At 34.8% G+C, this 64313-nt stretch overlaps 7 protein-coding genes and 1 long non-coding RNA gene across 13 annotated transcripts in view; 5 read left to right on the top strand and 3 right to left on the bottom strand.

The window, feature by feature from the left end:
- The first annotated feature begins 4560 nt into the window (after window positions 1-4560).
- MKK3 (mitogen-activated protein kinase kinase 3) lies at window positions 4561-11199 on the top strand. Of its 3 annotated transcripts, none has more exons than XM_086448077.1 (11): window positions 4576-4717; window positions 6595-6635; window positions 7044-7190; window positions 7269-7523; window positions 8032-8250; window positions 8377-8514; window positions 8675-8842; window positions 9142-9363; window positions 9742-9833; window positions 10064-10465; window positions 10937-11199. In XM_086448077.1, exons 3-10 carry the CDS (start codon window positions 7089-7091, stop codon window positions 10422-10424), a joined length of 1557 nt encoding a protein of 518 aa, XP_086304203.1. In that variant the 5' UTR covers window positions 4576-4717; window positions 6595-6635; window positions 7044-7088; the 3' UTR covers window positions 10425-10465; window positions 10937-11199. The 3 variants fall into 3 exon arrangements, with proteins under 3 accessions (XP_086304201.1, XP_086304203.1, XP_086304204.1); XM_086448078.1 differs by having other exon boundaries at window positions 4579-4717; window positions 6590-6635; XM_086448075.1 differs by lacking the exon at window positions 6595-6635 and having other exon boundaries at window positions 4561-4717.
- A 3026-nt stretch (window positions 11200-14225) lies between these two features.
- LOC147398777 (peroxidase 5-like) lies at window positions 14226-15710 on the top strand. Its single transcript, XM_086448073.1, has 2 exons — window positions 14226-14684; window positions 14876-15710. Exons 1-2 carry the CDS (start codon window positions 14457-14459, stop codon window positions 15596-15598), a joined length of 951 nt encoding a protein of 316 aa, XP_086304199.1. The 5' UTR covers window positions 14226-14456; the 3' UTR covers window positions 15599-15710.
- Window positions 15711-15781: 71 nt separating this feature from the next.
- LOC147398776 (poor homologous synapsis 1) lies at window positions 15782-20041 on the bottom strand. The gene is made up of 8 exons (XM_086448074.1): window positions 19732-20041; window positions 18287-18403; window positions 17345-17410; window positions 17101-17207; window positions 16776-16969; window positions 16656-16705; window positions 16399-16426; window positions 15782-16107 (listed from the first exon to the last, which is right to left on the bottom strand). Exons 1-8 carry the CDS (start codon window positions 19999-20001, stop codon window positions 16049-16051), a joined length of 891 nt encoding a protein of 296 aa, XP_086304200.1. The 5' UTR covers window positions 20002-20041; the 3' UTR covers window positions 15782-16048.
- Window positions 20042-25983: 5942 nt separating this feature from the next.
- Window positions 25984-33561, top strand: LOC147398775 (uncharacterized). The gene is made up of 10 exons (XM_086448071.1): window positions 25984-26534; window positions 27197-27673; window positions 28347-28504; window positions 28643-28726; window positions 28853-28905; window positions 30416-30497; window positions 31214-31321; window positions 31552-31675; window positions 31901-31986; window positions 33214-33561. Exons 1-10 carry the CDS (start codon window positions 26159-26161, stop codon window positions 33433-33435), a joined length of 1770 nt encoding a protein of 589 aa, XP_086304197.1. The 5' UTR covers window positions 25984-26158; the 3' UTR covers window positions 33436-33561.
- A 1136-nt stretch (window positions 33562-34697) lies between these two features.
- On the bottom strand, window positions 34698-37514 carry LOC147398774 (Tetratricopeptide repeat (TPR)-like superfamily protein). Its single transcript, XM_086448072.1, has one exon. The coding sequence runs from the start codon at window positions 37148-37150 to the stop codon at window positions 35486-35488; it is 1665 nt and encodes a 554-aa protein (XP_086304198.1). The 5' UTR covers window positions 37151-37514; the 3' UTR covers window positions 34698-35485.
- Window positions 37515-40698: 3184 nt separating this feature from the next.
- On the top strand, window positions 40699-42879 carry LOC147398773 (disease resistance protein RPP8-like). The gene is made up of 2 exons (XM_086448070.1): window positions 40699-41280; window positions 42120-42879. The coding sequence occupies exons 1-2, from the start codon at window positions 40830-40832 to the stop codon at window positions 42791-42793; spliced, it is 1125 nt and encodes a 374-aa protein (XP_086304196.1). The 5' UTR covers window positions 40699-40829; the 3' UTR covers window positions 42794-42879.
- An 11276-nt stretch (window positions 42880-54155) lies between these two features.
- Window positions 54156-56147, top strand: LOC147398772 (disease resistance protein RPM1-like). Its single transcript, XM_086446763.1, has one exon. The coding sequence runs from the start codon at window positions 54156-54158 to the stop codon at window positions 56145-56147; it is 1992 nt and encodes a 663-aa protein (XP_086302889.1).
- A 6083-nt stretch (window positions 56148-62230) lies between these two features.
- Window positions 62231-64313, bottom strand: part of LOC147398771 (uncharacterized) — a 7781-nt gene continuing 5698 nt past the window's right edge. For 2 of the 4 annotated variants that reach the window (XR_015180189.1, XR_015180186.1), the window contains exons 2-4: window positions 62679-62791; window positions 62492-62594; window positions 62231-62281 (exon numbers count right to left, since the gene is read on the bottom strand). This is a non-coding gene — a long non-coding RNA (uncharacterized LOC147398771). The remainder of the gene's footprint in view (window positions 62282-62491; window positions 62595-62678; window positions 62792-64313) is intronic. The other 2 variants (XR_015180187.1, XR_015180188.1) reach the window with 1 other exon arrangement.

Raw genomic sequence — 64313 nt, 5'->3', positions numbered from 1 at the left:
ATCTCAAATCTAATAAATAAAAATCTAAAAGAAAGAGAGAGAGAGTCTATTGGCACCCCAACTTTTACTTATTCTTAATCATTGACTTATTTTTTTAATTAAAGCGTAATAAGTAAAAATAAGGGTGCTAATAACAGCTCTCATTGTAAATCTTTTTCATATGAATTATTAGTAGATTCGTGATAATTTGACTATCCCACGTGGCACACTCAATCAACTCTCCTAACATGACAAGTTCAGAAATCGTAGATCTGTACGTCTTGAGATACAAGTTTCTCTTGGGATACACATTTTTATAGGGACGTACAATTTTGTATCCCGAGGAGTACAAATCTACGGTTCCCAAACTTGTCACATCAGGAGAGTCGATTGAGTATGCCACGTGGGATAGTCAGATTACAACGATTCTTATTTTATTTATTTATTTTTGGCTATTTAGACCCTTTACAGTCTACTCTCTCTCTCTCTCTCTCTCTCAAAACGAAAAAAAAATTTGATGTTGGATTAGCCCAACTTATGGACCATAACTCATGCCCAACCCAACAATGTATGTCCTATTTTTCAAGGCCAATGGACTAGCCAGCCAACTCGTCGAATTCTAGTGTTGGGGTTGTCTTCATGCCCATAGTTCGCTTGGACCTTTTAACTATACATAGAAAATATTGGAGCTATGGCACGGACACTAATAGAAAACGTATCTTAATCTGTTATTGTGAGAAAACTAGTTGTGTGTAGGAGTAAAAAAGTAGTATTACGTATCACTTGAGGTATCACAACTTAGAACTAACTCAAACTGTATGAGTATCTTTCAAAGTATACAGCTTTCTGGATGTATATGACGATTTCTGTCAAATCACTCATGTTATGATCTTCTACATCCTAGACAATGGTCACATATCACTTGAGGTAGGAGTTGAGACTTGTCCCAAAGAAAGTATTAATTGTCGGAGTCAAACCAAAGAAGAGAGGAGACTTCTCACTAGATGTGAGGCATGGTAGTAGGAGATGGCATTCAACTGTTCTTTTCTCTATCAAATTATAAAAAGGAAAATCATTGAAGGTCAAGTTACACAACTTTTTCTTGAACCTACATGGAAGTACAGTGTACTTCTGCTGGAAATTTCAGAATAGATTGAATTTTTTGAGAAATTTTCATTTGAATTTTATTGGAGAGAAACAAATCGGACAACGGATTACTTAACAAAATTGGGGTGCTATTCGGATAATTATTTTGTTATGGAAGAGATGAGTAATGTTCCTCAAGATCTAGTGATCATCATAGAGGAAGATTTAATTTGTATGTACACTCGTTAGCAATGTTTTGCAAGGTGGGATCCCTTTAACCCTAGTTTATCAATAATAATAAAAAACTTGATCATTCTAATGGAATCATAGCCCACAGGTACATCAAAAGAGTTAAAGCTCAATATCACATATCTTAAGGAAAACTACCCCTCATAGGTAATAAGGTTATGTTTGGCCAGCAATTGTTTGCTCTCGAGTAATTCCACGTTAACAGCTCACGCCATGACCAATAAATCAAGACATGGGCCTATGACCAGCTAAAACTTGGCTGATCGGGTTAAAGTTCTTAAGCCTAGGCAAAACTAAGCAAGAGTTTGAGACCATGCCATTCGTTGTTGAATTGGATTTGGGCCCTATCTTTTATCTGCCCAAAGCAAGAAGTTCCTACCTGATATGCTAATAATGTGCGAGTTGGCCTAGAAGGCTCAGGTCACACATGAGTGAAAATCTTGGTTTGTAGAAACTGAGTTTTCAAATCCAAATCCTGTTTATTTTGTGCAAAAACACAATAAACAGATCCCATGATCATAAGAAAATTGGTCCTCCTCATTTTTGTTCTTTTAATTATTAGAGAATCATTTTTATAAGGGAAAATTACTTATAAATGAACCTGGCAGAGGGGTTCTTTTCTAAATAGTCCTTAAGTTTTGAGCAGTATCTTAATAGTCCATTTAGTAAACATTTCTTTTCTTAATAGTCCCTGAACCTCAACTCTTGTCATAATATTTTTAAAATACCCAAATTACCCTTCATCTTCTTCACATAATTAGGTTTTCCAATGACGATTGCGATTATTTTTTGAATTTTTTTTTTTATCATGAATGATGAATGAAGAATAATATACTCTCAATATTGAGCATTTAGATGTTGTAAACAATAAATTTCACAAATTTACCTCGAGATTTGTGAAATAAGATGAGATTTGTGAAATAAGATCGTAAATAATTTTATTGATTTTGATGAAAATGGAAACGGAGATCTCAGCATTTTCCTATAATTAATAGTCAAGTACAAAAATAGTGGTGACATGTGTGTAGCTTTATTCTCTTCAGGCTTCACGTGTGATCGGCTGAGAAGGTTGTTTTGATGGTAACTTTGTTTATGCTTGATGTTCTATAGAGGTTTCTGTAAATTTTCTTTTCTCTAGACTTTTCACTTTATCGACTGAGAATGATTTATTGACTTCTGAAAAATGATTTTTAAATTTGATTTTCTGTAGAGGTTTATGTAGATTTTTTTTTCTATTCGGACTTTGTGTTTTATTCGTTGAGAATGATTTCTTGACTTTTGAAAAAGGAATTTTAAACTTGATCTTCTATAGAGGTTTATGTAGATTTTCTTATCTCCAGACTTCATGTTTTATCGGTTGAGAAGAATTTATTGGCTTCTAAAGAAAGCTTTTGGGTTTGATCTTCTCTTGAATCAAAATTCCAATCTCTCTTAAAGAGCTTTGTTTCATCTATGGAGGAAGGCTTGAGAGCTTTCTTCTTTTGAAATAAAGTGGTTCAGATCCCCAAAATGAGAAAAGCTTTGATATTTATAGACTTAAGAATAATTTAGCTTCACAATTATGTCCTGACTAAAGAGTTTTGATTGATTTATCTAAAAGGCTAAATTCATCCAAATTCAATTTTAAAGATTTTATGAACTATTGATGGGTCAAACTCATTTATTTTGGTGTGAGACCCAACACTTAATATATGGATCACTTAATTTTGTTTTATATCATGGACTTTATTTGCAATAACTCAAATCATATGAGGTCCGTCTCAATCATTGGGTCCTAATTAAAATGTATATGCTCAAATTTGATTTTAAGGACTTTTCGATAATTTAGAGAGCTGCAATGTCTCTTTAAATTTTTTTGCCTACAGATGTATTTTTTTTTATTCTAATGATTTACAAAAAAAAAAAAAAAAAAAAAAGATGAAGAACGAAGTCAAGATTCTAAATTTTTTTTTATGATAACGTCATATTTTTTTAATTCAAATGTCTGTTTCGCTTTCGCATAATATATATACATTTTGACTATTTCAAGAAGATTTACTCAATATCAAATTTGAAAAAAAAAAAAATCTAGATCACATTTACAATATCGAGTTCACCACTTTTTATTGTCAAGTTCAACATTTTTATTGTTGAGCTCATCACTTTTTCTTGTCGAGTACAACAATTTTTTTTATGAAAATATTGTCAAACAATAATTACATATGACTTTAAAGAGTGGAGTTTATCAAATTTAGGGACTATAACCTATATCATTGAGTTCGATAATATTAATATTTTAAGTTCAATGATAATCATTGATTAACTTGACACTTTTAAGTCATACTTAATTATCGTCAAACTCAACAATAAAAAGTGGTGGGTTTAAAATAAAAATGTTGAACTCGACAATAAAAAAGGGTGAACTCGACACTAAGTGGTGAGCTCGATAATAAAAATGTTGAACTCAACAATAAAAAATGGTGAACTCAAGACTTTAAATGTTTTAATTTTTTTTCTGACTTTGATACTGGAAAAATCTTATCGAAATATCCAAAATGCAGATATCATAGTTGTGAAAATGGATACCCGAATCAAAAGTTACGATGTAATCATATAAAAATTTAGAATCTCAACTTCATTCTTCATTTTTTTAAATAAATTGTCTTAAAAAAAATACCTCTAAATGTTTAAAATTAAGAATATATCATTCTCCAATTATCATTCACGATAAAAAAAAAATTGTTAGAAATGATTGTAATTATCGTTGAAAAACATAACTATGTGAAGAAGACAATAAAAAGAATAGTTTGGGTATTTTGAAATTTGTATAACTAAAAATGAGATCCTAGGGCTATTAAGAAAAGAAAATTTAACTAAATGGACTATTATGATACTGTCAACAACTTAAGAGACTCTTTAGAAAGGAATACCTCTATCAGGGTCTTTTAAGTAATTTTATTTTTTTTATAATCGAAATCAAATGTTACATTTATTTGTAGATTCCGGTTGTGAGGTAGAATCGAATTCTAGTTATTAATCATTTTAGTCGATATATCGATAATGCTGAGGTAACATTAAAATATACATTATAGAGAACATTTCTGACGTGGATGTGTGTTAGAACCATAGATGTTTTTCATCAAGATCTCACTCGTATCTCAATGAAAGCATCTATGGTTCTGACACACATCCACATCAAAAATGTCTCCACCTTACTACATTTCAATGTTACTCCAGCACGATTATGTATATACATACATAGATTGTGTGTATATTTGAGACACCCTCTAGAGGTTGAGTTACAAAATCAGCTCTCTCTCTCTCTCAGGTTGAGTTAATAAACATCAGTAAAACGGAATCCAATCGACATTCAACACTCGAAAACAGGTTTTCTAGGGTTTTTGTTTTCTCTCCCATCACACTTGTAAGTGATTCTCAGGAACGTCAACTTCTATTAGTTTCTGTTAATTTATTCGTGAATTCTGCGATTTTTTTTTTTAAATTTATTTCAGAGGTATTCTTCATATTTATTTTTTACGGTATTTTTAGGATTATTCGATCCAACATTTCGGATTTTTTGGTGGTTTGGATCTTGAGTTTTCAATATTCGAAATTAGGGTTTCTATTGGTTGATAAAGTTTGAATCTTCACCTTCTAAAACATAAAAGGCTTGAATCTTTAATATTCTAGTTCTTAGAATTTTGATATTTGGAGAAATATTGACTTCGATTTATTGGGCCCCTTTTTTTAATTATTAAAAAAAAAAAAAAAAAAACTAGACTCATTTGGTTATGGATGATTCTTAAAAGTAAGTTAATTTATATGTTTGTCTTGAAGGGTGAGCGATCTTCCATTTGAATCAGTAGAATTGAGTGTCTGAATTTGGTCTCTGTGGAGATTTGGAACAATTAAGGTCCCTTTGGTTAGGATCTGTAGTCATTTTTCATTTAGATTTTGGTCTGTTGATCTTGTATTCAAACTAGTTATTAGATTGTTTAGGAGTTATGGAATTAAGAGTTTCCTTTTTGAGCTTTGATCCAACAAATGCTAAATAGATTTTTTTGTTTTTTTGAATGATTGTGGGAGTTAAGGCAGACCCAAACTAGCTATACCTTAGATACAAGTTAAGCTTACCAATCTGCAGCGCTATACAACTTTCATTCTTTACTAGAGAACCCAACCAAATCCGCAGCTCTATCTGTCTCTCTGAAAATATGACAAAAAGATATCTCCTCAAATATATGTATAAGATTCCTAATCGTAAGAACCAAGTGTAGAACATTGAGTACGCCATTCTTCATTCAAAATTTGTATGGCTAATCTTGAGTCAGCCTGAACAAGGATCCTGTCACACCTACATTTCTTTTGCATGATATTGATTTGTCTGGATTGGAATCATGAATTAGAAAATTTTGTCAATTTAGATGGATTGTTAAGATAATTGTACCTATAGGTTAATTCATAAATACCTTTTCTATTGATTTCTATGAGTTCGTAGAAGATTGAGTATGATATTGTATATTGTGGTTAAATTTTGCAGAGTGTTGAGTAGGGGCCGAGTTTCTTGTTAATTGTTTGAGATGATTTTGTAGATAATTGCCTGTGCACTTGAGAACATAAATGAATTCTCCATCAATCTGTGAATTGCTTCAAGCAAACTGGAACAACTAAAATTGGTTCAGATATAATCTTTTAATTAACACACTTTCAATAACAGAAGACATACGCACTTTCAATAATGTTAGATGTAGATCAGGAAAATTGAATGGAGGAACAAGATTCATTTCGGCCAACCCCAAATATTTGGGATAAGGCTTTGATAATGAAATAGAGGATGAACAACAAGGAACATGTTTGGTTGGAATAAGAAGTTCCGCTGAAGGATGGAATGGCACAGCTTTTCCATGATCATATTAAGGGCTTGTTTCAATACAAGATGAAAACCACAATTTTTCTTGTTTAAAACATGGTTTGAGATTGAATGCCTATGCTCAATGAAATATTTTGGCTGTAATATGTGGGATAGTTTATAATATAACTTTTTGTTGGTGGGTGGATGGTTTATTTTTGGTCGCGGGGGCGGGGGGTTAAAGAAAACAAGGCACCTCTTGTTCAGAAAAAAATATTTTTTTCAAATTTAATCTGTTAACATCAAAATGGAAATTCTGGCAAGACTCCAAGAATTTTTTTGGGGGGAATGTGAATTGTTAGTAGTTTTGTCTGTTCTTTGCCTTTCATAGAATTTCATTCTTGCTGGTTAGATTTGAAAACTCTAATCCTTCACCTTTTTTGTTAGTATAGGAGAGAGGGAATGAGAGATTATGGAAGAGCTCCTTATATAGGTGAGTCAGCAGCCCCATTACTTGATTTACTTCAAGGAATATGGTTGAGCAAAAGGGTCCAACCATGTTAATGTCCTTCAAAATGCTTGAGGATGTTTTCAATCTTAAAGGCCCTTCCAAGATATTGGAAGCTTACTATTCCAAATCAGTCTTCATGATCAAATGATACAAACTATTCCTCATTTTCATAGTTTTACCTTAAACATTGCAATCATAATCAAAGTGGGCTTGAATCTCGTGGACCTGAAAATGTCTTCATTACTGTTGCCATTATCAACTACTTCTGAATTAGCAATGTGATTCTTGTTCTGATATTTAGTTTTTCCGATATTCTGTTATACCTAGAGCAAGATCTATTGTTTCAGAGAGAAACCATGAGCTTTTTTTTTTTGGCACATGGATCCACAGGAAAGTTATTTTTTATGCATTGAGAAGTAGCATCCATAAGTCATAATGGCTGGGTTGGAGGAGCTGAAGAAGAAGCTTGCACCCTTATTTGATGCTGAAAAAGGTTTCTCGGATGGAATATCTTTGGACCCTTGTGCATCATATGTGGTAGGTTTTTCAGTGATTTTATTATTATTATTTTTATATGAAGATGGCTATTTCTAACAAATAATGCTTTTCCTGAAGGTATCGGATGGTGGGACCGTAAATTTATTAAGTAGATCTTGTGGGGTATATAATTTCAACGAGCTTGGGTTGCAAAAGCGCTCTTCTTGGCTTGTTGATGAAATAGATGGCAGTGAAAAGACCTATCGGTGTGCATCACGTGAGATGCGCATTTTTGGAGCTATAGGTAGTGGGGCTAGTAGTGTCGTTCAGAGAGCTATTCATATCCCTACTCATAGAATTTTGGCCTTGAAAAAGATCAACATCTTTGAGAAGGTATTATGTTTCTATGTTTGATCTTGCTTTTGTTGTCTATTGATGTGAGCAATATAAATTCCAAATTCATCTTCAACCTTTGGTAGTGTGGGTTCCTGTAGCAACAATTTCATGCAATCAAAGTTTCTTTTGACATTATTATATTGACACAGAATCCTTTGAATCCATATTAAGGCATTTATTTGAGCTCAACATGACACATTTATGGGATCTGTTTCATGCATGGATGACTTTTATTGAGAATTATTTAAAATGAGATTTGGATAATAATAATAATATTATTATTATTATTTATTATTAAAAATTATTATTAGGATAGTATAATACACTACTGAAACTTTGCAATGAGATTTAGGGTCTAGCATGTGTGACACCTAGACCATAATCATACTGTAGACCTGTACCTGCACTCCTGGTTGGAATATCAAATAATAATCACAAAATTACCATCTTGTATTTTTGGTTCATTGTGATTTCTTCTTACACGCATATCCTTTGTGTTTACAAGGAAAAAAGGCAACAGCTTCTTAATGAGATACGGACATTGTGTGAAGCACCTTGTTACGAGGGTCTCGTGGAATTCCATGGAGCATTCTATACTCCAGACTCGGGGCAAATAAGCATTGCTTTGGAGTACATGGATGGAGGATCCCTTGCAGATGTTTTACGAGTGCGGAAATGTATACCAGAGCCAGTTCTTTCATGTATGGTTAAAAAACTCTTGCATGTAAGTATCTTCATTCTTTTGATTTCGTGTATGCTTTCCTTTATCAGTGCAGCTTGACATAAATTCAGAAAACACCATATTTTTATGTTGAATTTACATTTTTTTTTTCCCTTCTCATTCTACAAGGGTCTGAGCTACTTGCATGGAGTAAGACATTTAGTTCACCGAGACATAAAGCCTGCAAATTTGCTTATAAATCTAAAGGGAGAGCCAAAGATCACCGATTTTGGTATAAGTGCTGGTTTAGAAAATTCAATGGCAATGGTGAGCAACTTGTGTCGCTATATATTAATGGATGCTTGGATTTACCTTTTTATTTTTATTTTTTCTGTCCATTGCTTTGAGAGAGCTTGTTTTCCAGTTTACTTTTATCTCCTATCGAGAAGTGTGTCTTACATGCATATCTGTGATTATGCTTTACCAGTGTGCTACCTTCGTTGGAACTGTTACGTACATGTCACCTGAGAGAATCCGGAATGAGAATTATTCATACCCAGCTGATATTTGGAGCCTTGGATTAGCTCTATTTGAGTGTGCCACAGGAGAATTCCCATACACAGCTAATAGCGGACCTGTTAATCTTATGTTACAGGTGAGTTTGTTCAATCTTGGTCTGTAATTTCAAATTGTTTCTTTACTTGCATTTATGTTTTTCTGCTTAAATTTTCTGTATAAATTGAAAATAATTAAAACTGTATGCCATCTTTCTGAATCTATATGGCATTGAATGGTTCTTATATTTTGTTGATAGTGTTGTCATGAACCTACAACCTAAGCTATGAGGCATAACAATCATGATTTTGTTTTATGATATAGCCCTGAAAGTACTGATCTTTGTTCTTTTGCCCCATCGTTGTTTTCTATTTATAACAATTTTATGGTTTATGGCAGATTTTGTATGATCCATCGCCCTCACCGCCAAAAAGTTCATTTTCCCCAGAGCTGTGCTCCTTCATTGATGCTTGCCTACTCAAGGATGCAGATGCAAGGCCAACGGCTGAGAAGCTTCTTTCACACCCATTTATCCGAAAGTACGAGGATGCGAGAGTAGACCTAGCGGCATTTGTCCAAAATGTTTTTGATCCAACACAAAGGATGAAGGATTTAGCAGATGTGAGTCCCTGGTTCTTTTTTATTGTCCATTTGCCATCAATATATGATGGTGCGGCCACATCATGTCGTTGGACATGTTTATGAAGTGAGGCTTCAATACGCTCAATTGGCAGATATATCCAATTAAAAAATAACATCAATAGCCATAATTAGAAAAAAAAAAAAAAGTACTAATGGAAGATCATCGACGATAAATGATAAAGATTTTTAAAAGCTGGAGCTGTTCAAGTTGTTTAATTTGCAGCACTATACTTCTTTTAAAAAAAGGTTGTTTAGTTTGCACCATCATGGCTAAAACTAAAGTTATTTTATATTGTTTATGGGGATTTGTTAAAATGAATATTGAATTAATAACTTAACTTTTTTTTTCCTGGCCAGATGCTTACTATACACTACTACCTACTTTTTGATGGACCTGATGAGCTCTGGCGTCATGCAAAGAACTTATATAATGAGGATTCAACTTTCAGGTATTGAATGTTTTAGTTTTGATGCAACATATTTTTCACTTTCTTAGGATATTTTGGAAAAATGAAATTAATCATTGAAAAAATGGCATGGGTCCACGTAAATTTGAACGTGAAGGAGCAGAATTCTTGGTCTTGAAAATATTTAGGAATTTTTGTGTTCTAGAGAAAGGGGAGGACTCGGGTGGCTGGTCTTTTCTCAATTGCTAATCGACACTTTACTTTCTTGCTAGTTTTTCAGAGAAACTCCTTGTGGGCCCGAATGAAATCTTTGCATCTTTAACAAACATCCGGAGGACATTAGCAGGTGATTGGCCCCCCGAAAGACTTGTGCATATTGTTGAGAAACTTCAGTGCCGGGCACATGGCCAAGATGGAGTTGCCATTCGTGTATCCGGGTCATTTATAATAGGAAACCAATTCCTTATATGTGGAGATGGATTGCAAGCGGAGGGTATGCCCCATTTTCAAGACATTTCAATTGATATTGCAAGAAAGCGGATGGGAACCTTTCAAGAGCAGTTCATTATGAAGCAAGGGAGTGTCATCGGACGCTATTTTATTTCTAAGCAAGAGCTATATGTCACCCAGTAGAAAATTATTGTTGGATCTCTCTCGCTCTTCTCCTGTCCAAGGTTAGTAGATTTGACACATGTTTACAAGCTTGGTTTTACTCTAAAGTTGAGCATGTTTATTGTCTGATGATGGAGTTAATTAGCTTTAGATCTGGAAATCTGTATCTATTTTGATTTTTGAATGTGTTTGCTTCCAATCCTTGCTTAAATAGTTTCTGAAGTTTAATTTCGTTGTGCTTGATTTCTTTAAATAGATATGACTTTGGTTAAGGCCTACAATGATCCCCATGGAGGCCAAAGTTTTAGAGCCAAGTCTTCTGTTATTGATCAAGTACTAAACAAAAGTCTTGAAACACTTAAATTCGAATCGCTGAATAAGCTTTAAACTTGAACTATCTAATAAAACTATATTTAAGTTGACTTGGCTTTGCAATTCATGAGTTGTATTGAAGTTCTTCACTTTGCATGAGCTATCTGCAGTAAGTATTTCAGAACGCTTCCCCACATGACAGGAACATCTTTTGTGAACAGGTCAGCACATTCACCTCCAAGATCTTCGAATTAACTGCGAGCTGCTGCTGTTGCTCCAAAGACTGGAGATTCTCTTTCCTGAACTTGTCATCGTATTTATCGAGATGAATGGTAGATAATCATCTAAATTGTAAATTATAAATCTGCTAAATATTTAAGGAAAAAAAAATGTATTGGTGCTGAGAGTAATGTCAGTGTAATATTGTCATTTTCACGGAGATTAATGAGATTACCTAGGGCCTGTTTGGATACCAGGAGCAGAACTACTCTTCCAAAGAACAGGAGCTGAAGTACTCTATGGAGGAGCTAGAAAAGTAATTCTGTGCAGAAATGACGTTTGGCAATTAACTTTGTGAAGTACTGGTAGAAGTACTTTTGTGCTGGAAGTCCGTTTGGGAACCATACTGACTTCTCATGACTTTTAGAAAAAAGATCAGAATACCCTTATATTATATCAATTACTATTTTTTATCTTTTAGTGTCATAATATGCCTTCAAACTATACTGTTTTTGACATTTTAACTATAAATATTAATAAAATATAATATTTTAAATATTAAATATTAATATAATAGGTTTAAATCCATTACACTCAAAATTAAGAAAAGAAAATTGACAGATTATTTTTGACATAATATGACATAATATTAAAAAAAAAAAAATTGACAGACTGTCTTTTAGTGTCATAATATGCCTTCAAATTATACTGTTTTTTACATTTTAACTATAAATATTAATATAATATAATATAATATTTTAAATATTAAATATTAATATAATGTGTTTAAATCTATTATACTCAAAATTTAAAAACAAAACTGACAGACTGTCTTTTAGTGTCATAATATGCCTTCAAACTATATTGTTTTTGACATTTTAACTATAAATATTAATATAATATAATATAATATTTTAAATATTAAATATTAATATAATGTGTTTAAATCCATTATACTCAAAATTTAAAAAAAATTTAAATATTAATAAATGTTTCTTTTGTTTGATTTAAGGGCAAATGAATTAGAAATATTTTCATAGAAAATTAATAAAGTTAAGGGTATTTTGGTAAAACGAATCGTTAGATTTTGACTCCCCGCAAGAAGAGTTTTGAGAAATAGGTTTTCTCGACTTCTTCATAAAGAGTAATTTCTTGCTCTTGCGTGGAGTAACTCTTCGAAGGAGTTGTTCATACAAACGCATCCAAACGACTTCTAACTCCCCGCAAGAGTCAGAAGTAGCCAAGGAGTCCTATCCAAACGCCTACCTAGTTTCCAGAGTTAGAGCCTTGTTTTGTTCTACAGCCCTGATCAGGCTAAATTTTTATTTTTATTTTGGGAAAATTGCTAAAATAGGTTTAAATATTTTAATATTTACAACAACAAAAAAATCCATTTTTTCAAAAATTACCAAAAAGGAATTAAGTCACTGGACAGTCGAGCGTTTTTATGTGTTAAATTACATTCTTTTTTTACCAAAAATGCCCTCCGAACGCTTAAAATGGGACTGTCTTTAATAGTATGTTACAAATCATTTTTCAAGAGCAAACATACAATGTGAACTTTTTATTAATTATAGAAACAGCAAATTCTTGCTTCAAGGGTAACCACTTTCGATTAGTCTGGTTTAAGATAAAAAAGTTCCCCTAGACTATGATTTTAAATCTTAGTTTGATGTCTCATATCGTTAATGGACAAGACCAAGTTATCTTGGACGAGATAGTCAAATTGTCTCAGATGAGATCTTCATTTGCAATTATATATATGAAAATAATTATAGGTTTTTTTGTTTTTTATGAAATAAATTAGGTTAAAAGATATCTATATGATAAAACACAACGGTCCTCTTACCAATATTTGTCCCCTCATTTGTAAGGGTTAGGATTTAATTTCTTCACGAATCTCAAGGACATTCTCTTCTACCCATTCCATAAACAACGGGGCAAACTCTAGTTTAATCATGATATCATACTTTATTTAGATAATAAATATTTAAGTTAAAAATAAAAACTTAGTTAAAATATACAAAATTTCGATTGACTCAAGTAAGTTTTTTGAATTCCTCGAGATGTACAAAATATCATCCAAGTCATCTCGTTTATCATGTGAGATGGTGTGAAGTCTCAAATACCTCAGGCTCGATGGTGAACGATGTCCAAATGACTCAGGTAATCCCATTCTTGGACGAGATCATGCCCGAGACACTTCATCAAACTCATTATCTCTATTTGATGTTAAAGATTGTCAATTACTAAGTTCATATTGACATGCTCCTCTGGTCCTTACTCTTCTATTGTAGACTAAAAACCTTTGATTTTTCATCCAAAGTTTATAAGCTTCAAACTCTATAACCTCTAGGGGGAATTTTTTTTAATCTAATCCAAAACTTATCTTTAATTCTTCGTTTTAAAATCCTTTGGAGAAAACGCTATATTTTCTCCATCTAAAATTTTCATTATGTTTTACTTCCCTAAAAAGGCTATCATACCTTGGGCTGAAGGTTGAAATATATAGAATCATAAGGTCAAAGATGGCTGGTTTCAAGAAAGATAAATAAATAAAGGGTATTTCACTACTGATTAAAGAGGAGGGCATTAAGGTCATTTTTATTAATCTTTCAACCGAAGACTGAGATCAGGGGAGTATATCATCTGTTTGAAAACATAGGAGCATTTTAAACATTCTAAAAAACATGGAGGGCATCCAAAACATCCAAACAACATCTATGGGTGATTTAGATCAAAAAAATGTCACAGATGACAAAAGAGAGAAAATTTCTCTTTCCATCTCACAATGAAAAAAATGAAATTTCTTAATTATATCATCTTTTGACATTCAGAAACATAACCTACTGCCAGTGTTGTGGAGGAAATTCCATGAATTGTAAATAAACAAATTAAAAAAAATAGTTATTGTTTACAGTTGACTTTTAATTAGCTGTCAATTTTCAACACTTTGGATTGGATTAAGTTCAAAATATATATATATTTTTTTAATATTCCTGATCATGAGTTTTTAATGAAATCTAGACGGCTGTGATGTTCGATTTCCAATATGATAATCCATATGGCCCCACAACGCTTTTCAAAATTTGAAATCTTAAAAATAAAAATCATCGGCAGAAGATGTGCGGGCAGGAGAGAAATTTTCTTTATATTGCATACGTCATCTGTGCCATATGTCAATCAGTTGTTGGGCTGTGAGCAAAAAACTCTCTAAAACCTGACCCTCAAATCGTTTGACAGGAAATCAAGCGGGGGCTCCACCTGTATTAATTTCTGGTGGGACTTTATAATAGCTCAGTCTTAAGTAAAATGTTCTGTCAAACATAACGGAGTTGCCTCTAAAATCCTACTTTCGGTTTTCTTAACGAACATAACAATTTCCAAGACTCTTTCAACGCGGAGCCAGTTTTGCCACCTCATCCATTTCCCTTGCTTATAAGGAGAACACCTTCAGCCCAAGAAAATTGCCCGCTAAGCTAAGTTAAGCTAAGTGTGTCACCACTCACCACCACCACTACAATGAAAGGAGGTCTGTTGATTGTCGCGACACTTCTCATCTTGTGTGTATTGGAAACAAGGGTGACTTCTAAAGGGGATGGTGGTTACCATCTAAATCTAAGCTTCTACAGTAAGACATGCCCACAAGCAGAGAATATTGTGAGTCAAGTTGTCCTAGAGGCTATTTGGCAGGATAGGGGCATTGCTGCTGGACTCATTCGGCTCCATTTCCATGACTGTTTCGTAAAAGCAAGTCTACTCTCTCTCTCTCTCTCTCTCTCTCTCTCTCTCTCTCTCTCTCTCTCCCTCCCTCTCTTAAATTTACTATTCAGGCAATCCAAAAGATCCACAAAGCGTTCCTTCACAGTGGAAGTTAGTTTCTAAAATAGCATTATGTGAACCCTTCAAAGTTAACGGTTGCTGCATTTTAAATATCACAGGGTTGTGACGCTTCCATCCTGCTGGACGCCACACCACTCGGAGATGTTGTAGAGAAGCAAGCCCCAGCCAATGGCAAGTCTCTTCGGGGCTTGGAGGTCATCGACGAAGCAAAGGATCGCATTGAGGAAGAGTGCCCTGGCATTGTTTCATGTGCTGACATCCTTGCCTTTGCTGCCCGTGATTCTGCCGTCAACTCCGGGCTTGACTTCTACCAAGTCCCTTCAGGTCGCCGTGATGGACGGACATCACGTGCTAATGACACACTTGAGCTCCCATCACCCTCCTTGTCCGTCGATGCTATTACTCGAGCCTTCGCCAAGAAGGGGTTGAACCAGGAAGAGATGGTCACACTCTCAGGCGCACACTCTATAGGTGTTGCGCATTGCTCATCTTTCACGCCGAGGCTTCAAAATTTTAACATTAACCAGCCTCAAGACTGGACCCCGGACGAATCATACACTTTTAGGCTGAACCTCATGTGCCCAGTGTTTCCAACACAAGTTGTGGCAAACAGTGGGCCTGAAGTTGTGCTTGACGAGATCTCCCCATGGACACTTGATAATGCATATTATGTGGGACTTACAAGAGGGAAAGGGTTGCTTCCATCAGATCTGGCCTTGATGAATGACTCAAATACAAGGAAGAAGGTGGAGTGGATGGCATCACATCCATCAAGCTGGTCTAAGAAGTTGGAAAGGCAATGGTTAAGGTGGGGAAGATAGAAGTGCTTACTGGAAAACAGGGGGAAATTAGACATCAGTGTCACTCGGTTAACTAATAAGAACCTTCCATAAATTATATCTGTTAACTTCTGGTCTCTGCCGAATACACACAAACACATACAAAAAAAAAAAAGGGCCTTCATTATATAACAAACTTAATATGTAGCAGAAGACATCATATAATAAATTTAACATAAAACCTTTTTCTATTGATAGGTAAATTTGAGGGAAAACAACGACTTGTATTTCTTTTCCTTTTTTGTATCACTGATCACTGGCAGTGTCATATGTGCATTTGAGTACTACTCAAAGTACATTCAAATATATCTTGAAAACAGAAAATGAGGATACGGCTATACATCAAAATCTGGAGAGAGGGAATATACTAGGCCATCTACTCATGGCCAGAGAAAGAGAACTGCTTTAGCCGTGAATGGAAAACCAGGTAAATTATAGCGCCAAATCACCCCCCATTTCATGGATAACTTCCTCTACTTTAATCAACATATCTGGTAAGAAAAAAGGAGGGGGGTGGGGGGGGGGAGAGAGAGAGAAAAACCAGTCAGAATACTGAATAACAGGAAATAAATAGAGAAATGTAAAGTTAACCTCAAAACTTGTTGATCAGTGGTGTCAAGTAGAGTGTACGAACAAAAGTTTTCAAGAGAGTATCGACTCATTGATAAATACGATAGGTATATCATTTCGTCAATACTGGCTCACTTAACTTAAAAGAGGATAATAAAACCTGGAATCATGCTATTAGAAATACAATACTATGCACCAGAAATTCCACATACCATGGAAGGTAGAATCCGACATGTATCTCTGCAACAAAATTAAAGAAACAAATAAATGGAATCAAGCACAGTTTGTTGAAAAATATAGAATTCCGAACTAGGAGATGTTATTGGCACTGTAAAGCAATGAGTTGAAAATAAAAAGGTAAATCGGTATTTGCAACCAATTCCCGGTTTAAAAAATAAATAAATAAATACAACAGTGGTGCAGTGCCAACAAGTATAATTATCATAGCAAACTAAGTTTGGAAGGATACCATGATTTGGGACTTAAGATCAACTTCCTTGGCAGGTAACATAGCTTGTTCTGCAGCAAAGACGTTTCAATTACAATAAAATGGAATAAGAATGGCTTGTAACTTGTGCAATTAATCTACCTTGTTCAACCCCCGCAGAACAGTTGGTTAGCAGTGCAGTGAAGCTGGGGGGCAAGGCCCCACCAATTCCTTCAAGGTTCTCACCAAGTCTGGATTCCTCAGAATGTGTTGTTTGTTCACATCTGTAGCCCAAAATTGGTACCATCTCAGGAGTATATGTGGCAACAGGATCCACAAAGACAAACTCCTCAGCCCTGCAGACATATCCCAAGCATTAGTCGAACTTGTCATATTACTCTTCTATTTTTGAGATATTTTCGATTGGAATCTGCCTTGTAAAGGAAAAGAAATGTTTTTGTTTAGGCAATCTTGAGCTCTTTTTCACCTGTACTGGAGTCCATTTGAAGAGACAAATTCCGATTGAGATGACACAACTTCGGATCCAAAACCGTTTCTTGGAAGCCCAGTCTCCATTACATTCTTCAGGCTCTCCTGTTGGAAATAAAAGAGCATTAGACTACAAGGAATTAAAGTTGCAGAAATACAAGTGAGGCCCCCCAAGTGCGTGAATTTGAACCAATATTAAAAAGCACACCCACTTGTATGGTTACAAGTGGTGAAATTTGCACCTTCATGGCGTCCATAAATGTTTGTGTATCACTTGATGTAGCAAACCGCAAGGCAAACTTCTGTATCTGCAAATACACCACAAGCATTTTAACTAGGTTACAAATAACAAGTATAGCATTCTAATTAAAAAATGGCCATGATCTGAAATTTAAACCTTGAATCTGCATCCCAACAACGTTCTCAAATGAAGTAGTAGAATCAATAAAGAATATAAACAAAATAGATCAACAGACCAGCTCATAGAACTCTTAAACATCACAATTCATCTATATCTGATAAGCATTGAGTGTGAGATAAAACAAACATCATTGTCTCAATTATACACACATAACTACTATTGCACAGCCCACCAATTAGAAACAACGGAAGACCACCAACCATTACTCAGCATGTCCTCAAAAACCATCTACGACACGAATGAAGATGATTTTTTGCTTTTTATGAGTATACTGGACACCAAGCGGTATCACAAGTAATGTGTACGGCATACTTAAAGTATAACAGGCCAATGGCCAAGCTTTTCTAATAAGTTACATATGCCAAAAAAACTGAATGGTCTCTTTTATTTTTATTTTTTTTACTGATACATTTTAGCCAATTTATTGGAGTTATCACAGAAAACAGACCAAAATGGAGTAAAATCAGGGTGGGGGAAATATTATAATACATGACAAAATCATTAAAGCAAACTAGTGTTATTTTCCGTTCTCCACAATTACTTCATAAAAGGCTATAGTTACCAACTTAACACTATACAGCCAGCCAAGAGTTACAATGGAACACAGGTATTGTGAACATGCATTAGTGATAGGGTTTCAAAAACGTATCCAAATTTCAAGGACTAAAGGTGATTTTACCATTTTATAGTATGAGTGGTAGCCTATGCCCATTATATATCCAGCTTATGTTAGTAAGGATCCTAAGTAAGTTTAGGAGCTTGCCTGGCCAGCACAATCTCTGTAACTTGCAAACACAACTCTGCTCCCTCTAGTAGGGCAATCAGTGACACATGAAACCTGAGGCCATGAGAAATGCAGATTGCAGGTGAAGTGCTCTTCCTGCATCAGATTAATATAAATTTTCCAAGATTAGTTAGTCCCTGATCTATAAAGAAGTTCCCAACCAAACTACGACAAAGACGATAAAAGTGGAAAATATCCTTAAGAAGTAAACAATGCATGGTTCAAACTTATCTCAAAGTAACACAGTATTTCAACAATCTAATGAACAACTGTCAGAGTCATGGAAGGCAAAAAAATATCTAAAATTTACAAGGTAGAGAAAAGTATAATTAAGGATATCTCCAATATTGTTGCAAGTAGATCTATCAAGGATCCTAAAATACCAAAATATTAATTTGTCGGAGATTCATTTTAGACATTAACACTAGCATGAAATTTTCAAGAATTATTCTCATCTGCAATATTAATGAATATAGGAAATAAATGTCCAGATTTATCAAGAATGAGTAGAAAAATGCAGTTTCCAACAAATCCAGGGAAATTCCCAAGAATTTCACAAAAACACACCTCTAAAGAGTAACAGATTTTTAACACAGAAAAACAAGGAGAATCACACAAGAACCCTAGCAATTGAGCGAAATCAACCAACTTAATGTAATTTTCTTTCAAATAAAAATGAGAGATGTCAATCAAGAAATAAAAGCAACTAAAAAGAGATTCAAGGGAAAGTCACAAGTCCCTTGGGTCTTCAATACCAAACGAGTAGGCATTAAAGGCATAATTAAATCCACAAACTCCAAATGAACTAAAATGTATACAACTTCTGAAAAAATGACCTTAAAGATAGCAAAATACCAATAACCAAATCATAAAACATAACTTACAGAGACTTATGAACTGAGGTAAAGAAAAATCTCCCTTAAACAATATAAAACTCCACAAATCACAAGAAATGGCATGAAATTCATGGAATAAATACAAATCTAGAGCAATCAACCTAGAACAATGCAAAAATTCCAAGAACTACAAAACCTAACCATAGAAGCTCATTTACACAAATCAAATCCATAAAATCATCTAAACGAATCTTTATATCAGATATATACAAAAAAAAAACACATCGAATCTTTAGATTAAACGAGTAACATTTTATGTAATCCCTCCCATATCAATCACATTTCAATAGATTCAAACTACGAGGATCAGTCACATTAGTTCCGAATGAAATTACATGAATCCAAACTAAAATCCCTAAAATGCAAACAAATCCTGAACTAAATTTTAAAAATAATAGAAAAAAATACATCACGAAGCATTCGAAACTTAAAAATCCAAGAAACTACAGAAGAGCCAAAAAACTTCAATAAGTTCGAAAGAATAGAAAAATGGAAAAGATATCAAGCATCGATAATCTTCATACTTACAACGATCTTTCCACAAAGAGAGACAGTGAGGGTCGTTTCGGGATTCGAAATATCGGTGATGAGACGCAGAGAAGCTGTTGAAGAAGCAGAAATCCAAGTACCTCCGCAACGAATTTTTCCTTTCGAGAGTGGTCTAAGGTTGGAAGAAGTAAAGGAGAGAGAACGAGGGAAGTTAAAGAAGCGAGCGAACTCGACCTCCCACTCTGATTTAATGGCTGTGAGTGAAGTCTCGAGGTTTTCGGTTGCTGTAACTGAGAGGTTTCCCGCCATTTTTCTCTTTCGCACGATTGTCTATTTCTTGCTTTCGAAGTTGGAAATGATAATGAAATGTAGTCATGATGGGACGATGGGAATTTATAGAGAAATAGGAGGATGATATAGGTAAGAATTTCTTAATTTGGGTTATTTCGTCATTTCCATGTTGGGAACCCGGGTTGTTTGGTAACATGTTTCCAGTTGTACGGCACTAGACCAAGTATAGAAAAACATTTAAATTTTAAACAAAACCAAACCAGTTGAAGTTTAATAGCTCCCAAAGAAGGCAACGGTTGGGAAAATTACTTAAAGAACCCTCGAGGAGGGACTTCTTTCAAAGTAGCCCCTAAATGTTCCATGGTAACTTGGCGAGACATTTAGTAAATTTTTCTTTTCTAAATGGTCTCTCATTATTGGCGAACTCACTGCTTTTTTATTTACTATCGAGTTCACCACTTTCATTTACTGTTGAACTCAACATTTTTTATTTGAATAATGTTGAAGTGACCTCGAAATTGGATCTCACAATGCATAGCCTAATGTGAAAGTGTATAGAAATTTCATATATATTTTTCTCGAGATACAAGTGAAAATCAATGAGGGACAGTCTTATACCATGAGCTTCAAGCAATCCTCAAAGGAATGACAATGGCGAAAGAGGAAAACATCCAAGTGTTAAAGGTTAGAACTGACTCTAAAGTGGCTATCGAATGCATTAAGGGGGAGGAAACAATCCTATGGAGAAAAGAAAGGCTTGTTAAAGCCATTAAGACGAAAGGAAGCCACTTCCAAAGAATCGATTTCACCTTTCTGCTATAGAGAATGCAACAAAGCTGTCGACTTTCTTGCTTCACTCCTTCTTACTTTAGGCAGAGTTATTCTTGAGTATAGGGACCTCCCTCAACGATTAGTAAACATTATATGTAAGAATGCTTCTGGGCACACCTATGATATGTTGTAATCTTATTCTTTCTGGTTGGGGGTCTGCCTAACCCCCCATTAATTGACAAAAAAAAAAAAAAGCATTTATAGCTCCTATACACTTTCACGTGAAGATGTGTAATATGAGGTCCAATCTTGAGGTCACTCTAGCACGATACTTTTTATTTACTATTGTGTTCACATTGTTTATTGTCAAACTCACCACTATTTACTGTCAAGTTCGCCAATTTTTTATTAACTGTCAAATTTAACGCTTTTTATTTAAAAGTGGTGAACTCGACACTGGTAAAACCCACCTATTTTCAATTTTCGAGTTTTTTTATATTAAAATATATGGAAAGAGTGACTAAATACTTGAGGTAATGACTCATTTAGATGATTTCAACCTACAAGAACCATTCTTGATCGATTTTCCTCCAAAAACTAAGAAAACAAAAATGAAGTTTTTAACATACATCTTCAAAATATTTGGAAAAACCCTTGAAAATGATAACTTCCTTCTTAAATCCTTTCCGACAGAATGGAATCTTGGGAACTCGATTGAGATGTCAAAAAATCCAAATTTTTGGATGAAAATGAGAATTTTGAATGATTAAGGCATTCAATACGTGAGAAATGTGAGTAATGAGGTCCAGGGATAATTAAGAAAAATTTACTAAATGGACTATTAAAAGACCATCCAAAACTTAGGGACTATTTAGAAAGAAGTCCCTTCACGAAGGTCCTTTAAATAATTTTCCCTTATTTGCTTCATAACAAACTGCTCATGTTACTTTTATTATTATTATGGTGGTGTGAAATAATGTTTCATTTTTTGGTTTATATCAAATTCTACGTGTTAATTTTAGAATCCATGTTATGACATCCAATTTCTTTATGATACCTCCTAAGGAAAAATCTCAAATTGGATCCCAAATTAATGGGAGTTAGTGTGTTGAAAGATTTTGATTTTCATGTAGAATTATTTGAGATATTTTCAATGACTTATGTTGTATTGAAGGGATATTTATACGATCCAATCGATCAAAAGCACCTCACTTACATGCACGCCAAATAAGGCCTGTAGTACCAACAAAATCAAGGTACAAAGTTAAAGAGAGTTTTGGATTGTTGCAAAGATCTAGTCGTTTGAGCTTAATTGAAGGAATAATTCATCATCAAGGAGAGTTGAAAGTAAGCTTTCATGTTTTTTTCTTTAATATTTTTGTTTTTTTGGACTTAAGGTATTTGGGCCTCTTAAAACACCTAACTAGTCATCGGAGGCACGTGCAATCCCCTCCCACCACGATACGCTAGGCAATTTTTTGGGATAAATCCTTTAGGGTGACACCTAAGGAGGGATTCAGACTTAAGACCTCTGTTCCTAACGTGTGATCTTGGCCATCTCGTCAATGTGAAGCTTGTCAGTTTGAATTATTTTATAATACATTGTGTTAATGACCCAACAATTAATGTTCAGGGGCTCGTGTTAATGATCCCAAGTCTGGATCATGAGTTTATCTTGAGGAAGATTATCTTATTATTTAATTAACCTCATTGTATTTTCCTTTTATCTTTTTACAGGAAAATTAATTTGCTTTGCTTTTTTACATTTTTCAATTAAAATTGACTTTGGTCAGGTATGTCTCCAAGTATATATTGCCACACCAACTTTTATTTGTACTTAAATTAATTTAATTTATGGCGAGAAGGGATAACCACATCTATAAATAAGGGAGCATTTCACCCACCATTTAGACTTTTTACATCCACTTACTCTTTGCACCTCTCTAAAATCCCTCCAATCTCAACACAACCATTGCCCCAATTGAATTTCATTCATTCTTGTTCTTCTTCTCTTTCTCCCCCTTCTCTGTCTCTGTCTCATTCTTTTTCATTATTCTTCTTCTTATTTGCATTTACAAAAGTTTTGACGAGGATTCCATAATACAAGAAGCGACACGCTTAAATTTACGAAGTAGAATATAAATCATGATCTAGGGATTATTAGGAAATCTCGACAATCAAAAAAAAAAAAAATCAAACAAAACTTTCTTTGGTAGGTCAATGTCAAATGTTGTAACAAAGATTCAATAGGGACATACTAGTGTCAAATTCAATAAGATCCTACCAAATCACAATGAAATTTTTTGATATTTTCTTGTTGAGCAAAAAGTTAGTCTTTTTTAAAGTGGGCGTGGAGAGTTTTTTGTTAGGGACAATTTGGTCATGTCATCATTTTTTTAATTGTCTCTTTTCGGTGGGTGCATCGAGTCTAAATGATGGGTGAAAGTAGAACTCCTCACAAATAAGCTTCGAGAGGCATGAGAGTAAATATATGTCGTGCCGAGCGAATCAAATCAAAGAACTTTGAAGAAGAATAGATGAAAATATTTGCAATTATTGTAAATGGAAAAAAATCTTTATGACTCACATGCTAATATCGAGATTGATCAGTTCACAATGGATTTTGTATAGGCTAAAAGATGAATTGGATCAAAATCTGAAAATGGAACGGTGGCTGAGTAACAATGCTCAAATGTGTTACCTTAGAAGTTCATTGGTTCCATTCAACATGGTGTAGTTGAGCTGAGTGTTTGCCCATCCCTAGGCAAGAGGGGAAAATTAGAGCAAAGTAATAGAACAAGCTATTTTGTTATCTTTGAGTTCGAATGGGAAGGGTATCAAGAGAATCTTGGAGTGATGGACTGTGTCAATCACGTTTTTCTTAAATGAATGACTTCCTATTATATAAGAGCTTTCTACCAACAAGCCCAAGGATTTATAAAGTTGTTAAGTCCATGGTAAATACGAATGCCCTTAATTAAGGAAAGGGGGTGACGTGGTAAACTGAATAATTAAGAAAGGAGTTAACCTATAAATTGGAAACAAGACTTTGGAAGAAAGGACTTTTGAAAGGTGATTGAAGCTCTTAGTTATTATTTTCTGTAACTTCAATGCTAACATGAGCCGTCAAAGGATTTTGATAGTTACTGCTAGGGGTGCACATGGTTCAGATTTTGATAAATTGTAACCGAATGCAATATGATCAGTTTTACAAATTTGGAACTGAACCAATCCAATTACCCTATAGAACTGAACCAATCCAAACCAATTTTGAATCGGATCAGATCTCGATTCTCATACTTATTATTTTCAATAGTAAAATTAAAATAGTTAAAACTTAAAATTAAGCAAAATAAATATTAAACAAAACATCAACATACTTATTATTTCAACATAAACAAAGCATCACACATAATATAAAAATAACAAACTCTTAGTCCAATCTTATATCGGTCTATCTATACACCAAAAATTACTAGAATTTATTTAAAAAAATGAAAATTTCATGGAGATTTCAAGTGGGAGAGTGATCGATAGAGAAATTTTTATAATTCAAAGATCCATAATGAATGAAAAGGGAAAGAAGATAAATATTAGAATCATACTCAAATATGAGTATGACACAAAACACTCATAAAATGAAATAAAAAGGAAATTAAAATTCATTTGGAGAAAATCATTCTTTTTTGAAATTTATTGTTAAAGCATATAAAATTTAATACAGAAAAATATATATTATAATAGATACTTTGGATTAGTTCGGTTCTATTATACCCCTAATTCAGGATTGAACTAAATCAATCGGAAATTTTTTTTTACAATTTGCACCCGAACTAAGCCATGCTCAATCTGAATCAATCCAATCCAAAAAACTTCGGATTGATTCGGTTCTCGGATTTACCCAATCCAGTGTGCACCCCTAGTTACTACACCGATGACCCTACGTGTTTGTGGAGAAAGAGAACCTTACATCAAAGAGAATTGAGTTATTTGATGTAAGTCAAGAAAAAACACCTCAATAGATTTGCACAACCTCGTTAATGCTTTAAATATCCAAAATTCAATGGAGGCAATGTAGAACGTGAAACAATCAAGTATTTTAAATTATTTTAGCTTTCATGCAACTCGCAAGATTTGCATGGTTGTTAATTCGAAGCTGATATTGAAATGGAATAATGTGCCATTTGTTACTGTTTAATTTTTTTAGAGGCTGAACCTGTATGGGTGTGTTTAGGGGTGTAAGTTAATTCGGTTCAAACCGAGAATCGAATCAAACTGTGTGTTTTGGATTGGTTTGGTTTGATTTTTATTAAGTACGGTTCGGTTTCGAGTTTTAAAATGTAAAACCGATAGGTTCGGTTCAATTCTCGATTCAGACTTAATAAAAAACTGAACCAAACCGAAAACTGAACCAATAGTTTTTTTAAATATAATTTTTTTTTTTTCATTTTAAAAACCCTAACTACCATCTCTTTCTCTCTCTCTCTTTGTCGTTTCTCAATTGTCTCTTATAGCTGCGGGTTGGCGCTGTTGGCTGTTGGTTGTTCTTAACTCCGATGGCTGGTCGGTCTCTCTCTCTCTCTCGCGACTGCGGGCATGCGGCTAGGGTTAGTGGCTTTCGGGCTCTCTCAACTCCGACGAGCGACAGGTCGCCTCTTCGACTCTCTCTCTCTCTCTCTCTCACTCACATTAGTCATCTCTTACGGGTGAGGGTTGCGGGCTGCAATTGGTCTCTTCTTTTCTCCTTCCTCTAATCTTCTCCATTAGTAATGACAAAGGCGACGATTAGCTATCTCCAACTATTATGACTAACGAAGGTATTTTCCATTATTTTATTAATTAATTTGTATATTTTTTTTTAAATCATGGAACCAAACTGAATTAAGGTCGGTTTGGATTGGTTTGATTCTAGATCAAATGGTTTAATTCTGATTTGACGATCAATTTGATTCCGATTTTGCTCTGAACCAACCAAGTTGCACCCCTCGCTGTGTCTATATCGTTATTAGATTATCATATATTGAATTGATACTGAGAAAAAAATAATAATATTGAATGACAGTTAGATTATTATATATTGAATTAGTGCGGCAATATAATTTTTTAATTTATGAAAAGAGTCGAAGCGATGATGACATATTAGCGGTAATGCTTTACTGCCTACGTTCGACACTGAGTCCAACACTGAATTGACTGGAAGGGCATAGACAACCGTTGAATTTATAATTTGTATTTCGAGGAAATAAATCTATGGTTATATGTGCATTGTAAGATCAACTCAGCGTTAGGCCCAGCGTCCAATGCATGCAGTGTAGCACGACTCCAAAGCAATTAAACAGACAGTCTGCGCTCTTCGCTCCCTCCAAGCCTCTGACGTAGAAGAAGAACAATAAACAAGACCGCCATGAAAGCTCTACTGAATCCAAACCCTAAGTCCCCATCCTTCCTTTCAATCCAAAGCACCAATGACCGATGTTTGACGAACTATCAGAACCAACCATTTCTTAAATTCTATTTAAACAAAAAGCTCTGTTCGATTGGGCGAAAGAGGGGCTCGATTGCAAGAGTTGCTTTGGATTCGACAACAATTGATCAATTAGGGCTTCTGGAATCTGAACTTCGAAATCCCTCGATTTCAACTTCTTATCGAAGTTCGAAGATCCCGAAACCAAATCAGACTGTGTTGGAAGCTCAAGCTAGGGTTTGTACAGGGCCGACGCAGACGAAGCCTCTTGAAGAAAAGCAGGCGTTCGAGGTCTTGGATACAATTCTCAGATCAGGTAATTTCTTTTCTTTTTTTCCTCTTTATTTTATCAACTTTTTCTTTTAGAAGATAACAGATTAATTTTAAAGGTCTGTTTGCATCGCTACTATTATGCCTAATGTGTGTTTAAGAGGTTATTCAAACGAAAAGAAGAAAAAAAAAAAAAAAACATCTTTTGGGGCGAAAAACGCAAACATTTCAAATTGGATTTACTTGGGAAAAAAGCGTTAATCAAAACATATAAGAATCTTGTTTCCTTGATTTAAAAGATAATAAATTAATTTTATAGGTCGGTTTGGATCGCTATTATTATGCCAAATGTGTTTTTAAGAGATTATTCGAATGAGAAAAAAGAGAGTATCTTTTGGGGCAAAAAAAGAAAACATGAACATTTCAAATTGGATTTTTGGGGAAATCGTTAATCAAAACCTATAAAGATGTTGTTTCTTTGATTTAGAAGATAACAGATTAATTTTAAATGCCTGTTTGGATTGCTACTATTATGCCAAAGGTGCATTTAAGAGTTCCTTCGAGCAAAAAAGCATCATTTGCGGGAAAAAGACATAAATTTCAAATTGGAGTTATTTGGGAACATGTTAATCAAAAGCTGTAGGAGTGTTATTTCTTTGAATTTTCTTTTCTCGTTTTTGATATTTTGATTTATTTGTGTACTCTCAGCCAATGGGGAGCTCAAAGATGAGGAAGAAGTTTCTAAAGCGCAGCTCGGGGCATTTTTTGCCGCCATGACAATTCGGGCAAATGCATTTCCTGAAGCAACACAATGGAGTGAAGGGGAAAAGCGAGCGATGGACACTTATTGGCCACTTCTGGTCCGGGCTCTTCCGCCAGATGTAGTTTTCATAGCAGATCCTGAAGATTCAATAATGGGGATAGGTAGTTCAATTGGCCCCCAATATGTTGGAAATGACATTGCTGAGATGAGACTTGTGGGTGACCTGAGAGAAGTTTTGGCCGGTGGTCATCTTGGCTTCGATGAGGTCCAAGGTGTTTTAAGAGATGTTCTTCCGGTAGAAGATAGTATGTCAGGAAGAGTGAGAGAGTCATTGCTTTCGGCTTTCCTAATTGGTCAACGCATGAATATAGAAACGGATCGCGAGCTTAAAGCCTATTGCCTTGCTTTTGACAATGAACTTGGTAATAATGTCTCCAATTCTTCTCTTGATTTTCTGTTCTTTGGTCTAATGTCTATAAAGTAAATATGCTTCTCCCGAGAGTGAAAATTTGATGGTTTTTTTAATTTGAATTATTTTAGGTCTCCTTAAACACCACTATACCTGTTCTCTTTAATGCATGTTAATCAGGATCTAAATACTTAACTATGCTGTTATATGTTATCAGCAACATACGTGCCGTGCATCTTGATGCAACCTTTGGTGCACCATTTTTATCATGTAACCATAAACATTATCTTTTTTTGGTTGAATGTCTATATGAATCATTGTTTCACGTGTGTATGTATAATGCAACATGACGGTGTTACACAATTACTTTAAGATGGAGTCTTGCAGTCCCATTTTTTGTGTGTAAATGCCATATACGGTCTTGTGCTTGGTTTATATTGTTAACATGGTACCGATCAAAAGATAAAAATATTGTTAACATGGTGACTAAAAGAACTTTTTGAAATCATTCAGAAGCAATGGGTCTGTGAAATGTTTTTGTTACTCTGTTTCTTGTAGCCAGTATTTAATATCAATTACGTGGGATGATTTAGTTCTTGTACCCCATAGAAAGTACCAATATTATTCATCTCACAAGTCATGTCTCAAAATTTACCTGTACTTTTTTCATCTTGTTTTTTTATCAGGTCCTCCTCCAGTTGCTGATGTTCGATCTTTGACTCATTACGGTGAATCTTATGATGGAAATACACGTTTCTTCAGGAGTACATTGTTTGTTTCTGCGGTGAGAGCCTGTTATGGGGAATCTTGCCTGCTTCATGGTGTGGAATGGATGCCACCTAAGGTAAGCAAAAAATGATTTAAAGTAATTTTGCAGTTAATCACAAAATTTTCATAATCTGTATAATGAAAGCAGTTGCTGCTTGCTTTGTTGTATCTGGTACGAATTTCCTTTGAAATGTGGGATTGTTAAGGTATTCAGGGAGGTGTAACTGAAGAGCAAATGTTGAAGTTCATGGGCGCAAATACTCACTTATCCCTACTGCAAGCAAAAGAACTTCTTGAGGTGAACTTGTGATCCCTACATGCATCTTTACTGGTTCCATCACTAAGCTTGTTTCTCAAATCTACTTTTGTAGTTTTTTACTTTTATTTTATATTTTATATATAAGTAAATCCACGCTTTCTTCAGGATGAGGATGTTGGTTTTGCATATGTTAGTCAACGTGAAGCTCACCCATCTTTGTACGTTCATTTATCCATTTTCATCTCCATCAACCTTTTTTTTGTTATTTATATGTAAAGGTGTAAATTTGTTATGATATTTTTTGTGGGATTTAGGAAAAGTTCTTGGGGGTAGTAGCCCTTTGTTTTTCAACAATAAAGACATTGGGATAGAATAGGGTTCCCCTATGTGCAAGATAACTTTGGGAGACCCACCTTAGCTCATGAGTTTGGAATACTTTCTTCTTAATTGGTTTCTCCTGGCACATATAAATGTGCTATTTTTTATAGGAGCAGTAGTGGACTTGTTAGCTTTTCTGCTGTCACTAATGATGGCAAATAATTGCCTCTTTCCGTTGGAGGCAGTGGAAGCGGTGTCGGCCCTTGGAGACCGCTCCTTGATTTGTGGTAAACTATTTAAGAAATTGTGAAATTTAACAATTTTGACATTTGTGATCTGGCATGCTCCATGGATTTCATACTAGTCCCCTCACTCAAGTAATTTGGGTTTTTTATGTTTGATATTTATTTATTGATGCCCTCATTCATCTTAAGATGAGATAAAAAAGATTCAAGACTACATAATTTCTTTTATGGAGAAAAACAAAGTTAGATGATATTTTAATGAGACTGGTGTGGTGGTTATTTGCCTTTCTTTGATGGCTTGAGAACCTTTCCCTATCTCAATAGTACTTGTCGAGAAGCATGAATCTTTAGAGGGGCGACCTCAAACTTTCTATGAAGACTTTGTCTTTAGATGGGAAGCTTTGATAGATTGTTAGGAGCGTTTTGGGTTGGTCACCTTGACTGCCTTGTAGGTCTCTATTGTATTCTTTCCTCTCGTTAATGAATTTATACTTATCAAAAAAAAAAAAAATAGTACCTTCTCTTCTCACCATTTCCACATGTCTTATTATATTGGAGATAAGATACATTCTTATCATCTTATCAAGATTGATCATGCTTTTCTATATTTGAATTTTCTTGATTCTCTGCTATACTTTTGTTTTTTTGTTTTTTTTTTATAGTGTTAGCCCTGGCCTTAAATATGATAAAGTCATCCTATGCAATCTTTATGTTATGTTTATTTGTTTACTTTTTCTAAATATACTTTTTCACTTTTGAAGTGGATTGATATAACATACGAAAAAAGACTTACTAGTTTCTGAATTCATCATCTCTTTTTAAAAGATTAAATCATATCTGTTTTCCTGTGTTATCGTGTGCATAGTTTTTCACTGTAATTTCAATATCATCTACTGGGGTGTGACCTAGCATATCATATTTTTAGGAGTGAATTACTGATAACATACTAACAAGCTCATCTGGCACGGCCTCAGTATTCATACTCATCTACTTTTTCATTTTTTGATTAACTACCTGGGACCACATATTGGTACCAGTAATGGATGTTATGTCTAAGTGCTTTCCATAACCTAATGCATCTGATGATCTGTAAGATACAATTGCAACTCACAGCTTTATTTTATTCTAATAGATAAGCTGTGCAACACTCCTGTTTCTTTTGCAGTTTTTCATTAATAGCATTGAGGGAGCATATTAAAAAACGCCCACCACTTGCAACAGCTGAAAAAGTGCAGCAGTTTGTTAGAGTGAGTCATTTTACCTTTCAATAAAAAAGTTCAAAAAAATAAAAAGTTATAATAATGCACTACATAACGCATGAGGTCATTCTTGGCCCTTCACATTCAAAATCAATTATGCCATTTGATACCTTGAAGAACTTCAGCATCAAATAACATTTAGTTTTCTGCAGAGCTTATGCACACAATGGAGGTTTAAGTTTGTATTGTAAGTTCAAAACAGCTATTTTGATGACGATCACCCCCCCTCCCCCCCGCCCCACTTTTTTTTTTTTTTTTTTCTTCCAGTTTTTTGAACTTTTTATAACCAGGGAAATATTATAAATAAATAAAGTCTGCATATCACATGCGTGCATATATTGTGAATACCGCAATGCTATCTTGGTATTCTTTTGCCTCCTATTTGTATCTAAATTTTTTTATTTTCTTATATTTGACTTTTGTTAAAGTTTTTGATAAAGTTGAATGGGGAAGTAGTTTTCATTGCACTGACCCCAAAAACTTGGGATAGAACACAGCTGATGATGATTTTTGTTTGACTTATCTTGTGGGCATGACACTTCTTTTTCATATTGTCATATAAAGAAATAAATAGTATGTTCTGTGAATTGTGTTCCATGTACATGCCAGGATGCTATATTCAATAAATTGATGTAGTTTTGCCTCTATTATTGTTTTTTTTTTTGAGACAATTTTATTAAAAAAAAGAGGTTGTTTCCTGACAGGCTAGTGGAAAGGAAGCTATTGTTTCTGGATTTTATCATGAGGGTTATGAGGATCCTTTGTTAATGCTTATGAGAAGAAGAGGCATCCATTCTGGTTTGGTGGTTAAGGTTGGCACTTCACATTTATATCAGAAAGTCTTTGCACTTACAGATATCTATATATTTCCAATTTTGAGAGCCTCTAATTTAAATAAAATCCTGGAATTTGAAGTTGCCTTTGAAGTGGTTCTGGCAACATTAATATATCTGAAGAAGCCATCTCTAGATTTGTCCGGTTTCTATTCACAAAAGTCTTGGAGGGTAACCAAGTTTTTCTTTCAATCTTGCCGTTGGTGTAGGGTGAAGAAGGTGCACTCTCAATGACAACTAGACTGCGATCAAGAAATGCATCAAAAGGCCTTCCAGTGAACTATTGCTCAGGTTTCCGTTCATTGAGTTATCCATCTGCTTCTGAAGTCGATGGTATTGAGACTTCCTCTGCCTTTGCTTCTTCATTTTTCCCCCTTCTGTGTTTTTTTTTTTTTCTTCGCTTTTTAATTCTTTTTAATTCTCTTTGATTAGTTTAGAAACTTAGGTCCAAGCAGCTATAAGTGCTTCTGTCATTTAGAACATATTTCTTGAACATAGTTAATGGTCTTAGGCTCTTTGCACTGCACCATAAAATTCAATGCAAGTTCTTGATTGCAGGAGTTTCACGTGAGACTTTCAATCTTGAGGTCAATGCTAAAGATTATGGATTTGAGCCCACTGATACTCCAAGAACTGATAGATCGGTAAGGTGGTTTGACTATTCTTCTGTCTTCTTCTCCTAGCAAATGTTTCAAAATTGCTTGCTGTTGATAGACAATAATAAAAATGCTGGATACCCTATTAGCAATTTTGTATAATAATTCTTCCTTGGAAAATAATGGAATACCGTGTGATGTTTCTTAAATTCATCACCTGATTGGTAGGGAAGGGAAAGGTGTAGTTGTAAAAACAGGGCGTGAGCACTCGAGATTCCTACTTGCGCTTTGGATGGCCTCCATGTCTACTCAGAGCATGGATTTATTGAGCAATGTTGTGAAAATCAGATAGGATCGTATGATCATAAAGAGTTCCTCCGTGCCTAACTGGATTGTCTGCATGCTTTCCTTGTGAGGCTTGCTATATGATCTAAAATTTGGATCTTGTTATAAGATGATCTCAATAAATCTGGGCAACCCTCTTAACTCACCATGAATCTTTATCAAGTTGAGTTTCTCTGGAAATTCTTTAGTACTAAGTCTGGTTATAAGCATAGTTACAAAAAGCGTTGATTTGTTTTTGTAAGGGGTGACTCTTTAGTGATAATCCTAACTGAGCTGCGGAGTTTTGAAAAATAAATGCTTTATATTATGTTTAAAATATGAATTTTGTTTAATATTATGTTTAAAATACGGTTTGAACTAACGTTCGGAGCATAATACAATTCTCGTTTGTGGGAACTAATGTTTGGAGCATAACGTAACTCATTTGTGCGAACTAATGTTCGGAGTGAAACACAACGCTCGTTTGTGTGAAGTAACGTTTAGAGCAAAACGCCACTAGAGTGAAATAATGTTCGGAGCTAAATGCAACTATTGTTTGTGCTAATTGAGTTTGGAGCGTAATGCAACTCTAGTTTGTACGAACTAATGTTTGGAGCGTAGCACAACTCTCATTTGTGAGAACTAACGTTTGGAGCATTCATAAGTCAACAATATATGTTTTTATTTTTCCAAATTTTACTGACTTTGCTAACTGTTTCCCGTTTTTTCCAAAATTTTCCCCAGCTGAATTATTCCAGAACCCCGATTTTGTCACTATGCTTAAAAGAAAACCATGGATAGTTCAAGTAGAATTCATAATACTTCTGCATGTTTCTCTTATTGGGTGACATTACATTTATCTGTTTTACTCTGTATATTTTCTTTTTTTCCTTTTTGGCTATGAGTTTTCTGACAATGAATTTGTCTCTTTTTTTAATATATATATAATAGGTTTTGAGAAATATAGAATTGGGTTTAGCAGCACTTCGTGGTGAAAAAGGACCAGCTTATGACCGGATAGTCTTGAACGCTGGAATGGTGGACCATTTGCTGGGATGTGATGGTGCAGAAGACGTGTCCTCGGCATTGAATAGAGCCAGAGAAGCCATTGATAGTGGTAAAGCTCTTAACAGGATTTTGAATTACATAAAGATCTCTCACAAAGTGAAGTAAAACAGCCCCTTGTGCTTTCCTCTACATCTCTCTGTGCTTATTCGAGGTTGAATTTGTGTTATAATCAGTGTTACTTATCAATAAAGGAGGAAAGAAAAAGAAAACTTACTTAACCAATTTTCCTTATTTTCCTAGCTCATTTTCATTCTAGCTTTTTGTTAACTTTTGGATACTTTTCTTTCTCAGTTCCTAGGAAATGAAAAATCACCAACTGAAAATTTACTTGATTGTGGAGCAAAAGAGCTTCATAGCTTGGAATCCCTCATAATGTTTTTAAGCACACCATTATCATTCAGTATTAGGGGGGATGTCATTCATCCAACATAAGAGCTTCTTTGCTTGGAATTCCTTATAATGTTTTTTAGCACACCATTGTCATTCAGTGTGTTGCCCAAATAAGCATTCAACATATCCCACCCATTTTTGCCATTACGTTCTATTTAGAGTTATATCCTGTGTACCAAGGCATTTTATGAATCTTTTCTATATCAATCTACATCATTTTTTGCCTTCCCCTAGCTGAAGTTTTACTTATGCGTATGACATGGTAACTGGCATATTCAAGTTACCTGCTAATTTTCATCATGGCCATTTTCAAAACAGTAGAAATTTCTTTTGTAAGGAACATTTTCTAAGCTGAAATTCTATTGGATGATTAGGGGAAAGTTTTACTCAAGATTTAGAAAAAAGTCTTAACATCACTGCATTGCCCTAGATCCGCTTTTTTTAGGCAAAACAGAAAGATGGTTGTCTAGGGAGCATATATAATACACCTTGGGATGGTTTGGACTTGTGTCTCTCTTACACACAAGCACAAGTGTAAGCGTGTGTGCACGTGCACTTAGGCACTTCATTCTCTATTAAGATTGGAATGCCAATCATACATATATACACGTTTGGAGGCCCTAAAGAGAGCCAAACATTGTGCCGAACATTTTTCAAAATAGGGGTTAGAAGTTTTGGATTGAACTGATTTTTTGTGAGGATGATCTCTATGATGAAGAGATCATCCTCACCAAAAATCAGTTCGTTCCGAAACTTCTTACCCTAGTTTACAAGTTGAAGAATCGTGGACTGTCCAATTTTTGTAAACCGCTTTTGATGGGGTTAGAAGTTCAGAATGGGTAATTGCGATGCCATTTTGAAGAACATTTTTTTTTACAGAAATCAACTACTTCACAAAGTTATTCAATCAATATACCTATTACATTTGAAGTGGGCTAATACCCATTGCTCTGTTGGTTGACATATAGCAATGCAACTTTGATGTAAATAGAACTATAATGCCAAAACTACAAATAATTTAAGTATAATGCCAGATGAAGATAGATATCAGTTGCTGCATGAGTCGTGATGAATGTATGTGGTTGGCGTGGCAAGGGCACAGAACCATAGATATTTTTTCTTTGGGATACACAACTAAAAGGATCTGCAGTTCTGTGCCCTTGCCACATCAGCCGCACACAGACCGCGTATGATTTACCGCGTGCATGCATCATTAGTCTTACTGCATATACAAGTTTGGAAAATCTTATTTCCCTCCTACTGCCTGCCATGTTGCAATCCATTCCAACAGTCAGAACACTTTGATATTCATATTTGGGATTGACCTCCTTTCTGAAGCTGAATGGGATTGTTGAAGACTTGTGTTATGGGAGGTTATGTTTTTGTAGTTGGGACTAGAGGATGTAACGATCGAGAGCTTGCCCAAGAAAGTGCATTTAGGCCTGATGAGATAATAGTTAAATCAGCTTCTAGAGAGTCTTCTGGAACTTACAAATCAGTGTGTCAGATGGAATGGAAGTTGACAGCAATGTTCAGCGGGGGTGTGAAGGCTTGACCCAACTTAGAAGCCTGGGAGTGACGAAGAACAAAAGGGTGAGTTTCCCAAGCTTGAAGAGGGAGCCCAGTCAAACTTGAGTTACTCCACGGTCCACACGCACAAGCGTTTGAAATGGACAATGCTCCAGGTTGGGTTGAGGTCCCAAATCAATTCAGTTGTCCGTCCCATATAGTTGGGATATAATGTAGGAGATGATAAAGACATTAATTAGATATTACCATCTCCAATCCAACTAATACCAGGCGTTTTCCGCAATCCTGCTCCCATCATATCATCTCTCAACTTCTGCACATCATCCCATTTCCCATCCAAGGCATATATGTTTGAAAGCATGACTCTATAAGCAGTTTTCTTGGGCACAAACGCAGAGAGCTGACGGGCCACAATCTCACCCAACTTGGAATTTCCATGAATGACACAACCCGACAATAGTGCACCCAAAACACCAGAATCTGGAGGCATTGCCATGGTCTGGATAAGATCATAAGCTGCTTCTAATTCTCCAGCATTCCCAAGAAGCTTCACCATGTATATGTAATGCTCCTGCCTTGCTGGGATACCATATTCGTCTACCATTCTTTTAAACAAACTACAACCTTCTTTGACAAATCCAGCATTACTACAAGCACAGAGGAGAGCAGAGAACGTTGATTGATCAGGTTTAAATCCCTTATTCAACATCTGCTCAAACATTCTGAAGGCCTGGGAGAAGAATCCATGTAAACCGAGCCCCAAAATTACAGAATTATAGGCGACAATGTTTTTTTCTGGCATAATTTCAAAAATCCGAACTCCAAAACTAGCGAAACCACACTTAGAGTACATAACTATGAGAGCAGAAGCAACCATAGACTGTGACTCAAATCCATGCCGAAGAACAAAACCATGGATCTCCCTACCAAGCACAACCATCGCCAACCGAGCACAATCTGCCAATACACAAGCAATTAAGACATGATCTGCTGTTTGACCTTTGTTAGTCATTTCTTTGAATAAGAGAAGGGCCTCTTCACTGTCTCCATACTGTGAAAATCCAGTTATCAAAGAAGACCAAAGAACTAAATCAGGCTGAGATAAACTTCGAAAAACTCTACAAGCTGAATGCAAGCAATTACACCTCGAGTACATAGTCACGAGCGAACTTTCTACATGGGCATTGGAATCAAACCCAAATTTCAAACAGAAACCATGAATTCCTTGGCCGATTTTTAACAAGCAAGGATCACCGAAACCCGATATCAATCCAACAAGAGTGTACCCATCTGGGTTTCTCCCCATGTTCCTCATGCTACTAAACAGTTCTAAACCTTTATCGGAACATCCAACGTGCCCATAACCCGTGACCATTGAATTCCACAGAATCAAATCTGGTTCCTTTATCCCATTGAACACCCCACAAGCTTCATCAACTAAGCCTAGTTTTGAGTAAGCATTCACAAGTGCACTACTAGAAACCGAATCAGATCCTAAACCCGATACGATGACTACTCCATGAACAATTCTCAGTCCAACCTGATCCGAATTTTCCATACATGCACGTAAGATGCACGCGAAGGAGTAATTATCGGGTTTGGTTTCTGAATTACGCATCTGTTTGAATAGAGAGAATGCATGGTGGAATTTGAGGGCTTGGGCGTAAGCTCTGATAATGGAATTCCAGAGATAGACACTTCTGTTGGGAGTTTTATCAAATAGAATGCGAGCTGAATGAAGGTCATCATTGATGGCATAGAATCGGATGATTCTGGTGGCGTAAAATGGGTCGCATGAGAGGTGGGCCCTGATGATCAAGCCATGTACTTGCTTGGTTATTGATAGGGTCTGATGAGATTGTGAAAGTTGGAAAAGAAGGGAAGACAACCAAAAGCACATTTAAATGAGGCTAGTTTTGTAAATTGGGATGCCTTGGTACACGTACTGGGGATTGCCTTACCTCATTGTCTTTCAAACAACTCTCTCTTTTATCTCTTTCTCTTTCAAAAGTGCATTTTAACAATTGAAGTGTAGATTCATCAACAGATGCGATTTGGTATCATTTTTGTTTACAAATACAAAAACGCCACTACGATAATGCAACTCCTGGAACACCCATGTGTCGAACAACTCTCTTTGTATGTGTTATGTACGAAGTATAGTGCTTATTACAGGGAACATGGAAGCCATATGAATAAGTTTTTTCTCTTCTATAGATCATCCAACACACATAATCAATAAGGTATCCAAAAGATTTTATGACTTGTTCACTCTTTTTTATTTAATTAATTTATTTTATTTTTATCTCCATAACGTAGGACACACACAATTAATATCAGAAAATTTTCTTATATGAGTATCAATATGATACATTAATTCTAAAAGATTTTACAACTTGTCAAATCTCCTTTCAACAATAATTTCTTTTTTTGTTTGTATCATTCGTTAATCTAAACATGTTACATTCAATAAATTAATTTCTTTTCTGTCTACTGCATATTTTGCAACACACATAATCAATTATAATAGATCTTAAGAAAATCTGTCCAAGGAGATTGAGTGAAGAATTGCAAACATGGTTAATGACGGGAATTGATCTTTACGAACATCGTGAATCATAAACCATTTTGGAAAATGAAGAAAAAAATCAATCAGAATTTAAAATAATTATTTAATTAATTAATTATATAAAAAACCAAGACTCAAATCCACCAAGAACAAAACCATGGATCTCCCTTCCTTCGTTATTTGGAAAATGAAGAAAAAAATCAATCAGAATTTAAAATAATTATTTAATTAATTAATTACATAAAAAAAATTAATCTTACATAAATCCTAATTGTTTACAACATTTGAGCGGATCCTCTGTAGTACTTTTTCCCTGAAGTTCTTATAGTGATTTTCAACTGTTGAGGCAGTTCGTTCACTTTGAACTAGTACTTTACAAAGAATGGTCGGCTTTTCAAAACTGATGGGTTCAACTGATTGAACCGTCGATTCTCATGAACCGGATTCTTGAAAACTAGAAAATTGTGATAACTAAAAATTATTATTATTATTATTATTATTTTTAAAGAAAGGAAGTTGAAAAGCTTTGTAGATTTGAAGAAAATACCAATGATTCGCGAAAGAGTCCATGAATTCCTTTCTTTTTTTTTCCTCTTACTTGATTTCTAATTTTTATATATTTAAAAATTATTTAATGAATACAAATCGGTGTGATCAAATTGAGCCACAATTGAATGCTCATTCAACCATTTGAGAAAATTTTCAGTTCGATCATGGGTCCAGTTTTGAAAACTTTGGTCATGAATGTGGGCCTTTGATTTGTTTTAAGTAAAGGAAGGCATCTAACATTAAACTACACAAAACTTTGCTTTCTCTACCTATTTCATGGAAATAGAGGTTAGCTTGGTTTTAAAACTTTGGTCATGAGTAGGAGAGGCAATCTGAACATGATCCTTGCACACAACTTGAAAACGACACGGAATTAGTGAGTTTGGATCATAATAGAACCAACCTTGTCTAACACAATTATTAAATGGGTTGGATTTGGGTTTTAGGTGTTAACCTGCCCAACCTATTTACACATTTAGTTATTCTGTCATTAACATGTAATTTTAAATATATTAATAATTATTTAAGATTTTTTTTTTTAATTACTCATTTTTTCTAGAATTTCCTAGAATTTTTTCATAGCAATTTTTTTAATTTATCAAATTCTATAAAATATAAATAGTGTTTTAAGATATTTTTAAATTAATAAACAGTTAAATTTTAATTTGGAAAAGAAAAAACACTTTTCTTAATAAGTTATTTATTTATATTTATATTTTTTTCATTAAAATGTAGAGGTATGTGTTTGTTTGATTCCTAATATATATTGGCAAAGTGACTCTCAGTAAGATTTAAGATCTTACAAAGTAAGGTTATTATGTCTCATGTGATAATGAAATACACTTAGCTAATAATAATAATAATATTGAGAAACACTTTCCTTACTAAGTTAGTAAGGAAAATTTTCTGACTACATCACCTTATGGCATTCAAAAACATGATCTGATGCTATATAACTGTAAAGGAAAAAATTCTATGAACTTTGAAAGAAAAAATCAAAGAAAGTTATTTTTCACCATTGAACTTATTTTACGGTTGTGTGACTTTATTTTTACTAATGATATTTTATTTTTGGTGGTGGAAATGAAACTTATTTTTTTTAATAAAGATTAGAATTTTATTAAATAGGTTATCAGGTATACCTATTTATAAATGGATTGGGTTTGGGTTTGGTAGATTTTCATAATACTTTACCTCAACATGACATGAACCTAACCCGACCCATTGCTACCGCTAATCATATGATTGTGTGGAACTTTGAATTGTTCAAAGTCAAGAAAGGCAACTAACATTGATTGGTCATGAGTAGGAGAGGCAATCTGAACATGATCCTTGAATACGACTTGGAAACAACATGAAATTAGTGGGTTTGAGTCATAATAATGCCAATCCGCTAACACGATTATTAAATGGGTTGGATTTGGGTTCTAGGTGTTAATCCGCCCAACTTGTTTAAGCAAGTTTAGTTATTTTATCATTAACGTGTAATTTTAAATATATTAACAATTATTTAAGATTTTTTTAAATTACTCATTTTTTTATAGAATTTCCTAGAATTTTTTCATAATATATTTTTTTATTTATCAAATTCTATAAAATATAAAGGGTGTTTTAAAATATTTTTAAATTAATATTTATTTATACTTATATTTTTTTCATTAAAATGTAGAGGTATGTAATGTTTGATCCTAATATATATTAGCAAAATGACTTTCAGTAAGATTTAAGATCTTACAAAGTAAGGTTATCATGTCTCATGTGATAATGAAATACACCTTGCTTAATTAATAATAATAATAATATTGAAAAATACTTTTTTTTACGTAGTTAGTAAGGAAAGTTTTCTGACCACATCACTTTATGGCATCCAAAAACACGATCTGATACTACATGATTGCAAAGAAATTTTTTTTTACAAACTTTAAAAGAAGAAATTAAAAGAAAATTATTTTTCACCATTGAACTTATTTTACAGTTGTGTGACTTTATTTTTCGTAAAGATATTTTATTTTTGATGGTGAAAATAAAATTTATTTTTTTAAAACAAGAATTAAAATTTTATTAAATAGATTATCAGGTATACTTATTTATAAATGGGTTGGGTTCGGTAATATTTTACCTCAACACGACATGAGCCTGACCCGACCCGATCCATTGCCAGCACTAATCATATGATTGTGTGGAACTTTGAATTGATTAAAGTCAAGAAAGGCAACTGACATTGAAGTAGGTAAAACATTGCTTTCTCTGCCAATTGGTTTCATGGAAATAGATGTTTGCTTTTGGTAAATTTTTTTTTTTTTTTTTTTTATGAGTATTTTTAATTTGTTAAAAGACCTTGTTGACTAGTCTTTTCATCTGTATCATGTAGTATTACTGATCTCTCATTTTTGTTGAAGACATCATCATTATCATCAAGGTTTCTTGTTTTTGATCTCTTCTCTTCATCAGAAATTAAGAAATGGCAGATGCCTTAGTAGCATTCTTCCTTCAGAGAGTGAATTCCTTGTTAGTAGAAGAGACCAAAACATTTTCGGGTGTGGAAGACCAAATTCGTTTACTTAAGACCAAACTTTCAGATCTACAAGCTCAAATCCCATTTTTCATTAGGAAACTCATTGAGATCAGTTACTTCAGTACTGGACATGCTACGCAAACCCCAGAAGTGGAAAATTGGTTGGTTAAGGTGAGAGAAATCATTTACAGTGCAGATGATTGTATCGATCTCTTCATCGTTCAATTCATGAATAGCCAAGATGAAGATGGGTCGACAATTGTCAAATTCAGGAATGAATTGAGGAGGATCAACCAACGTCTCGACAAAATTCTGGATAACAAGTATCAACAAGAACTGGAGGTAAAAAATAACATGAAGAGCGCTTCTCAATCTAGTGGTGGTGATGATGATGAAGGTGAACAATCTATATGGCTTCTTTTGTATTAAAATACAGTAGTTTGCCGTATTACCTTAAATCCTGCTTATGGTACTGTTGCACTTTTAGATTCAGTTTTATAGAGACAGAGAAATTGGTTCAACTATTGATGGCAGAAGGACTAATACAAGAAATTCAAGGAAAGAGAATGGAGGATGTAGCACATGAAAATATCAACGAGTTACTTGACCTGGGAATGCTTCATGTTTTACCTCGCTTCGGGGATATAGTTGTTCCCAGTCGATATCACAAATTTCTTCTCGGAGTAGCAGAGGATGAAAATTTCTTTGTTACCAATGCAAGTTCAGATTATTACATCCCAATCTCTGCCCGCCATGTCTCAATCAAGGACATTGATGAGAAAGAGAAAGAGAAAGAGAAAAGCCCACCCAACTTCAAAATTTTAAATCTCCCATTACGATCTTTATTTATTCGTGGGATCCCTCGCAAGCACAATTCCTATCAGAATTCTATGTTCTGTAGTTCAATAATTTTGCGGGTATTGGACCTCAAATCTATTAATATTAAGAACATGCCTGAAGAAGTGGGGAATCTGATACACTTAAGGTATCTCGGTTTAGATGAATGTTGTTTGGATAATCTTCCAAATAGCATCAGTAGGCTTCAAAACCTACAAACTCTTTCTATTTGTGGAATGAATGTCCTACCAAGTGGAATTCTGAATCTTGTACAATTGAGGCACCTTATAATGGATAGGGGGCCATATCTTTTTCCGAGGCTAAATCCTTATGAGACTAAGGTCCCAAGAGGGATAGGGGGATTGAAAAACCTCCAGACTCTAACTGGTTTGTATGCAGGTGGTGGCATTGCCAAGGAGTTAAGTAACTTGACGCAATTAAGAAAGCTTGGAGTCAGAGATTTGTCGGATGATCATACAAGTGACCTGTGTACTTCTATAGTGAAGATGACTGGACTTCTCTCATTGTCTCTAGTAGTAGAGAAAAGCTACAGTAAGGATTCACTGCTACCCTCCTTGGAACAATTCTCCCCTCCACCACTCCTTCGATTTCTTCATTTGGAGGGGCGTCTGACAGAGTTGCCAGACTGGCTCAGCTCAATTCGAAACCTCACTCACCTATCATTAAGCTTCTCCTATTTATCTGATTTGGTCCTTCCGTTTCTTCCTAATTTGAAACATCTCACTTTGAAGGAAGCCTACAAAACAAAGCTCATTGGCAGAGAATTTTGTGGGTCGAATGGGTTTCCTAGTCTTGAAGTTCTCGTTATAGACAATGAAAAACTAGTTGAATGGACAGAGCTTGAAGTAGGTGCTCTGCCAAGCTTGAAATACCTCTGCTTCGAAAATTGTTACAGCTTGAGGACTCTCCCAGACGGTTTGCAATTAATTACCACACTCAAAGAACTGAAGATTAACCCTTTACATGGTGATCTTGCACGGAAGTTGAGTCCCAAAGGAGGAAGAGAAAATTACAAGATCAAACACATCCCAGTGATTTGGCCAAAATTCTGATTTGTGGTTCCAAATTGCTTGTTTTTGTATCACATGGATTGTAAATATAATCTTGATGATGAAATGAATTCTCACATTTATTGTCACTCGATAGCGTCACTCTAGAATTTTTTTTTTCATAAGATCATAAAAACCAGAGGGATTGCCATCCCAATTGCAAGAGACTCCTGCATGTAGCTTGTACCAGCTTTTAGGCCTTCCCCAAATAACGAAACACTTTGTGGTTCATGGAAGTTCTCAAATAAATTGTCTCAGCCAATTTGGCAAGTGAAAGCCCGTGATGGGTAATCTTGGATATACAAATGCTTGACCAAAAATTTCCAAATCTAAAAGTAGGAATCTCCAAGCATCTGAATGATTGGTGACTTCTAACCTTTGGGTTTGAGCATTTTGCCATCTTTGACTTGAACCCAATTCCTCCTCTTTTTTTTTCCCCTTCTTTCTATTAAGCATCAACGTGAGATTATATTGCTTGTGTTGTGTATGTAAATACCGTTGTAAAGCTCACTAGGTAATTTGGTCAAACACCTATTAGATACTTAATCAAACATCTTATATGCTTTACCTTCCTAAATCTTGTTTCATAATGGCAATAAAAGATAACCTAATTAATAGTAGCAAATGTAATGAAGGATAACTCAATTAATAGTAGCAAATGTAAAGATGATAAACAACTATACAAAGAAAATAGTAAGAACACAATACCCACAACATGAGATTTTACGTTGTTCACCGAAAAGTTACGTCCATGGAGGTATGAGCGTTAGAGCTCGATTACATTATGAAGGAAATAGTGTAAATCAATACAAGGACTCCCTTTATCAATTCGATTCACCTTCTTCTAAATCTTAATTTTCTCAAATCTCTCAACCTCTCCTCTCTTGGATTTTTTTCTTTCTCTACTCTCTTTTCTGTAAAAGATTTAGACTTAAGTTAGACTTCTTACAACAAAAGAACAAAATCCTTTTTAAAAACACTACATAAGTGTGTCACTTACATAAGTTACAAGCCCAACTCAAATTACCTTGAACCACGCTTAATTGATTTTTGACCCATATTTCAATAGATTGAAAATCATGTACATGATCACCAGGGCACAACCGTACTTTACATCAAACTCATGTGAAAATTTGGGAAGGCAAAGCAAGTAACCAACTAGATGCTTTTTGATTGATAGTGATAAATCTGATTCACCTAAGAAGATGAAGTTAGAATAATTTTTTGCTGCAATTGACACCAACCTGTCAGCTACTTTGTTACCTTCTCTGCATAAGGGGAAATGAACCATTAGATGAATTTTAAGCCTTCAATTGTTTCTTCCACCCAATAAGCCACCCTACCCCCACCTTTGTAAGTGAGAAATGGACCATTAGCACCTTCCCTGGGACGACTTCACAAGGTGTTAGACTCATGAGAGAGAGGACATGCATTGTCTCGCTAACTAACTTCTTGAACCAGCACCTTGAAAATTTCAAAAATAATAACATTATTGGCCAGTTGAATTTCCCAAAAATAAGGCATGGGGTCACATAGGCAAGCCTGTTTTTAATGGGATCCCTAACTAGGTGCTGACAGTGACGGGGATCGAACCAAGGTCTACGGTGTCGTCACCCATAGACTTTACCAACTAAGCTATCTGGTCTTCCCATTATCTAGGGATCATGTAAACACCGTGGAATAGCCAACACCTCTCTCTCTCTCTCTCTCTCTCTCTTAGAGGCACAAGAGCACTCAGACGCTTGGGCACTTCACTTTGTATGCAGATTACAATGCCATTTTGGTATATATTTTTTACAGAAATCGGCCAATTCACAAAATTATATAACCCAATCTATCAAAAATTTTGAATGTATTACATTGGAAGTTGGCTTAGATCCATAGCTCATTTGGTTGACATATTGCAATGCAACTTTGGAATTATAATGTCTAAACTACAATTAATTGTTAAACCTGTTGGAATTTTTTTGGGGGTACCATATGAATGATGTAGAGATTCTGAAGTATAATCCCAAACGAAGATTCCATTTATGGCATCTTCCAGTCCAGTATGTAATGTACCTACTAGTGCCTGCCATGTTTCAATCCATTCCAGCAATAACAAACCCACACTGAAAAATCTGCCAGTTCAATCTTTATTCATATTTGGGATTGAAGGCCCTTTTTACAGCTGAGTGGGATTGTCGAAAGACCGAGTCATATGAGAGGTGAAGTTTTTAAAGATATTGGATCTATAAAAAAAATGAAAAGATTGGGTTTGCCCGATGAAGTGGAAGATCTGATACACCTGAGGTATTTAGGTATGATGAAATCGTAGTTGAATGAGCTTTTGTGTCACATGGAATGGAAGTTAATAGAGATGTTGATAGAAGGATGCTGAATTTTCTACAATTGAGACCCCCTAATTTTTTTTTTAATTTATTGGTGCCATTGGAGAGAAGGTGTCGGCAAGGGTATGAAGATTGAGAAACCTATGTAGAGAAATTAATCCAAGAACAATATAAAGAAAATAAAATAAGATGCAAGCACACAAAAGTATAGAGATTTATGTGGTTCCCTCAAGATTGGGGTACGTCCATGGATCCGCATTGATTACAGTATGAAGAGAGAACTCTAACACATATTACACACATTCACTGAATAAAGAGAAATAAATATATTCCTAAGAAACATAACTAGGGTTTTACATAATAACAGTGCAATTACGAAAATGTTGATTTTAGAGATATTTACAAATAAGTGATCAACTTTTGACGAATTTATGATTTTGGCTCACTGTTCATATTAATTACTAAAACATAAACGATAATGAATTCGGAGGTTTTTAAAGTGACAATTTCACTTAGACTAGCAAAATTGTCACTTCAAACCTGCAAAGTAGTCACTTCGTTTTGAATTTTTTTTAACGAAAATGTGATTTTTCACGTTTTGATAATTAAAATGAAAAGTGACTGGAATGATAAATAACTCATTTTCAGCTCACGAAATAGTAATTCACCCTTGATTTTCTGTGATATATTAGCATTTTATTTTATTCAATTTAGTCGGCTCATGTGTGGGGCCCAGACCCCAATTTTGTACTAATTGGACAATACTACAGTAAGATTCTTTCTGTGTGGTGGACTTTCTTTCTTGGTTCAATGAACTTTTAATTTCGTTTACAATTTTCACCATCAAATCCTTATCAAGGTCTTGATAGTTTACCACCATAGAATAAGCTAGGCAGAGATTCAACAAAGTAGAATGGTTGGTTCCTTGTTAGCAATCTCTCGTTTAATTCTTGAATAATTCATAAATTTTTCATTTTTTATAAATGAAAGTATTATTCTCCGGATTATTGAACTATTTTGAATAATTCACGGATTTTAAGTTTGTAAATAATAAAATGCAAATTTTACGACTTTTAATAAAATTCGATGGAAAAAAAATGCTACTATAAATTGTTGTATGTTGCAAAGTGTAATCTTGTAAGTTGTGACATATAATACAAATCTACTTTGAAGTGGTCATACTTTAAAATTTTGGAGGAATTCACATTTTTATGTGACAAATGTCGCTTTTTTTCTTTAAAAAAATAATAACACAACCCTCTACATTTATTTGAGATTACACATTAAAATTGATGATTTGTCCCTTGACTTTAGTCTTCTTTTAAAAATCAATGGAACAATAATCTCAATGTTTTTATTACCATCACCAATTTCATCATCACCATTCACCATCACTATCATATGGCCAAAGTTTTGATTTTTGAATTTTTGAAATGAAATGGATAATACACACATAAAGCATATGCCGCATATTTTTCATTTATCAAAATTTTGGCTGAATTTTAGACTGGACTTTTGCAATCCAAAATCAAATAGAACTCGAATTTTTCACAAATCGAACTTTTGCCGTATTCCAAATTACTAACAAGGGTTGGATCCACTTATTGATCATCACACGGTTCCCTATATCCTTCAAACCCACTACTAACAATAGTACAAATTAATAAATCTGGTAACATAGGTTTTGAATATGCCATTAATAAACATTAAATCAAGGAAGTATCCAATTGGTCAACCACAAATGACCTTAAGACATGTGCAACCACAAATCAGTCAGCCTAGGCAATCGGTTGCCTTTTTTCTTTCCTTTTTTTTTTTAATTTAAAAAATAAAAACTGAAAACAATTCCCTGAGTAATCTTTTCCACATGTCATTATTCTAGGTCACTAGACAGTGAACTCAAGGGTCTCCAACTGCATTGGATAGCAAAACCCTTAGATAACTTATATTGATTGACCTGACAAGTGCACAAAACCGTAGATCTTTTTCCTTATGTATCCTGTGGAGGGTATTTCTCAGAGATAGTGACACGTTGCAATTTAAGAAAAACATAACCGACCCACCGAGTCAAGTTGAGAATATACCACCGAGTTGCACAAAACCAAATTTCGTAGAAGAAGGTCGGGTGATTATGACACCTGACAAGTCAGATGTGATAGTACAGTCATTGACAGAATAGATGTGACAACTCTCAACCTGACAGAACGGTTGAAACTGCTCCTACATTGACAGGTCATGTATAGCAACTCCTGCAATTGATAGACCAGAGAGTAGGCACAACTACTCCGACATAAATCATTAAAAAGATCTTGAGAAATCCACGAGTCAGGAACTCTATAAATACCAGATTGCAACTAGCACTAAAGGTTAGAAAAAATCTTCCCTGAGAATACTTTATTAGCTTAGCTCTAATTTCTAACTTGATCGTCAGAGTGGTCCTGTCGCAGGCCATCCACCGAGCTGGGAGTTGTCAAGGAAGATGTAGAGTTAAAAATCGCATTTACAATTTTACGCCATCTGTGAGAACGTTACAAGGAGAAAAACAACCAATATGGTGAGGGCAAGAGGTGAAGGACGTGGAGAGCCATCAAACCCCTTGCTAGCAGATCCACTTCCATCGCCACAAGATCCAATGCTTGTGATGTACCATTTGTTAACAGAAATGAGGGAAGAGATGCGCAGGGGGTTAGAGAAGCAAAACGAGGAGCTCAAACAGAAATTCCAGGAGAGACGATGAAGACCATAGCTTATGAAAATATCAACAAGTCATTTGACCTAGGAATGCTTCAATATTTAAATGGCTACCTCACAGTCCCCAGACCATGTCATGAATTCCTTCTTCATGCTGCAGAGGTCCAGAATTTCTTTATTTCTAATGCAAGTTCAGATTATAGCATCCCAACCACTGCCCAACATGTCTCTATCGATGGTATGCATGAGTCCCATCTAACTTGAAAATTTTCCATATCCCAATATGGTCTCTAGTTATGCATGGGTAAGCTGGACTTGTACACACAACCTCAAAGTTGTTTTGCAATGTGTCAAAACAACTAAGCTAATGCAGGTGCAATGATTTCTGGGAGCTCACGTGGACCATTATAGATTTGGCTTGGGTTGTTTACCTTACATATGGATGTTTTCATAATTTGTGTAAGGGTCGTTGGCTCTTGGATTTAAATATGTGATGAGCTTTGTTGGTCTCACTCAAATGTAAACTTATGCTCTGTAGTATGTACTCACTACATAGATCTTCTCTGGTTTGTAATGTCTTTTAATTTGGTCATGGATGTGTGCTCTGCTAGTAGCTTAATGACAATATCTTAAATCAAAATATAACTATCCATGTTAAAAAAATTTATAATAAATGATCAATTTTTTCATCATAAAAAACAAATCCTTTTCCCTTTTTTGGCCTTGAAAGGAATTTGCAGAAAAGGAATTTGGACAAGTTTAAAATGACAAAAATAGATAAATAAAACAATATTTGGCCTACCCAACATCACAAAGATTTCATACAAAATAGCCTTTGCAATATAAATTTTCGCAACGATGAGAATACAAACATACCCTCTAAATTTGTAGGGCCGCATGTAGTGACCATGGCTTTTCTTTACAGAGCGAAAATAATAAAAGTACTTCAATTTTTAGGTAAACAAACTAAACATTCCTTTGTGAGCTTCTAAAATCTTCTTTAAGTAGCTTTCTGATAAGGTTCCCTTTTGCCAGGTAGTCTACACTTGTGTGAGCACTGGGTGCATTGATAGCCCAAATTCCAAAGGAAGAGTAATGGTTGTGTCAAGTTGCCAGCTAGTGTAAAAAATATTCAACTCCATGCATGCAATTGTTAAATCAGCAAGGTTGGCTCATAAGCCTGAACAAAGAAAGAGAGTTGTGCAATATAGACAATTGGTATAGAAGTAATGAACAATGCTTTAACATGGTTTCCCTCCCCTTTAAAAATTAATCAATCCAATTTAAATCTTCCATAGCAGCAACATTATTAACTGATGCTGAATCTACTAAAATTGAGGTCCCTTAAAATTTTGAAAATCGTCATTAGTGGGGGCCATACATTCACCAGCTAACATGCCAGTGGTGGCATTGGCATGGACTTAAGTGGTGATAAGGTCCCATAAAACCATTTTTGGGACCATAATTACACAAGATTTATTGACACGTGATTGTTATTTCTACTTAAATAAAAGCAAGTTGTATTAAATTGGCAAATTATTGAAACTAATAGAATTTCTTATTATTTTCAGGTAAAAAGGAGGCAATTTCGGAAACAAATAATTTTGTAACAATTTTTGTTACAATGATCAAGCCAAATAAGAGTAGCCAACCCCCAACTCTGTCATGCCACCGCGTCGCGGTGATCTCGAGGAATTATGTCTCCAGATTCGTGTTGAATCTTCTGGACTCTTTGGTCGTTGTAACGGTGGACCCTTCTCGAATCAAATGTCGCAGAAAGATTATCCGAAAATCTATAAATTGAGGAGTTGTCCCAAAGTAAGGGTTACTTTGCTATTTTTTGTTTTTGAGAGAATTCTTGTAAGTGAGAGTTAGAAGGATTTTCTCTTCACCTTTCTTCTTTAGTTTCTTCTTGTAATACCTTAAAGTTGGGAATCAAAGTGCAGTAACAATTTGTCTCATTCTCTTCTCCACCATATTTTCTCTGTTTTATTATTGTTGTAATTTGTTTTTCGCAATGATCGGTGATCGTTGTAACTTGATGTGTAAATTGCAGAAATAGAGATTAAATTATGAACTTAGGTAAGGCGAATTCGTTCCACAAGGACAATTGGGATTCACTTAAACTTCGAATTGAAAAACAAAATAAGGTTTAAAAACAGATTGGTTAAAAACAAAACAGGTCTATAGCACAATTGAGATGGAACTTAATTTGTAAATGAATTTAAAGCAGGAAATAGAGGTTGAAGATATAAGAAAGGGGGCTTAGAGAATTCAATTCTAAGTATAACTCAATCCATGTAGCAAGTCATTGCTCGTAGACCGGAGGGTGGAGCAATTTAAGCATTGAGTGTAACCAAAGATTATTCACAAAAATCTTGATTTAATTGAGATTGCCTAACTTATACCTCAATTCTTCACAGAGCATAGTCATTCTTGAATTTATCTAAGCAATGGCTATCAAAGCTTGAATCAGAAATATAAGTTAGGTGATCTACCCATAAGAGAATTTTTAGAATGATTCACATGTAAAGCAAAAATATAGAATTAAAACAACATTAGAGGGATGAACTTGCTCTGGCATCCTTGACCTCTCTAAAGAGAGTCTAGCTACTCATTGCAAGGTTCATAGTTGCAGTAATAGCAAAAGGAAGAAGATAATAGATGAAGAAAATGATGTCCAATGAAGCTGCACTTTTGATTCCTTCTTTAATAGGCTCTCAAGAGAATTACAAAAAGAAAAATAAAAAGGACTAATAGAATACTCTTGATGCTCTCACAATAATCAAGAATCTCTCAAAAACTAAAGAAACTACAGAGAAAAAGAGGGACATTAGAGGACTCAAGAGGGACCCCTTCTTCTAGGGACAATCCCTCAATTTATAGCATTCTTGATCGGGTTGTCGGGTCAAGTTTTTGCTTGATTTGATTCGCAAGGACCATTTAGTTACAACGACCGAACCATCTATAAACTTTAGTACAAATCTCGAGGCAAGATTCCTCAAGGTCACCGCGAAGCACTAGGGTGACACCGCCGCACGGTGACGTGGTGACAAATTTTTCTGAGATTTTGTTTGGTGCTTTCTTTTTTGCTTGCACATTGTAATAACATTCGTTATATGATTTGTCGGTTTTCGAATGCACCTTATTTACTTGCAATTAGCAAGAAATTCTCATTAACTTCATTAATTTGAAAATTTCATATATTTTGTTATTATTTATAAGAACTAACATTTATACTTTATAATATTTGTGGAATTACTGTCCCAAAATCGAATTATTGGGACCTTATCAATCGACTACTCTCCATAGAGAGGTCAATGATGCCAGAGCGAATCTATCTTGATCTTGTTTAAGTAATTTTATTACCTATGTTTTAATTGTGCTTGTGTGAAGATTTTGAGTATGGGATTATCCGATTTGCATCGATTGGTCTCACTTTGATGATTCATGCTTAAATGAGATCAAGCTTAATCATGCTTAGTGACAACTTGCGATAGAAATCTGATAATCCCACCTTGATTAAGGATTTACACATTTCTTTGAATTTATCTACAAGAATTAACTGAATGATCATCCAATCCATGAACAATGGTTTGTTGTGTGGATTGAGACTAAGTTAGAGTTGCTTAGCTTGTTAAGTTGGCTTGCAAAGGTTGATTTGATTTTTATAATTTCTTTTACATTGTTTTAAATTCGTTTCTTGCTTTAATTTCATTCTATTTCTTAGTTGCAATTTATATACTTTGTTCTAAAATTATTTTTAAAATCTATTTTGGTTTTAATTCGAAAGAATATCTGAATCGACTATTGTCCCTGTGAAACGAACTTTACTCACCAAAGTTTTCTTTTATTATTTGTTCAATTTCCATCTGCAATCAATCTACAATTCGAACAAGTGGCTTGACCAAACTTAGAAGCCTATCGAGGTCAGATGTGTCGCACATGACTTCGAATGGGACACTCCACTTGGGAAGTTGAATAATGGGGGCAAAGTAAACTCCGCCTTAAGCTTTTCAAAAGCTTTGAGACATGCAGACGTGAACTTAAATGACACATACTTGGCTAGTAGATCACATAGAGACTTCGAGATTTTGTCAAAATTCTTAATGAAGCAATGGTAGAAACCTGCATGTCCCAAGAAAGATCTCGCCTCTTTCACAATTGTGGGTGATGAAAATGGCAGATTATGGTGCAAGTGATCTTTGTGCCTATCGAAGCCATAGATACAAAAATATGTTCATTAAAACATTATAGTTAGCATGGTTTTTTTAACTCTCTATAACTACTATAAATGGTGGAGGGACTACCACATCATCAAAGATGGTTACATTCGATCATTTAAATTTAAGAATTCAATGATAATCCATTTTAAAACACTTGATCTAATAAATAGAAAGTGTTGTTATTGCCACATAAAGGGCAGGACATTTGTGGCACCACTGATTGGGACATTCAAATTGATCTACGGGTGTTGATCAACTCTTGCCTTTATTTATATGAAAACTATAATTTTTTATGTACTAGCTGCCAACAAGGCATACATGTTGAACAGTCCTTCACGGAAATTGATAAGAAAAAAATCCTCTGGATTTGATCCATTATGATGTTTAGGGTCTAGCCCTTTGTTTGGTTACCTAACAGACTATTTTTGCATTGGTTGTTGCCTTCCTACATGCAAGGAAATTTTGTTCTAATTGGCTTATTCCCCAAGAAAAACCTCCACAATTCCTACAAGTTCGATGCATTAACCTTTCCTAATTTTTCCCACCAAGGATTTCTAGTAATGTTCTCTTTCTTCCAATCTTGACCCCAAGTCCTTCTTGGTTTACATTTGAATTGAATTACCTCTCTAACCTCGTCTTGTTAAGACACATTAGAGGTGATTTACTCTTGTATCCCCTAACCTTAGTCTCAATTCAAGAGAATTTTCATATCATTCTATGTAATCCCTCGATGAGGTAATCTTCTCTTTATAAGTCTTTTAATAAGTTCCCTTTAGAAAACTCATGCATACACACCACAACTTTTGTTTGCTAAAAGGCTATTAGTTAAGGTGTAGGTCTCTATAAATCTATATCTAACTCTTTAAGCCAATAAAAATAGTCCCATTGGGACATAATTGATGTATAAAAGGTCCCTAGTTCTTCTATGGTGGTGTCAAATCTATGGATGCCTCCTAAGGACTAAACCAACCAAAAAAGACTCCTAAGTGAGCACATAAGCATCTAAAATAGCTTAGAGATCCAACAGAGTGAAATCCATGTGGATTTGCACTCAAGTCTCAAGCTCACAAAAAATTACAACAAGCACCCACTTCTAGTTTTGGCTTGCTCACTACCTTTATATCTCTATTTTACAAAACAAAACTATAGTTGATTTTCCTTTTAATCTCTCTATAATCCCCTCTATCTTCAAAACATCAAAAATGAGTTTTCTACTTTATTTATGGCCAAATAATGGTAACCATCACTTGATTGGTGGAACAGGATGCCTAACACCTTCCGTGTCCTTCAACCCAACCTCCTTACCTAGTTCTTAGGGAGAGTTTCCCCTTATCTTTGGGATATGTGAGCCACCATAAGCCAGAAAAATAGAACTTCAAAATTCTATTTGTGACTTTCATTCACACCCAAACTTCTTGAATGGTAGAGATTCCTTAACCCATGTAGATGAGGACTCAATCCCATTGGAGGAAACCCTCACATATCTACAATATCATTTTCTTTGGGAGAAGATATTTAAGTCCAACCTTTCAAACCCGAGAAGAAAATTTGAGGCAAAACCCATTCCATACGAAAAAGGGAAAGAAAGTTTGTCCAAATACCCTAGGAAAAAGAACAATGGGTGATAAATATAAATTTGTCTTACCAAATTGAACCATGATTGAGAAAAATTCAGTTTGATTATCGGTCCAATTTTGAAAACATTGGTCATGAGCGGGTAGGACTTTGATTTGTTCAGTCAAAGTCAAGAAAGGAAATTAACATTAAACTACAGAAAACATTGCTTTCTCTACCTGTTTCATGGAAATAGAGGTTAGCTTGGTTTCGAAAACATTGGTCATGAGTGTGTGGGACTTTGATTTATTCAAACTCAAGAAATGTATCTAACATTAAACTACACAAACATTGCTTCTCTACTTGTTTCCTGGAAATAGTTGTTGTCTTTGGTATTGTTTTGAAAAGAGAATTTTCAATTTGTTAAAGAGATCGTTGACCCAGTTGTTTTTATATTAATATGAGCTTAATATCATATGTACAATGTAGTATTACTCATCTCTCAATTTGTTTACTTCATCATCAAGGCTTCTTGTTTTCAATCTCCTCTTCACCACATTAGAAATGGCAGATGCCTTAGTAGCATTCTTCCTTCAGAAAGTGAACTCCTTGTTTCTTCAAGAGACCAAAACATTTTCGGGTCTGGAAGACCAAATCCTTCTACTCAAGACCAAACTTTCAGATCTAGAAGCTCAAAGCCCACTTTTCAACAGCAAACTCATTGAGATCGGTTACTTCAGAAGTGAAGGTGCTACCCAAAGCACACAAGTGGAAGAATTGATAAAAAATTGGTTGGTTAAGGTGAGAGAAATCATCTACAATGCAGATGATTGTATCGATCTCTTCATCATTCAATTCAATAGCCATGGGTGCTCATTGGACCAAACATCGACAATTGCCAAATTCAGGAGTGAATTGGGGAGGATCAACGAACGTCTCGATGAAATACTGGATAACAAGTCTCAACTGGATATCTCAATTGTGTCCATCCAAGAAAGGAAGGTAAAAAATAAAATGAAGAGCGCTTCCCAATCTAGTGGAAGTGGTGGTGATGATGAAGGTGAAAAATCTATGGCTTCTTTCGCACTAAAATACAGTGCTTTGCCGTATTACCTTAAATCTTGCTTGAGGTACTGTTGCACTTTTAGATTCAGTTTTATTTGCACAGAGAAATTGATAAGGTTATTGATGGCCGAAGGTCTAATACAAGAAATTCCAGGAGAGAGAATGGAAGATGTAGCTAAGGAAAATATCAACAAGTTAGTTGAGCTGGGAATGCTTCAACTTTTACCTCGCTTGAGCACTATAGGAGTCCCCGAGCTATATCACAAATTCCTTCTTCGTGTAGCAGAGGTTGAAAATTTCTTTATTTTCAATGCAAGTTCAGATTATAACATCCCTACCACTGCCCGCCATGTCTTGATCAAGGACGTCAATGAGAAAATCCCACCCAACTTGGAAAATCTCAATATCCCGATACGATCTCTATTTGTGCTTGGGATCCCTTACAGTCCCAAAGCCTATGACAATTCCTTAGAAACTATGTTCTGTAATTTAAGATTTTTGCGGGTGTTGGACCTCCAATGTATTAAGCTCAAGAGCATGCCTGAACAATTGGGGAATCTGATACTCTTAAGGTATCTAGGTTTGTATAAATATTGTTTGGCTAAGCTTCCAAATAGCATTAGTAGTCTTCAGAACCTACAAACTCTGAGTGTTTGTAGTTTTAAAATGAATGCCCTACCAAGTGGAATTCTAAATCTTGTACAATTGAGGCACCTTATAATGTATGGAGGCCCTTTTGGTGAGACTAGGTTCCCAAGAGGGATAGGGGGATTGACTAACCTCCAGACTCTACGTGGTTTGTATGCAGGTGGTGGTATTGCCAATGAGTTAAGTAACTTAACGCAATTAAGAGAACTTGGAGTTAGAAGTTTGTCGGAAGATCATGCAAGTAACCTGTTTGCTTCTATAATGAAGCTTACTAGGCTTCTCTCATTGTCTCTAGCTGCAGAGGAAAGTTACAATGAGAATTCACTGCTACCCTCGTTGGAAACATTCTGCCCTCCACCACGCCTTCAAAAGCTTCGTTTGGAAGGGCACCTGACAGAGTTGCCCGATTGGTTCAGCTCAATTGGAAACCTCACTCACCTATCATTACACTTTTCTTATCTATCTGAGAACCCAACTTTAGTCCTCCAATTTCTTCCCAATTTGAAATGTCTCACTTTGTGGGAGGCCTACAAAACAAAGCATATTGGCAGAGAATTTTGTGGGTCGGATGGGTTTCCTCGTCTAGAAGTTCTCATTATTTGTGATGATGAACTAGTTGAATGGACAGAGCTTGAAGAAGGAGCTCTGCAAAGCTTGAAGTACCTCTCCTTCCAAAATTGTGACAGATTGAGGACTCTCCCTGAAGGTTTGCAGTTAGTCACCACACTCAAAGAATTGGAGTTTTTCCCTTTGCATGGTGATCTTGCACGGAAGTTGAGTCCCATAGGGGGAAGAGAAAATTACAAGATCAAACACATCCCAGTGATAAGGCCAAAATTCTGATTTGTGGTTCCAAATTGCTTGCTTTTGTATCACATGGATGGTTAATGAATTCTCATATCCATTATGCACGGGGTTGTTTCTTTTTTGTTGTAGTCGTGATTTTCTAACTCCCCCTCTGACAATCTCCACCCAAATTCTTCCCATGTGGCTGTGCAGTAGTGTATCTCGAGGAAAAAATCTATGGTTCTATGCACAGCCACGTGGGGAGCATTTGAGTGGAGTTTGTTAGATGGGGGAGTCAATTTATCATTATTCTTTTTTTTAGTGTTTTGTGCCAAGCAAGATGGTGGGATTATATTAACTTAAAATAATTTGGGAGACAAAGTGTGTCAAACAAGATGTTTTCTTATCTATAGTAAAAAATATATAATTCTCAAGATACAGTTAGAACCATTTTTGGCCACCATTAACACTAACCCATCAGCTAAATTGTAACTTTCTCAGCATATGTGAGATATGGAGTTATGGACCATTTGATGAACGTTAAGCCTTCAATTATTTCTTCTAACCAATTATTCACCCCTCCCCAAGGATGTCTACCTCAACGATGGGCATTGCACATAAGTAACGAGTTGTGCAATTAGGGTCTGATGAGATTGTGAGTTGATCAACACATTAATTCTCTCAACCAGGGCCCTGAATTTAACTGTATTCTTTGCTTTGTTATTGATAAGGCCTGATGAGATTGTGAGAGTTATCAAAAAGAAGGGAAGACAGCCCCTGAATTAATTTTATGAAATATCAATTTTGTCTCTATTATCTCGCCATTAAAAAGAAAATAAGAATTAGCTGCACAATGTAACAAAAAAAGTGTTTTTTTGGTAAATATTTTGTAACGTGTACTGACACAGTAATTTCAAGATTTCTGGTTAATGGTTGGTAAATTTCACTAGAAAGAATCTTGGAGATGGGGCAAGTCACCACGGTCGAAATCCAATCATATCGAGTACATTAGACTTAGACTAGTTTTAAAACGAGTCCGAATTTGCTGTTAAGGAAAAACTATAATAAGTTGATGAATCAATAGCATGATAAGATTGTGTATAGGGGGAAAAAAAGAGTAAAATCCAACCACTTAACAATTTAACACACTAGTCGCTCAATTTTCTCTTCGCCTAATTAATAATTCTTAATTTTTGCAATACACGTGGCATCATGTAATTGATTCATCAGCTTAGAACAGTTTTTTTTTTTCTTTAACAGAAACTATTTATTCCCTTTAACTATGGATCAAACAATTGATGGGGTGGGTGATAGTTTATGTGACTTTGTTTCCATCGAATTCAAGAAAAGTTTCTATTTTATATGCTTATATAATCCAAAACGTTAAACTACAGGAACATTGGTTTCTCACCCTTTTTGCAGAGAAAGTGGTTGGTACTTAGGAGCTCATATATACATCCATACCACCATTCTCTATAATGCTCAAGATAATAATTAAGCCACAATGGGTTTGGACTGAACAACAACTGCTGACCTCAAGAGGGAATTGGTGAAGATCAATGAGTCTCTCATGGAAGTTTTGGATATCAAGTCTCAACTGTATATCTCAATTGTGTCCAGCCAAGAGTTGGAGGTAAAAAACATCAAAAGTTTTCAATATAGTGTTGGTGGTCTTGATGAAGGTGAAAATTCTATAGTGTCTTTCACACTAAAATACCGTACATTGTCGTATTACCTTAAATCCTGCGTATTGTACTGTTCTGTTTTTAGATTATGCTGGATATTGTGAAAAAAATCGAAACAACAAAGATAACAGAAATCATACAAACGCAAGGATTTATGTGGTTCGGTGGTGTGTCTATGTCCACGGAACAGATCATAAACAATCACTATTAGAGTTCAAGTACCGACCATTTTCATAACCTATTCAACATGTCACTATTATTTAATATCACACAATCACCCTGCATTTGCACATACCACCACCAAACAATATAGGAGTCAAGCTAGCCTGATTAACTTAGTAAGATTTCTAAGGGTTGTTGGGCAAACATGGATCACCACACTGCCAATCAAACACCACAGCCCTCTAGATTTCATGGAAAAACTCATATTAAAAAAATATATTTTCTTGGCATTATCCAAGGTTTCACAAATGGACAGCCACCCAACTCCAAAAATTAAAATTCAACAAAAAAATAACTATTTTTTATTCAAAATTCTTAAACTTTTGTCTTCTACATTGCCGGGCATTGGATCATGTTTTTAGATGCCACAAGGTGACAGGGTCAAGAAACTTTCCTCACCAACTTAGAAAGGAAAGTGTTTTTCATAGTATAATTAGTCAAACAATTCAAGGAGATGGATGAGTCATGAGCAATGTTTAAAAAACTGGAACCCTTAAGGACATGGATGGTTCAACTGTACGAACAGTCGATTCTCACAAACCGGATTCTTGAAATCTAGAAAATCATGATGACTAAAATTCTTTTCTTTAAGGATTATATAAAGAAAGGAAGATGAAAAGCTTTGTAGATTTGAAGAAAATAGAAAGGTTTCAAGAAAATCTTTAATCCTTTTGTGTTTTTTCAAACAATTCATGAAAAAGTCCATGAATTCCTCTTTTTTTCCCATCTTATTTGATTTATAGTTTTTATATATTGAAAACGTACACCCCGATTTGACCGAACAAACTCAAGATCTCATTCGAATCCAATATCGAGGATCAAATCAAGAGAATTCAATCAAAAAGTGGGACCCCACTTAAACCAAATAAGAGTGATTAACAGATCATCAAAAATTTTATTTTTTTGCTTAGCCATATGGACCAAACGGCCAAGCATAGCTTTGCCTGGACGTTTGGTGCATATGGTCAAGCCAATGTTTGTATTGACCTTACCTTTGTGATGTGCAGGTTCAAAATTGCACTGGCCTTACCTCAAGTAAGACTAGGCACAATTTCTTCTAGGCGCACCTAGCATACATTCAATTTAATTAGACAGTTAGAAAACCCACGTATGCACGAGATTCTTCCTGGGAAATGACCCAATCCACCCTCCTAGGTTGGATTTTCCCTCTTTAGATCCCCTATTAATTTCATTTTTACCCATGCTTAACCATCATGATTTTCTCCCACCTAGGACCCTTTCGTAATCTTTTAGTTCATATAAACTTGACTCAAAGCCCTTCTTGGTCTTCACTTAATGTGAATTACCTCCTCTAAACCCAATTTTTTGAGACTCATTAGAGAGGATTTTTATTCTCCTTTTCTAAACTTTTTCAAAGTCTAAAAAAGTTTCATGCCATTTAATGTAAATTGACCACTTTCCAAAGCCTATGACCACTTCGTCCACCTTAGAAAATTCTTTAGAACTTGAGTTCAATAACCAACTTATCCCCAGTGTGTTGGAGACTCTCCCAAGGGAAGTGACTAAGAGGCCAAAAACCAACCACCAAATTATATGCCATTTTGCTTGATTCTCTCACAATTGACTCAAAACCTAAGGTCCAGGATCATTTTTCCCTCCTCAAAGAATTCTCTTAAAATTATTGGTTTATACTGATCTATCAATTGATCATCATGATTTGTGAGACTCATAGGTGAGTGAAAGACCATCAAGGTCAAAGAGAGGAGAGGTAATTAAGTTCTTTCATTAAGGTTTTAATGAAAATATTGGGATGTTTAGGTTTTAGGACCAATTTATCCTCAAGGGTTTTTCAAAATATTATAAAAAAAATGACTCGGCCTATTCAAGACAAATAGAAAGAAGAACTAGAGTTTCAAAATTCTGTTAAAATCTTTTCTTAAAGCTCCTAAAGCCTTCCTAGAATTCTTTCCATATAGTCACTCATTTTCTCAAGAAACACAATCCAAGAAGAAGAGGGAGACCAAGGTGGGAGAAGTTCTAGTTTAAACCCCCTCTAATCCCCCTATTCTCATCCCCCCATTCTTTACTTTTAGTATTATTTCATTTCAAGCTTTCCTTATGTTTTTAGTAATGAAGATCTTATAATTCCTAGCCAGAGACTTGGAGAAAGAGAGAGAGAGAGAGAGTAATCCCTCTTTGAGGTAATCTCCCCCCAGTAAGTTATCAATAAGCTCCTTGAGAGCATTAGAATAAGTTGTTTTTAATTTCATTTACTTTTATTGAATTTAAATTCTTAGATTAGTTGTTTATTTTCTTTACTTTTCTTGCACTTTAAGTTTCCTAGAATAATAGTTCTTTTGTTTTATTTTGATAGCAATAGAGAAAGAAAGTAAACCCTCATTGGAGGTAATCTTCTCTTGTTGAGTCCATCCCATGTAAACATTCATGCACACACTCACTAAAATGACTTCAAGTAAGGATCCAAGTCTTTCTAAGCTTATATCTAACCTTTAGAGCCAACAAAAATTAACAAAAATCTCATGCAAATGCACACACTCACTAAAATGACTTCAAGTAAGGATACAAGTCTTTCTAAGCTTATATCTAACCTTTAGAGCCAACAAAAATTGACAAAAATCTCATGCATGTAGTTTTGATTCTTACATGATGTGGTTCAAGTCATGAACCTCACCAAAGGATCAAACCAACAAACAAAGTCTCCTAAGAGAGTACATAAATTAATTTTGAAGTTTTGGGACCCCAAATGATAAAATCTATGTAGATTTCTATCAAAGTCTTAAGCTCACAAAAAAATCCAGTAAACACGTACTTCTATTAGTAATTTGCTCATCATCTTAATTTGTTTATTTTTTAAAATTAAACTATAGCCTATTTTCCTTAACTCTCTCTACAACTCCCTCTATCTTCAAAAATTCAAAAAATTAGTTTTAAAGGTTTCATCTATGATCATATTGGTAACCATCAATGTATGAGAGGGACAAGGTGCTTAACCCATTCCTTGTCCCTCAACTGAACTCTCTTACTTAGAATATCTAGAAAGACCTTTCCTCTTGTCCTTTTAGATATGAAAATCACTACAAACCAAGGAAAATAAATTTCAAAACAATTTTATGGTGCCCATTCATACCTTAATTGAATAGTTGCAACTCCAAAACCCAAGTAAATAAATTCAAACCTCCCGAAAGGTTTCAAAGCCCACGTATCTACGAAAAATTATTTAATATATATACAAATTGATCTAAACTAAATTTGTTTTATCACTGGCTGGTCTTCAACTCTACATCTCTATACAAACGTAGTTTACATAAATAAAAATTTTAGTGACCGACTATGTAAACTAAACTTCGTGTGGATTATGTTATGGAATTATTATTGTTTTATTAGTGTAAGCTTTTTTCTGAGTTAAGGGGGGTTTCCTTTGACGACTTCTTCTTTCGGTGGGATCTTGTGTGTAAAGGGTGACCCTCTTCTTAGTTTGGGTTGTCCTTGTTTTTTCTTTCTTTTCTCTTCTCTTTTTCTTGTTGCTTTATGGGCTTGCTTTTGTTGTTTCATCTCTTGAGGATTCCTTGTCCTCTTTTCAATAAAAATTTTGCTTATACCAAAAAAAAAAGCCCTTCAATTGGAATTTGGACAGTAATCTAGACAGATAAATTGTGAATTAACAGTTTCGATGTGTCAAAAATGTGACGATTTTGAGTTATCAGTTCCTTCTAATTGTCTTTTATCAATTCATAATATTATTGGTTGATTATGTATTTTGTTAACCTTTTGGTCCACGTGACTCATCTCTCGAAAGTCAATATCTCACCTCAATGGATACCTTATGGCTCACTCACCTTCTGTCCATTAGATCCTTCAACCAGTCAATGGTTTTCATAAAATGTTATCCACTTTCAACTCAAGCAACTAGTTTTCCTGGCCTAACTTCTGTTCTTCAATCTTGCTTCAAGTTATGATCTTGGGAGCGGTTCGGCAGCCCTAAAGTTTGCCAAGTTTTGTGCCAAACATTTTTTGTAAATCACTTTTGATGGGGTTAGAAGTTTTGGAATAGGCTGATTTTTTGTGAGGATGATCTCTACGGTGAAGAGATCATCCTCACAAAAAATCAGCACCTTCTAAAGCTTCTAACCCATATTTTAAAAAATGTTTGGCACCAAACTTGGCAAACTTTAGGGTTGTTGAACCGTCCCCTATGATCTTTTGATAAAAATGATTAAGAATACAGCTGTCTACTCACTCAATAGTTTTGCATATGTCCACTAGAAGAAAGTTCATACTGCAGATTTGCAGATTCACAATTCACTGCAGAGGGTAAAAAGAACTCAAATGTGGAGTTAAGAAAATTCACACTGTTGTGTAATCAAAAGTTAGCTTCCAAAAGAAACTAATGGATCAAAAAACCTAAATTAACACAATCGCTCTCATCCAATATAGACCAGTGGTTATGGCCATATCAAAATATTCTAGTTAATACATACATTGACATTAATGTCTAAAGGCCAATCTCCTTACCGGGCAATCTACAAAAGAGACATGTCTAAGTAGCTTCATTCTTGCATTTTCAAATCCTGGAACATCACATGGAGGACTATCTTCTTTTCCACTGCCATACGCTCTGTATACAAATTTTAAACATAAATAATGAAAATCCGAGCAACAATGAAAAGATAAAAACCTTAGGTCCTAGAGATCACCATACTTGTAGCACATAGGACGAGGGCATCGCTCATCTTCACACTTGTATATTTTTGCATTAGCATATCCAAGCTTGATAGTAATGTTACGCTCCAGCTCATTTTTAAATCGAACCATCTGCAGAAATAACAAACCAGGAAAAGAGTATAATTCCATATTTATAAAGAAATATATTTTTCAGATATGATTGGTGGACTACCAGTGTTGGACCATCCTATGGGTTACCATATATTTTGAATATGATCTTTGGAATTAGCTAATAAACAAGAAATTCAATAATTTAATAATATTTATCATTGAATTGTCTACAAACATGAAATTGGCAACGCTAGTAGAAAGGCATAAGGCAATATATCTAGCCTGTAGTAGATGAAACCAAATAGGAATGCAGACAACTGAAAGTATGGGCCACCATGCAAGCATTTTCCTTGTTTGTAAATTTTTGGCATGACTAAATAACTAAAAATGGCAGAAATATTTCCAGGAAAATGTTTGCAGCAGATCAAGTAGAGCCAAAGCATAGTAAAAGAGAAAGGTTATTTTCTACAGATGTTCTCTACCTGTTTACAGCTTCTTGATTCTAGATCTAATTTTTCCTAAATAGTATAGGAAAACCTGCTAAGGTTTGAGCCCTACTCTACTTTACATATTAGATGTTAACCATAAAAATATTTTCGTCAAAATAGAAAGGAAAAAACCTATTACATGTGACCTTCCACATAATCCTTGGCAACCACCTTCCCCAGAATAAAATGCATCTCAGGTTTCAATAAGTAAAACATCCTACAGTTGGATTTGATGCAATATAGGTTCTTGTTATCTTTTTTCCCTTTTCAATGGACAATTATAAGTGAAAATATTTTCAAAAAAATTAAATGAAAGCAAAACAGCATATTAATGGCTTGTTGCAAGCCACATATAAAGGCTTTCTTATTGCAAAAAACTCGAGGTTGGCTTTAAAAAGTAAAATGGTTTAATACCATTTTTAAATAAAAATGGCTTAATGCCATTTTAAACGTCTGTTCTTCTTTTGCAATTATTTCAGTTTGGTCCAAGACAACTAACAATCAAAAGAAAGCTTCAATTTACCATCCTGGGCTAGCATGATACACTGCAAATGCAAAATTTCCTCAACCTACCTGACTGCCTTTGCTACCATCCAACCAGAGAGGAAGATTTGGCATCCAAGCCCAACAAAGACAAAAGTTTGAAGCACCCATCGATCCCATCCCAAGCCTCTAACAATCATATTGATAAATACAAAACATATTATACCCAAATCCTTAACCCAATCCTAAATCAAATTGCCTAACCCCCCCCCCCCCCCCAAATTTTCTAACTGCATCACATATTGACTTAGACCTAGATTAGGTAAGATGGTACACTGTAGAAAAATTGAATTTATTGAGAATTCCTTGATTCACATTACAAATGCCCCAATAGTGGTATTTATAGACCAACTATCCTATTACAAGAATAATCTAGAATTTCAAGAATAATCTAGAATAATAAACCAACTATCCTATTGTAGAAGATTATAGGAATATTCTAGAAAGTTAAGAGTAATCAAGAATAATCAAGAAGAATATCTTATTTTCTTGATTCTATGAGATTAGATTTCCGGATTCTTCTACACTCC

Source organism: Akebia trifoliata, chromosome 7, assembly GCF_017979445.1.
Source record: "Akebia trifoliata isolate Shusen 1 chromosome 7, ASM1797944v1, whole genome shotgun sequence".
In the NCBI taxonomy this organism is placed as follows: domain Eukaryota; kingdom Viridiplantae; phylum Streptophyta; class Magnoliopsida; order Ranunculales; family Lardizabalaceae; genus Akebia; species Akebia trifoliata.
Note: the sequence above shows the minus strand (reverse complement) of the source record. Positions and strands in the feature narration are given on the sequence as shown.

Coding starts and splice junctions, on each gene's coding strand:
- MKK3 (XM_086448075.1), top strand. CDS start 7,089: ATGGCTGGGTTGGAGGAGCTGAAGAAGAAGCTTGCACCCTTATTTGAT. Junction 8,515..8,674: donor TAGAAAATTCAATGGCAATG/GTGAGCAACTTG, acceptor ATGCTTTACCAG/TGTGCTACCTTCGTTGGAAC. Junction 9,834..10,063: donor AATGAGGATTCAACTTTCAG/GTATTGAATGTT, acceptor CTTTCTTGCTAG/TTTTTCAGAGAAACTCCTTG.
- LOC147398777 (XM_086448073.1), top strand. CDS start 14,457: ATGAAAGGAGGTCTGTTGATTGTCGCGACACTTCTCATCTTGTGTGTA. Junction 14,685..14,875: donor TCCATGACTGTTTCGTAAAA/GCAAGTCTACTC, acceptor TAAATATCACAG/GGTTGTGACGCTTCCATCCT.
- LOC147398776 (XM_086448074.1), bottom strand. CDS start 20,001: ATGGCGGGAAACCTCTCAGTTACAGCAACCGAAAACCTCGAGACTTCA. Junction 16,970..17,100: donor TCAAATGGACTCCAGTACAG/GTGAAAAAGAGC, acceptor ATATGTCTGCAG/GGCTGAGGAGTTTGTCTTTG. Junction 16,706..16,775: donor TTCTGCGGGGGTTGAACAAG/GTAGATTAATTG, acceptor TCTTTGCTGCAG/AACAAGCTATGTTACCTGCC.
- LOC147398775 (XM_086448071.1), top strand. CDS start 26,159: ATGAAAGCTCTACTGAATCCAAACCCTAAGTCCCCATCCTTCCTTTCA. Junction 30,498..31,213: donor AAGTGCAGCAGTTTGTTAGA/GTGAGTCATTTT, acceptor GTTTCCTGACAG/GCTAGTGGAAAGGAAGCTAT. Junction 31,676..31,900: donor ATCTGCTTCTGAAGTCGATG/GTATTGAGACTT, acceptor TCTTGATTGCAG/GAGTTTCACGTGAGACTTTC.
- LOC147398774 (XM_086448072.1), bottom strand. CDS start 37,150: ATGTGCTTTTGGTTGTCTTCCCTTCTTTTCCAACTTTCACAATCTCAT.
- LOC147398773 (XM_086448070.1), top strand. CDS start 40,830: ATGGCAGATGCCTTAGTAGCATTCTTCCTTCAGAGAGTGAATTCCTTG. Junction 41,281..42,119: donor TGGTGGTGATGATGATGAAG/GTGAACAATCTA, acceptor GTTTGTATGCAG/GTGGTGGCATTGCCAAGGAG.
- LOC147398772 (XM_086446763.1), top strand. CDS start 54,156: ATGGCAGATGCCTTAGTAGCATTCTTCCTTCAGAAAGTGAACTCCTTG.